The 60,948-nt window shown below is 32.8% G+C and overlaps 6 protein-coding genes and 1 long non-coding RNA gene across 8 annotated transcripts; 3 read left to right on the top strand and 4 right to left on the bottom strand.

The window, feature by feature from the left end:
* Positions 1-3,662: 3,662 nt before the first annotated feature.
* LOC105804759 (PHD finger protein ING2) lies at positions 3,663-6,095 on the top strand. Its single transcript, XM_012637509.2, has 7 exons — positions 3,663-3,828; positions 3,967-4,038; positions 4,130-4,332; positions 4,838-4,901; positions 4,999-5,258; positions 5,370-5,408; positions 5,751-6,095. The coding sequence occupies exons 1-7, from the start codon at positions 3,783-3,785 to the stop codon at positions 5,859-5,861; spliced, it is 795 nt and encodes a 264-aa protein (XP_012492963.1). The 5' UTR covers positions 3,663-3,782; the 3' UTR covers positions 5,862-6,095.
* Positions 6,096-7,125: 1,030 nt separating this feature from the next.
* LOC105804757 (protein NDH-DEPENDENT CYCLIC ELECTRON FLOW 5) lies at positions 7,126-8,662 on the bottom strand. Its single transcript, XM_012637506.2, has 3 exons — positions 8,029-8,662; positions 7,492-7,947; positions 7,126-7,390 (listed from the first exon to the last, which is right to left on the bottom strand). Exons 1-3 carry the CDS (start codon positions 8,530-8,532, stop codon positions 7,196-7,198), a joined length of 1,155 nt encoding a protein of 384 aa, XP_012492960.1. The 5' UTR covers positions 8,533-8,662; the 3' UTR covers positions 7,126-7,195.
* A 626-nt stretch (positions 8,663-9,288) lies between these two features.
* LOC105804758 (photosynthetic NDH subunit of subcomplex B 2, chloroplastic) lies at positions 9,289-10,988 on the bottom strand. The gene is made up of 3 exons (XM_012637507.2): positions 10,385-10,988; positions 9,743-10,177; positions 9,289-9,650 (listed from the first exon to the last, which is right to left on the bottom strand). Exons 1-3 carry the CDS (start codon positions 10,820-10,822, stop codon positions 9,456-9,458), a joined length of 1,068 nt encoding a protein of 355 aa, XP_012492961.1. The 5' UTR covers positions 10,823-10,988; the 3' UTR covers positions 9,289-9,455.
* Positions 10,989-11,433: 445 nt separating this feature from the next.
* On the bottom strand, positions 11,434-15,125 carry LOC105804756 (T-complex protein 1 subunit theta). Its single transcript, XM_012637505.2, is given in 14 exon segments — positions 11,434-11,720; positions 11,815-11,872; positions 11,989-12,213; positions 12,444-12,538; positions 12,717-12,839; positions 12,920-12,997; positions 13,082-13,154; positions 13,361-13,494; positions 13,618-13,695; positions 13,828-13,913; positions 13,916-13,988; positions 14,109-14,255; positions 14,359-14,621; positions 14,760-15,125. Coding segments are annotated over 14 exon segments (1,650 nt in total). The 5' UTR covers positions 14,908-15,125; the 3' UTR covers positions 11,434-11,651.
* Positions 15,126-21,473: 6,348 nt separating this feature from the next.
* LOC105804755 (YTH domain-containing protein ECT2) lies at positions 21,474-24,975 on the bottom strand. Of its 2 annotated transcripts, none has more exons than XM_012637503.2 (7): positions 24,756-24,975; positions 24,069-24,145; positions 23,343-23,897; positions 22,640-23,212; positions 22,338-22,550; positions 22,087-22,233; positions 21,474-21,973 (listed from the first exon to the last, which is right to left on the bottom strand). In XM_012637503.2, the coding sequence occupies exons 1-7, from the start codon at positions 24,796-24,798 to the stop codon at positions 21,764-21,766; spliced, it is 1,818 nt and encodes a 605-aa protein (XP_012492957.1). In that variant the 5' UTR covers positions 24,799-24,975; the 3' UTR covers positions 21,474-21,763. The 2 variants fall into 2 exon arrangements, with proteins under 2 accessions (XP_012492957.1, XP_012492958.1); XM_012637504.2 differs by having other exon boundaries at positions 24,783-24,975.
* An 8,186-nt stretch (positions 24,976-33,161) lies between these two features.
* LOC105804760 (uncharacterized) lies at positions 33,162-33,591 on the top strand. Its single transcript, XR_008190566.1, has 2 exons — positions 33,162-33,238; positions 33,321-33,591. It is a non-coding gene; the product is annotated as an uncharacterized LOC105804760 (long non-coding RNA).
* Positions 33,592-50,840: 17,249 nt separating this feature from the next.
* Positions 50,841-53,741, top strand: LOC105804763 (protein SINE1). Its single transcript, XM_012637510.2, has 3 exons — positions 50,841-51,123; positions 51,717-53,052; positions 53,141-53,741. Exons 2-3 carry the CDS (start codon positions 51,721-51,723, stop codon positions 53,615-53,617), a joined length of 1,809 nt encoding a protein of 602 aa, XP_012492964.1. The 5' UTR covers positions 50,841-51,123; positions 51,717-51,720; the 3' UTR covers positions 53,618-53,741.
* The last annotated feature ends 7,207 nt before the right edge of the window (positions 53,742-60,948 follow it).

The following is a 60,948-nucleotide window of genomic DNA, read 5'->3' as shown; positions in this document are numbered from 1 at the left end:
TTGAATTTGGTGCCCAAAATTTCCAGATCAAAAATTAAATATTTAAGGACATTCCAGATTTAATTTCATGATTTTTTTGAGATCAGGAACACCTCGAACGAAGTTGTCAAGTTACTCCGCAGTTTTTCGGGTTTTCTGTTTTCAACAATTTTTATTGATTCTTAGCTGTAGGTTTTTATTTGTTTGCTTTTTATTCTCCCTTTATAATATCTAACACCTTCTTGTTTCTTGTGTTAGTAGGATTTAAACGTGTGCACAATCCTTCCTCGGTGCAACACAAATCAATTGGTGTCTCGTCAGTTTTTGGCATCCTAGTGCAAATTAGGATTCTTTGGTAGTTTGGTTCACACTCTCTAATTGGTTGATATAAACTCCGATAAAGAACTCACAAGATTAAATTCTACCTCATTGAGAATTTGAATTTTTCTTTTTGAGTGATTAACGGTGAGGTTTGCTAATTTTTCTTTTTGAGTGTTGAGTGTTTGTTTTGCAGGTAGTCCAAAAAATAATAATAATAAGATGCTCCGCCGCACCCTTAACATCCAAATGGGAGACGATTGTGATAACCAAAGGACCAATATTTTCCATTCTAGGTGTTTTATAAAAGGTAACTTATGTTCACTTATGATTGATAGTGGAGTTGTTCAAATGTAGTTAGCGTTATTTGGTGGATTCCTTAAAGTTACCTTGTATCGAGCACCCTAAGCAGTATCACCTTCAAAGTGGCTTAATAAATGCTCGAAGTTAAGGTTACAAAACAGTCATTGATCACTTTTAAGCTCGGGAATTACGAGGATGAGGTATGGTGTGATGTGGTCCCAATGCATGTGGCACACTTGCTCCTTGGACGGCCTTGGCAATTTGATCGTGATGTTACACACCAAGGCAAGCTCAATAGATACTCTCTTGTGTTTAAAGGCCGAAAATTCACTCTTGCTCCTTTAAATCCCAATGATGTATATAAAGATCAATTAAAATGATGAAATTTTGTGAGGGGTGAGGAGAAAGGAAAAATAAAAAGACAGAGAGAAAAGAGGCTAGTAGTGAAAAAGTCAAAATTTAAATGGCCCAAAGGTGAGTGAATCCGCAAGTGGCAAAATTAGAGAGAAAAAATTGATTGCAACAAAAAAAGATGTGCGGAGAGCCCTACTCAATAAACAGCCTTGTATCCTTGTGAGGTTTAGGCAAAACTATTTATCTCTATCTAACATTAATGGATATTTGCCTAGTGTGTTTCAATGTCTTTTGCAGGATTATGTGGATGTTTTTAGTGAGTCCCCTAAAGGTTTACCACCTTTACGTGTGATAGAACACTTCCATTGGCCACATATGAAGAAAGATGTCGAAAAGGTATGTTCTAAGTGCATCAAATGTAAACAAGCAAAATCTAAGGTAATGCCTCATGGCCTTTACACTCCTTTGCCGATTCCTACTTCACCATGGGTAGACTTATCCATGGATTTTATTCTAGGATTGCCACGAACTAAGAAAGGAAGCGTGAGTTGTTATTCTCTTGATTTGCCTTGTGTAAAATCTGCGAATTTGTGCAAATCTATTTTGGTGAATAAAAAAAGTTTTGAATGTAAGTTGGTACGTATCGAAAACCCTCATGGTTTAACTTGATTGGTTTAATGAAATCTTTGTTACACTTCGCATGACTAATCAAAATCAAGTTTTTAAACCTGGAATCTATTTTGGTATATTTTGTTGGAAAATCAAGCATCATCTATTGTGTGCAAATACTTTCTATTGTTTTGATACTTGGTTTTTGAATAAGGTAACGAAATTTGCCAAATTTGTTTTCAATTTATATTCGTGCCTTAAACAGTTTCTGTGGTTATACATGAAGTTTGAGTTGCATTTGACAAAGGTTAACTCAACAACGGAGTTTCGACTACACTATGCCCCCGATGAGCGAAGATTTGAGGACGAATCTTTTTGAGGAAGGGGGGAATGATACGAGTCACAGAGGCCCAACCCAAATTCTTGAGGGCAAGGCCCAATAAGAAGATTCCAAGCCCAATCAAGAAATCCACCCATACTTAGTTGAAAATCAGGCCAAATTGTCAAAGTGGCCCAAGTTGTAAAGTTTTATTTATTTATTTATTTTACTTAGTTTAAATTTTTATATTCAGTCCAAGAGTCCCAAATAAAAGACCCTTGGCCGAATTTCCATATTAAAATAATTAGGAGTTTTTTTTAGTTTTCTAATTAGATTAGGAAAACATTTGAAAGGCCTATTTATATGGCTTGGCCACCACCCTACATTACATTACAATTACATTGAAAATTTCAGATTTGATTTGAGTGAAAATTCTCTTTGAGTTCTCCAAGAATTTTCTCTTGAGTTTTCTTTAGAAGTTGTTTTAACAATCTTTTTGATTGTGGAGCCATCTTCAACCTTCTTCTTGCCATTGATATTCTTTGGAGGGAGATTAGAGCCGTTTGAAGGAGTTGTGAGATCTTTCGGGATTTCAAGGCTTCTTAGGACTTATCTTTTAATTTCTTCTGTCTATTCTTTCTTTATTTCGCTTGTCTTGAATCTTTATCTAATTTATTTTCTGTTTTTATTGTGTTTTCACCTTTTTCTATCTTAAGGAATCACCCAAAAAATCCCCAATTTCTAGGGTTCTTCCATACTCTTTTGGGTGAAATCAGATTGTCGAAATTTGGGAAAACTATCTTGGTGTTCAATTAGGCGTAATCGCAATCTCCTCTAGGGTTTCAAGATTCCTTATTAACACTTATTTCTATTCTCAATTTGATTCTTTCTTGTTTTGGGAATTTTATTTCGATCTGAAAATTCAAAATCTAATCTTTTAATTTTTGTTTCGTTTCGGATCTAATTGTTTAGGGTTTTGTAGGAGTTTCTCGTGACTTGGCAACTTGATCTTGGTCCGCGCGCAACCCCGTATCAGCTTCCATCGTCCTAATGTCAACTTGAAAGTTAAATGACATCTCAAATTTGGCATAGAGCATATTTAAAACAAGTAGATCAAAATTTAAACACATGTCTAGTCTACGGTGTTAAAAATAATGTCTATTTTTATTTATTAACACATTATATCCATATTGTCCATAGATATAAACATGTTTTAAATTTGATCAAATTTTTAAATAGGGTTTAGAGTTATGATAGAGGTTAAATTGAATCAAATAAAAGTTAAAACATCAATATATATTTAAAATGATATGATGACAAGTATAGCCTTTAAATTTTACATTTTATTAATTTACCCTTATTCTTTTTTGAGTTAAATTTGGCCTCAACTCTTAAAAAGAAAATCGAATTGAACCATCAACCTTTCAAAAGAGTTTAATTCTTGTTTTTGACAAAATAGTGATTAAAATGTTGAACTTTTAAACATGGTAGCTTACATGACAATCTATATGTATTTCATGCCATTTTTTGAATTTTTGTGATTTTTTAATATCTCTATATATTTTAAATTTTTTGTTGATGTGAAGTATAAAACGGACGAAGGATATTGTCAAATTTAACTAAAATAATAATAAAAGTCTAATTGATAAAATATATAAACTTTAAAGATTAAATTTACCATTTCGCCAAAAATTTATTGAGGTGTTCGTTGAGTTAACGATTGGGATATACGATTGACCGAAACTCCCCCGCCTTCACAACGGTCACATCGATTTACAGTGTTAAAACGACCTCGTTTACCTCTCTCCTTATTCTTTTAATCCCTATCCCCAAACCTAGAAAAACAAAAATCGCATTGATCTCTCAAATCAAAACCCCTAAAACCCTCAAATCCCCTACCATGGCAATCGCGAGAACGGGCGTCTACGTCGACGATTATTTGGAGTGTAACAGTCCCCAATTGCTCCACTTTATCACATTAAAATTTAAAAAAAAAATTATTTTTTTTTCTATATAATTGATTTCGAGCTTGAATTTCATGTTTAATTTGAAGTTTCGAAATTTTGTTTTTTGATTTCCGATAGATTCAAGCACCTTGCCAGCTGAGCTTCAAAGACTCCTCAATACAATTCGAGAACTCGATGAACGGTCCCAATGTAAGCTTATCATATTTTTGGTATTCTAAAATTAGGGTTTTGAATTGGGGATTTTGATTAAAATTACACCATTTGTTATTTTCTTTGGAAGCTATGATTAATCAGACGAGGCAGCAAACTAAGTATTGTTTAGGAATTGCGGCGAACAGAGGGAATGGAAATAGTTATATGAATAATGGTCATGAAGATGAGGAAACCGTTGAGAAAATGAGGAAGGATATAGAGGCCAGTCAAGAAAATGCACTGAGTTTGTGCACTGAGAAGGTTTTGTTGGCGCGGCAAGCTTATGATTTAGTGAGTTTTGATTGTTTGTTTGTTTGTTTGTTAGTGTCCTTATTTGAGCTTGCATTGTTGTTGATTTTGTTGTAATTGAGGTTTTTTGTGACATGATTGTGTAGAAAGCTATGAAATTGCTAATTTTCTGCGCCGCTTTTAACTAGCATGTGTGGATTCAAGTGATTATAGGTCACAAGCTCCAAGCAGTTGTTTGCATGGCAGAGCACTCCCATCACTATAATGTTTGATTGAAAAGTGAAGAACAATAGATATCTGGTTCAAGCTAAGAAAAGGCATAGTTCTCAATTTAATTCAATGATAGCTTTCTTGTTTACTTACCCTTTGTAAGAAAGAGATTAGAATTTTTGCATCTTGTTCAACCACATTTATGGATTTAATTTAGTCTAAACTAAAACTATAGGTCCAGATTTGTGTTTATATTCAGCTTTAGGAAGTTCTGTCATTTCATGAATCATATTATAATTAAAGCTCACAAAATGATGATGCCTGAAACTTATTTCAGATAGATAGCCATGTAAAACGCCTTGATGAGGATTTGACCTATTTTGCAGAGGATCTAAAGCAAGGTATGGTAATTGCAATCAAAATTGAGCATTGTTTAGGGATGAACTTCTGCTTGATTATCAATTTGTCACCCTGCTTTTTCTTCCTGCAATATATCAGAAGGAAAAATTCCACCGGATGAGCCTGCCATTCTCCCTCCACTACCTATTGTTCCTCCAAAGGTTGAGAAACGCAAGTTCTTTTATGGAACACCTCAATCAAAGAGACTGGATTACAGGGAAAGAGATTGGGATCGAGAGCGTGATAGGGATTTTGAACTGATGCCTCCTCCAGGAAGCCATAAGAGAGATTTTGCTACCCATATTGATGTTGATCAACCCATTGATCCAAATGAACCTACTTATTGTGTCTGCCATCAGGTTCTGCCTCATTATTTTTGTAGATATAACTATTTATTTAAATAATTTTTCACTGCCTTCTTGATTTTAAAGCTTTACTTCAAAATTGAAGGCTTGTTTTATATTATGTAGGTATCATTTGGAGATATGATTGCATGTGACAATGAAAATGTGAGTTCCTTCCTCTCTGCCCTTTTCTCTTTTAAAATTTAAATATTATCATTTATGAGTAGTAATGTAGTTTTTTGTATTTATTTACTTGGCTTCTATGTATTTTCACTTTTAGTTATTAAATTTCTCATATCTGAGTGTCAAAATAATGGATTATGAAAATGAATTAACGGATAATGTGGTGTGGCAGTAATTTGCATAAATAGCGCAAACACATGATGGAATACAATGATGTTTACAAACCTCCCCTGTTACCCCAAAAATTTGATATGTACTTATTCTCATGATTGACACTATAACTATCAACAATTTGGTGGGTACTTAACGTTTCTATTCCTTCAGTGCCAAGGAGGTGAATGGTTCCATTATGCTTGTGTTGGGCTGACACCGGAGACAAGATTCAAGGGAAAGTGGTACTGCCCGACCTGTAGGACACTTCCACAATGCCAATAAAGACATATATGTATTGCATGATCTGGGATGTTTAAGTAAAATTGCACATTGTGCTGTTTAAGCAAACCTTTTCCGAGTTTAGGAAGTAGTTAACTGTAATTCAATCAAGGGATATAGGTGTTGTTACAAAGCTTTGAACCATTAAATTTGACAAAACTTCAGATTCTTTGAAGTAAATGTGCAGAAATCTAACTTTTGATGGATTGTATACGATCAGATGTTGCAAGAGCTTGATCTGCTGCCTCCCCTATGAGATTAACCATTTTCCATTATTTTGATAGTTAAAAAGAAAGGAAAAAAAGGGAATGTGTCAGCAAAAACAACCAAATCTTCTCTTCTATTGTGGGTGTTAAACGCTGCTTTACCTACCTGCAATGCTTGACACCAGCTTGATAGAGATGAAAATTCGGATTGTGGATTTGGATATCCATAGATGATATCTTATTAATTTTTGCGGATTCAGATATTGCGAATAGATACTTCAGATTCAGACTAAGACTTCCTTTGGATTCAAACACAACACAGTGCATTGAAAATTTTTACCTTGATTTTCAATCTCATTGCACCACAGTGAATTGCTTGGCTGTTTGGATGTCTTGCTTCCAGCACAGTGAGACGTTTCTGTTGCACTGGACAGCCTTATCTCTGCTTGTGCTAAAAGCTCTAGTCAGCTCTAGCACGGTGAGACGTTTCAACTCATTGTGTTGTGTTTGAATCCAAAAGAAGCCTAAATGCAGATAGATATATCGGATATTTATTATATAAATCTGCATTGTTTATTTGGATCGCAAATTCGGACTATTTTGATATTATATACATATAAAACGAATTTTAGCAGATTTAAATTTTGATTTTGAAATTGTTTTCTTTTCGTGGGTTTAGATATTCAATTGATAATAATATTTAATTCAAATTCGGATTTAGATAGTAAACTCAAATAATTTGTGGGTGACATACGGATCCGGATAATTCAAAAAATGTATATACCTGATCCGCTACCATTCTTATGAGCTCATTAATGGTTTCCATATGGCTTGTTAGGTGAATTATTGATTTTATAGTCTGGAGTTTCAGTTTCAGTTGAAAGTATAGTATCTCATTTATATTTCCCAAAGGAGAATGTAAGCTACTTTCTTTTATCTTCTTTATGGATAACACCGCACTGATGTGGAACTTTTAACTTTAATCTCCTTCATTTGTTCAGAGTTTGAACAATGGGGAAATGTGTTTTTGTTGCATTCAATACTCAACAGTAACTAACACCTTTCTTTTTTCACAGGAATGAAAGCCATGAAAGTTTATTTGATGCATATAAAAAGCATGGTAAGGATGATTTACATATTTGGGTTGTGTAAATGTTGTGAACCTCTCCACACTTCTCCTGGACCTAACATTATGGGTTTAAGCATGGTTGACTGACCTACACATATAAAAGAATACTCTCCATAGATTTCATGGCTTGAACCAGGGCTGTACATATACACTTCATCAAATCCATCTCTTCCTACAACAACAGAGTTTCTTCTACCCTGTTCCATACAAAAAAGAAGCAAAGCAAAATGAGTGTCAGCCTCATACTTTTGATAACTGTGAAAATGGGAGCAACATTTGAGTTTTCCATGAAAATTACCCTGTCAATGAGTGTAAAGAACCTAGGTGCACAGGTGTATATCCTGCTCATTTGCTCATTCAATTGCTTATACCCATCATCTTCTTCACCTTCCATTTCTTCTTCACTAGCATTTTTTTTATTTCTTTGTCCCAAACCACTGAAAAACCCTTTAAGTCCCATTTGTTTCCATAGTTGGCCGATTTCGGAATCGTTTTCCTCATCGAGATCTGAAGGAATTATACCAAAATTGGACAAAAATGGTGGCACATTATGAAAATTTGATCCTTCTAATCCGAGTACGTATGTTGCTTCTGGACTGCTAACAGTTAAGTGGCTTATAATAGACCCTGTCCATTGTAATGGTGATGAATTCGAGTTTGTGACTGAAATCTCTGAGGTTAAGATGTCTTCTCCGAGTGTCACAATATGTCTTGTTTCAACCATATTGTCTGTATCACTGCTTATCAGTTCAACCTGCATTTATTTCATGCTGTTTCTGAATAGTTTCCTAAATGTAAATACCATATGTTTAACAAAACAATATATTAAACTGACCTTAATAGAGTCCTTTGAATTGCCTCTAATATCACGAAGAACCCAAGTACTTGGAGACCATGGAACTTCATTATCATCTTCATAGTTGAGGGCTAAAGACACCCCACCTTGTATGACAGCCTCACCATCGTCTCCCTCCGAAACCGATGTGTGCAGTAGCTCAACTGTGCTGCCATGCCACATTGGAGCCTTGTAAGATGTGATCAAACCACTTGGAAGCATTAGAGTAGCTGTGCTGCCATTATCCAGTCCCATTTTGGCAACACAATTGTCACCAATACCTTCAAAGGTAACTCCATGGCCACTGAATTCTCCTTCTAGATAGTCCACATTGATTGGTTGGTAAGGAACCGAAGCTACATATGGAAATGAAAGCTCTTTCCTGATATTGTTGTACTGCAGAGATGTAGAAGAAAGGTAAGGATGATAATACAAGTGATGGTTAATTGGTCTTGCAGATGAAAAATGAGTGAAGTTGGGTGAGAAAAGTGAACTGTAAGCCATACTGAAACAAGACTCAGTTGCAGCTAGGTGTGGATTTTCATTGTTTTCATAACAAGAGAGAAAGAGGGTTGTCCCTTATCCTTTGATTTCCGTTAGGATAATTCAACAAATATCTTTGGTTGGTTCTAATTGAAGGCTGGAAAGATATTTATCGTTTCGCTTTCTCTTTGTTTTCTTATGACAGAAATCACCACTTTACTATTTACTTAAGTCCTATGTCAAGCAACCAGCGGTAAAAGTACAGAAGCCTCAACTAAAAAAAAAGCAAATTAGTTACTGTACAATAGATCCAATAGCAAACTGGGTCGATATGAAATGCATGTGGCACGCCATATGTAACTGACTGATTATTTCATCAACCACACTAAATTTCAACAAAAGAAATGGATGAAAATTTTAACTAAAAGGACTAGTTTGCTCTTTTATTTAACGTATGGGGACTAATTTGCTCATTTTTGGAGTAAAGGGGCAAAAAGCAATCTAACTTCTAGTACAAGGACCTCCATGGTACTTTTACCAGCAACCAACCTTATCTTTTTCTGATGGTAGGAAATGAGCTTAGTACCTTTAGATTGATTTCTGGTTTTCTTGGTTCTTAACTCCCTAGTGTGCCCCACTTTTGATATAATTCAAAATCAAACATTTAGAAAGCAAACCAACCTAGTCGGGGGTCAATTTTCTTTCCTTTTACTTCTAACACTTTCATTAATTAAGCAGCTGCTAGACTCCGAAGTTGGAGTAATTTCAGTGCAAAACTTAGAAACTGTTATCTATTTGCTTTATTATTGCAAGCATAGATCACTATGAGTCAATGAATTGCAGCAACATTACATAGAATATAGACTACAATAATGGTTTCCAAAAACCAGCTAATTGAAAAAGGGAACAATTAAAATGGAATATATATATATATTTATATATAATTACAAGTTATCGTGCTCAATGACTTGAGCTCCTCTCCAATTTTCACCAGGTTTTATAACAACAGGCACCAGCATTGAAGCCGGTCCAGTGCAGATAAAATAATCCTTCCCATACTTCTCTGCTAATGAACCAGGGCTTGATAAGTATATATCTTGAAACCCCATTCTTATTACCCTGAAGGACAGTTCTCTACCCTGCAAAAAATAACCAACAAATAGATGAAACTTCAGTGTCTGTATATGTACATGTGTGTAACAGATCAAACAGTTTAAAGGGTTTAGTTTACCTGATCAAGAGTTTCATATTTTGAAGGTGGGGTGTCAAAAATTGGCTTCAATCTCTCTGATGGAGGAGCAGCATACACTCTACTCAGCTTATCCTTCAATATGGTGATTGGCACATCTTGTTTGGTCCATACACCTGGTTTCTCTTCACTATCAGAACCAAACCATCCTGAAGATTCAGTTTTCATTGCTTCAGATGGGGATAAGAGCTCGAAAGGTGAAGACAATGGCGGATGCGAGCAGTAAGAGCAGCCTCTGAGTCCATGAATTGCTGTTCGACTTCTTTTCTTGAAGTTCAAATGGCTAAGTATTGCACTGGTTAAACTCACATCTTTGCGGCCATTGTTCCTTACTATGACTGCTGTTGCTATGCTTACTGGATAAAGGGAGACGACATAACTGATATCTAGAGTTCCAGCAGTACAGCTCAACTCAACCTGGAAAAAAAGCATTCAAAAATTTTATACAAGGCCTGCATTTATAGAATGTTTTGCATCAGACTTTCATGTATTATATGGACACGAACCGATCATGAACAAATCTGGATTCACTCAAACTCGGCTCATTTACAGCTCTAAAAAAAGGTATTGTACAAAAAGACTTCTAAACTGAATAAACTTGAAATCTGCAAGTGAGAAAAATACCTGAAGAGCATCAATGGCATCATTATCAGCATCCTTTACAGTCCAGTCATAACCTGATAGAACCGACCCTTTTGAACTTTTTTCAGTTGCATCATTGATGACCAGACCAATCCCTCCTTTGAACTTGGTAGAGTCTGTTCCCGCAGCAGGAACCGTGTAAAGGATCTCCTCTAAGCCGTCGTCTTTCCAATATACTTTAGGTTTGTAAGAAGTGACATGAGCATCAGGTATTCTTAGTTTCAGTGAGCTTCCATTTCTTACTGTCAGCTCAACAAATGGGACATTGTTGGACTCTGAGAATTTGATGCCTTTGCGACCAAATTTTTCATCAAGAGCCTCTGGAGCGGGAAGGGTAGTTGTAGTAGGAGTTGCAGAAGAAGCGGAAACAGCTTTGATTATGTTTGGTTTTGGAAGAGAGAAAGAAAGAAGGGAAGCCATTGTTTGAAGGAAGAAAAGTCTTGTTAGCTTCCACACAACAGTGGAGTAACTAAGCTGGTAGGCTCATCCTTTTGGCAACCGTTTTGTTTGGATATGCTTTTTCGGCCTTAGATTTTCACATTTTTGCACTTCTCTCCTATCTCAACTTTTTTGTCAAAGGTTTCCCCACTTTTCTTCATTTTTTTTCATCCAAACTACTATAAGATAGTGGATAAATTTATACACTAGTAAGAAGCAAACCATAACACGGTGTATAAAATACAATATATTAGACATAAATCAATTCCAATTTTTACATCTTCAAAATATCAGGAAGAAATCTTGTGATTTATTTTAGCTAAACCAAAAATTCATGATAAAAATTTCTGATTCAGTTTAGCTAAGCATAAAAAAGTGGACCTTTCGCATCTCAACAAAAGTACTATACTTTTTGGGTCAAAAAAGCTGAAAAGTTTCCAGTGCTATACCCAACAGTAAAAAATAGGATAGCTAGAATGTTTGTATTGACCATTTATCAGTTTTTCAGCTAAATATATGTTTCTTTTGAACATGAATCATTTCGCGCAAATGATGAAATTAATATGAGAACTCGGGATCTAACAGAATGTCAATTGTCAAAGGAAGCAACATTCATCACATTTACTGATGGAAAAATTACAGAATTGATTAGCACAAAACAGAAAACACAGAACCATAACAATTTTCAAAACAAAAGCAAAACTTTGTTTCAAAGTGTTTTTAGCATCTCCGAAGATGCCTAACAAAGTCCGAACCAGCCCTGATGAGAAAAAAAGAAAGGAATGGCATATCATGTTGCAGATCAGAAGACTTAGTCCTCATCCATTCCTGCAGGCTGCTCTCTCCTTCCAGGACCTCCAGCTGGTTTTGCCATTATAATCTACAAAATTGAAGGAATAGAATAGTAAGCTTGGCGAGTGAAAACTTTTGAAACCCAAATATATTTTCTAGCTCCGTCTTTCAAGTTAATTTACCTGATCAACCCGTAGAACAGTGCAGGCAGCATCAGCAGCATATTTGAGAGCGAAAAACCTGTGGGAAGAAGGGAAAAAACACGAGAAAATAAGATAAGGATTGTATTTTTAGTGTACTGGGTCCTTCGCAAAGAACTCATGAGCTAGAAAAGTTAAGAACAAAGAGCGACTTACTTGGTGACATAAAGATCCCAAATATTCAGGGTTGACACATCTTTGCAAACACCATCCTCGGAGTCACCTCCCCCCAAGTCAATACCCACTTTGGTATTTCCGGATGCATGTTTTTCATACAGCTTAGATATGATATCCATTGGATTGAGACCAGCATTCTCTGCTAGGGTTCTTGGTACCATTTCAAAACTTTCAGCAAACTTGGCAATGGCATACTGATCCAATCTGCATAACATCCAATTTTAGAACTAGTAGCCTCTTCTAATACTTATCCAAATCTACTATAAATTTCAAGAATTATATTAGATCCCTAACAGAGAGATGAAACATAAATGAAAAATGAAAAATATAAGACTAATGTGTGTTAACGACATAAAGGATGTAGGTGTAACACACAATATGCAGGATGATACTTTGTAGTAAGGAAGTAAAACGTAGAAAAAAAAATAGATCACCCTGTTTCCTTGAAGGAGAACTCTTTCAATCTTCTAGCCAACTCAATTTCAGTAGCTGCAGCTCCAGGTACCATTCGACTGTCCCTGCACATTGCCTGACCAAAAAAAAGGGTGGCATTAAGAATGTGATAATGATGCTTCTCTTGAAATTTACATCTAAAAACAAACAAGAAAGACTGTCTCAGAAGGTGAGAAAATCAGAACTCAATAAGGTGAACACTACAATACATGAAAAAGTATATAGAAACAAGGAAAATATTTGGCAACAATCACCTTATATGTGTTCACTCCATCATCAACAGCTCTTTCAAGATCATCCAATATACTATCAGTACTTCCTCGTAGAACCACAGTGGCAATCTTGTTACCACCTTCTTCACTTCTCACAACAGTGACCTACAATCAATAGATAATACAGCATAAGATGAGAAAAGGACAAGAAACAGATATGAGTAAAGCAAACTCTTCAAACATACCCGAGAACCACCAATTTCCTCGACCGAAATTGAATCAACAAATCCCAAATCATCCGGCTTTGGTTGGCTGAGTTTTAACTGTCGAAAGAATCAAAGGTTCATTTGATTACAAACCAAAAGATATGATCCTTTTTTCTTTTAACCTAATCTAGACAGGCTTACAAGAGCAGAAGTTCCCGTAGTGCGGCAAAAACGCCTCAGTTCAAATTTTGAGCTGATTTTCAAGACCATTAACCTGCAAGAAAAGGATTCCAAACTAGACACGTTAAACAAGGCTGCAAAAGCTCCAAAGCAGAATATATATGAATCTAAAACTAGACCAACACATCATACACATCAATCAACTATGTTGAATATGCATATATCCAACTTTAACAAAGTGGTCCAAAACAAGAAAGAAAATAGCAGAATTTAAAATGTGAAAAAGGAAGCTTAATATACTTGTAACGTTCACAGAAATGTAACGCCATTTCACCAACAGCTCCTCCACTGACAATAACTTTGGCACCAGAATCAGCAACTGCTTTGATGAGTTCCTCAACCTTAGCTTCTTCAGTTTTAGAATAATTCTCTAGCTGCGAGATGAGAAAACCTTCCATGGTTAGACATATTTGACCAACGAAAACCCCCTAATGCCAATTACTTATCACCATAGAGATGGGCCTAAAACAAAAATGTGTATTATTCTCCTAATTTACCTGATCAGCTGAGTGAATCAATACAGTTCCTTTTGTTTCAGTGGCAGATGAATCAACGCCACTGGCAAACACAGCCACCTATGACAAAGTGAACAGAAAGGCACAAATCAGAAAGCAATAAAACTTATATTTTCAATTAAAGATTATATCACAACTGTTATAGAAATCAATCAACTAGAAATGGAAAGAGGGAGAAAAATGATTGTATACCTTTGCCTTCTCCATACGCTTTATACTTCCCACAGCATCACCTTTTAAAACCATCCCTCTAACAATTGTACAATTATGCAAACCCCTCCAACAAGCTTTGACACACGGACATTATCAACATCAAAATTTGCAGGGTTCTTGGGGCAGACTTGGATGCATGCCTATGATGCAAAAGAAATAAATAAAATGTAGCCATGATATCCTTCAAAAGTGAAGAGCTAATAGACTAATGGATCAATCATAGAAAAATAAATAAATAAAAAGAATAAGTTGCAAGTTACATCAGCTATAAGGGAACATAATACGTCTTCCTGTCCATGTTGTTTACTAGCAACAGCAGCTTTCATTCGAGTAACAACTTGCTCTTTATTCCTAACATCCATAGTTTCAGAACCTTTCTCCACAAGTTCCCCCAACACCTCAATTGCCTACAAATGTTACAACATAAAAACTATAATGGCAAATCCAACACCTTATCATAATTAGCAACAGTCAAGTCATTCAAGTTGCTTAGTAAAGCAAAGGGCAAACCTTGCTAATGGATTTAGTATATCCACTGATGATCTCACTCGGGTGCAAGCCCATCCTAATAAGCTCCTCTGCATTTTGGAGAAGCTCACCGGCAAAAGAAATCGTCAAGTTAGCGCCATCTCCGATCTCCTCTTGCTGAGCCTTACCAGCTAGAACTAAAATCTTGGCCGCAGGATGTTGAACCTCGAGCTCATTGACAATAGTAGCAGCATCATTGGTAACAAAGAGCTTGTCTAAATGATTAATTACCATCTTATTCATGCCTACAGAAAGAAAAAACAGTAGATCGATCAATTGAATCAAATGAGGCGGCATTTGAAAAAGAACAGTCGATGCGGATTTCAAGCAGAATCGAAAAAAAAATTGGGCAGATTTCAAACCAAAGAAGAGAAAGGAGGTACCTTCGGGCCCGAGGGAAGTGCGGGTGATGGTGGAGAGTTGCTTGCAAGCATCAATGTTTTTGAGAACAGCTTCGTCGAGACCTGAGAGATGCTTGTGACCTTCCTTCAGCATGGATTGTATGCCATAAGGCTGCATTGAGAACCCCATTTTTGTTCTATTTCTGCTCGAAACCCTGACTTTAGGAGTGGAGAAATGGGGGAAAAGATTCAACCTTTACGCTTGTTGGCTTGGAAGAAGTGGGGATACCGAAGTATGTAGCAAGTGCTGGAGTGGGTTTTTAGTCCCAGGAAAGCCCTAGAAGCTGGAAGAACGCATTTCACGCGCCCGCGGTTCACGTGAGAGAGATCATTTGCTTTTCTTTTTAGGGTTAATACATTCGGATTTCGGAACCTCCAAAACTTTTGATATTAATCGTGAATTAGTGTCACGTTATCATATTTTATATAAATTAATAAGTTTGGATGTCTTCCTATATATTAATCAATTTTTAAAATTTATTTTATAAAACTTTTAAGGTTTAATATAACATTTCGTACTTAAACTTGGCACCTTCTCTTAATTTGGTACCTACAATTTTTTTTCAATTCGGTACTTAAACTTGACAATTTTTCTTAAATTGGTACTAAATTCAGCACTTGTTTCTAATTTGGTACTTAAGCTTTTTAGGTTCAATTTGGCATTCAAACTTGTTAAATTATATACAAATTACCCCAAAACACTAACTGTGTTAAAAATTTCAATAGAGGAAACTTGTGTTAAAAGATTATGCATTGAGCTATACTTAATGAATTAATATTGAATAAGAAAACAAAATTTTATAAACCAAAATAAAAGGAATTCATTATTTTAAATTAATAAAATGAGATAAATAAATTAAACTAAGGGTCATTTGATTGGCGGTAAAATGTTTTCCAGTAAAATGATTTACGGAAAATATTTTACTTTTCGTAAAATGATTTATTGGAAAATATTTTCGGTGTTTGATTGAATCAGATAAAATATTTTCTCTGTATGATGATTCCGAAAATATTTTACGGAAAAGTTGTTTTACATATATTAATATATATTAATAAATTTTATATTTTAAATTATTTTTACATATATTGCAATGATTTATTTATAATAATACTCAATTATTAAGCTACAATATTAATCGTTATAAATTGAAAAAATTAATATCAAATAAATTATTTGTAATTGTGTTAAAAACAAGTATTGAATAATTATAAATTGCTTCAAATCACAATGAATACTAGAAATAATATTATCCAAATACATAATTAGTAGTACACCACATAGTAACAACATTGTCCAAGTGCATAATATTACACCACATAAAAGTATCAATATCTTCAACCATGAGAAAATTTTTGAAGCCAAATTTTCTATGCTTCTTACTTTTAACTAAAAAGCTTTGGTTAATACAATACTTCAATATATTTGATAAGCATATGAAAATGAAAGCATGACAAATTAGTTTTCTTGTAGCAAATTGCAATTACTACAAGATTTTGTTATTTATTATTAGGATTTCAATATCATGTATAATTAATTAATTAATCCCTCATTATATATTTAATCAAGAATTTGAATGGGAAATTTGAATGAAATTCATTTAAAATCAATATATTATTAAGTGTAATACATTAATATTTAACATATTATTTATAAAAAATATACATTAACAGTAAATATTATTTTTTTGCAAAAACATTATTAAAAATGGTGATGCCTCTTTTTAAAATATAAAAATTAAATTATAAATTGCTATCAAGTGTGTTTTCTTTTTTATTTGAAATTTTAAACAAAAAAATGGAACAATGTTATAAATTTTTTATTTCTATTTTTATAATTTTTAAATTAAAATTGATTAATTTTTATAAAAAATAAATCATGTTTAAGTGCACTGCTATAATTGCCATAATCTCAAATGTCCAGTATAAGTTTGTTTGCTCTATTTTCAGCATAAAAAAAGCATTCAAATGTTTACAACAATATCAACAATAAGTTTGTTTGCTCTATTTGATGTATCATGCCAGGGCATATATATATTCAAATTGTAACCAAACATTGGTAGTTGATATTTAAAACTGGCAATTTAAAACTAGAAATATTTGATGAATCATGCCAGGGCATATATGTTCAACTTCCTTGCAAATCTCCTATGCTAAATAAACTAATTAGTATGTCAATATATATCTGTTGAAATATAAATGGTAAGGGCGTAGTTTTAGATTAAATTGATGAAACCTTTTCGTTTTTACATGAAGTTGATGGAAATATGCAAAGAAATCTCAGTAAAACTCAAATTACAGCACCTCGCTCTTTAACAGAGAGCGTTCTATTATTCAGGCTATTAATTTCTACACTCTAAGAACATTTTGAGGCTATTAATTTCTAGTCTCAAAAACCAATTCTTTAGTCAATTGAATATGGTTAGCATACGAGAAAATGATCGAACAAAATGGACCAATATCAGTGAAAACAAGTAACACATTTTCAAACAAACGAACAAACAAACGAATCAATATCAGTGAAAGCAAGTGGAACAAAAACATAATTCAACAAAGATTTTATCACTGTTTCGTTTTTCCTTACAATTTCAAGGATTTGAAGGATCATAATCTCGTATGATGAAACTCGATTTGAATGAATAAATGAATCGATCAACAGCTTATGTTTAGGAATTTTCAATTTCGAAGCAGTTTACTATGGATAAGAACAGAAGTCACATTGGACCAAAAGTAAAATCCTACGTTCGAAATTCAAAGTTCAAACCGTCAAACAAAGACCAGACCTAAATTAACAATTAGGCATCAAAGCAAAACTTCAAATGTTGAATTGAAGGTCACACAATACTGTAAAGGTAGGTGGTTGCTATGCTAAAATTCAAACCCAAACTCCAAATATTGTTGACTTTATAGTCAAATTACAAAGATAAAGATGGGTTTTGTGCAAAATATATAACCATGAAAATGGCTTGAAGCATTCATGAATCATGAGACCATTACCAGGAAGTAAAGCACCAAAATTAAGCATTCAACAAAAGACAGCTTACTATAAATGGCTAAAGCATCCGTTAAGAGACCACACTCTAAGTCTGAAAACCAACACAAAACAAGGGTTCTTTTACTTTTATTCACAAACTTCCTAGTTCACATACAGAGTTTGCTCCTAGGCCATTGCATCTCCACTCAATGTATTATTCCGCTCACAAAGAAAAACCACAAAAACATTCTTTCCACAACCAACTGGGAAAATAAAAGTAAAATAGGTTCAATTATATATTCCCATTCAACAGGATACAACATATATACTCATTCTCTACACAGAACATTATGTATAAAGAGGGCAGAATATAAATCAACAACAAAGATGAAAACATTATATTTACAAAAGATTACTAGAGATAATACAACCATAAAGATCAATCCTTTTTCCAGAAAACATTATATCGAACATTATATCGAACACACAAACGGCCACAGAAATATTACTTTGATTACAAAGCCCATTAATCAAAGTTGAAAAAATTACAACATCAGGCTCAACACCAAACTTCAGCATTTTCCCCAAAACAGAAAACCCAAAATCAATTCGACCTAATTGACAAAAGCAATTAATCAAGATGCTCACAGAATAAACATCATGGGAAACGCCTAATAATTCCATCTGGCTACACATAGAAACAACAATGGCATAATGTTTCATTCTAACAATGGCTGCAAATAATTTAGTGAATTCCACAATTGAAGGCTTTGGGTACTTTTCAATCATCTTATTGAACAAACTCAAAACATGATCAACATTATCGAAGCGGTGGTGCTTTTTCCCTTTCCTCTAACAGCATGGACATGGGTTTCTTACTTAGGCAATCGATGTGGGTAGCAATGGTGTTAGAAGAAGAAGAAAAAAGTGGAAATTAGAAAGATGGCTTCCAAGATTAACAACCGAACGAAGAATAAAAGAAGAAGGAAGCTTACCCATCATTTGAAAGCGAAATGGCGTGGCGAGAGTGTACCAAAAAGAAATGAAAAATAAACGAGCATAAAAGCCAAAAAGAAATGAAAAATAAACGAAGAACCGTCGAAAAATAGAATTGCAACCTACCAGCAGCGATTTCCAGTTCTGAACCAAAATGAAGCTTTCAAGAACGGAAATTTGAAGGAATGAAGGAAGGGAGAAGAATGGATGAAGGGAGAAGAATGCCTGAGAGCTTTAGGAAAATGTCTTACAGAGATTGAATCCGTAAGACAATTTCCCAAAAATTGTAAGGCATTTTCCCGTGTTTTGGAGTTGATTTTCCAAAAGGAAAATATTTTCCTCCAATCAAACACTGGAAAATGGGGAAAACCAATTCCGGAAAATATTTTCCCCTATCAAACAGACCCTAAATGTTCAATTACTTTTATATTTTATCTCAACTTTTTAAAGTACTTTTACAAGTGACTTGAAAGATGATACTTTTTGTTATTTTAATATCTCACATGGATTAATTGATGAGTTATAAAAGGTAAAATTAGGGATTTATTTAAAAAATATTTTTAAATTTTTAGAGTTAAGACTCAATTGAAGAATTTTGTAAATGTTGATGGCCAAATTTATGAAATTTTTCAGAATTAGAACTAAAATGAAAAATTTTGTAAACATTGAGGGCTAAATTTGTTGAATTTTTATATTTAGGATCAAGTTGATAAAATGTGTAAACATTATAGGGCTAATTTTGTTACTAGATCAATAAAAAAGCCCACATTAGCTCAAAATGACTAAAATATTTAATTTCAAAAGTTAAGTGATTAAATCGAAAAAATTAATAGGTGGGTGACCATTTTATAGTTTACCTATAAATGGGTTTAGCGTATCACATCATCATTTAATAGATAAATTTTAATAGAGAGGTTAATTTGTATGTATAAGAGTTAATTTGTCTATTTTTTCAGTAGAGAAACTGAAATGTAATCCGCTCCTATATACATCGGCTTCTCCAATACTTTTACCACATAGATATATGAAATGAGTATTGACATTGAGATATGAAATGAGGAATGTCGCATTTAATGGATAATATAGTATTGTTGTATATGATCCAAGACTCTCATAAAACCTTGATGACAAATGGTAGAATAAATTTATGGATAATAGTTTTGTTAGAAAAACAGGGTAATTTATGAAAATACTAATTAAAAATAAATAAAGTTAATCATACGAGAATTAATCATCTCAATTTACACATTAATCTCTCTAAAATTAAATAAAAACAATCATTTACTCATAATGTCAATGAAGATGGTAGCTTGATTGTGATGCAATCACAAATAAACTGTCCAAGAAGTGATAATTGAACAATCCTTCTCTAACACGAACCCAAACCAAAGTAGATTACTAGTCCTATGCGACATTCTCCTCAAGCTGTGTGACCTTAATGTAACAAGTACTTGGTATGATCACTGCAAACGATGGCAGCAATGTTTGAAGGTTGATTCTACGATTCATTGGAAGCTAGAGCCTATTAATGCATATGTCATTTGGTTTTTTTACATAATTGGGCATAGTGAGGGACTCAACACGACATCCACTTTCAGAGACAGTTCATATGCTGGCTTCATATTCATCCACTAGATTTCAATTGTTCATATGCATCCACTCCCAGATCATGTTTTTAATGATAGGCTGATGTTGTTTCAAGGTCGTCTTATTCCCCCATCCATTTCGCATCTAACATAGTTGAATTTCATTCTTCTGCTGTGGGAACGCATGCAGGGGTTGCCTGAACTTTCCATCACTTCTCTTCCATTTTTCTTTTCTTGAATAACATGCGCAAAGATGTCGAGCAATTCGTCAATGAATGTCAAGTTTGCTAGCTTCATTTATGCCTCCAAGTGGATTGTTTCATCCCTTGCCAATTCCCAACTTGGTTATCATGGTGTTTGTTGACAGTTTATCAAAATATGGGGGTTTCATTGGCTTGCCATCCATTATCACTAGTGAATCTGCTGCTGCAACTTTTGTGATAAAAATTATTGGTTTTCATGGAATTCCAAATGAGATTATGACAAGTTGTGATGCTCTTGAACGTCGACTACAAGGAACTGCACGCCACTAGCACACATTACCGTCACCAAATCGACGGACAAACTGAAGCCTTCAACAAGTATTTGAAAATGTATCACATCTTACCAAACTTTCACTCAAATGACTCCCTTCAAGATTCTACATGGCCGTCAACCACCAACAATTACTAATTATATCTGAGATTCGACTGGCAATTCCTTAGCTAACAGCTACATGCTTGTAGTGATGAGTTACTGAAACATAATTTGGGGAATGCTCAGAAGTGAATGAAAACATTAGCTGATCGACACCAACGAGAAGTTTCTTTTGAGGTAGGGGACCAAGTATACGTTAAACCCCAACCCTATCGTCAAAATTTTACAACGCCATCACAAATTAGGCAAGAGATACTTTGGCCCCTACAAATGACTCACATATGAATTGGCAAATTCAAACTCTGCCAAAATTCATCTTGTTTTTCATGTTTTTCATTGCTTCGCAAATGTATTGGTACCCCATACCAATAAATTGCTCATCCATCTCACTTGCGCTTTTTATATACTGAAAAATGAAAATGTAAGAAAATTAAAATTAACTTGACCTCCAAGTAATAAAACAAAGTCGGCCAGAATGAAAGAACAAGACAAATCAGGAGGCAAATATAAGACTAAACTTTTCTGCTTAAGCTTTTTTTTTCCCTTGTCAACTCTTTCTCATTAAGAAAAACAAAGAAAAATAAGAACAGATGAAAATGACAAAAAGAAAAGAAAAAAACTTATAAAGACTAATGAGCAGTCACATTCTGCCCATAGCGAAATGGTTTTTAACACTGTAAAAGGTGCTTTTACCTATTCCTACATTCTAAGGAATAAGCTATAAGACCAGTCCCAATACCTGATACCAATTTATCTAACTTCTTCATAACAAACCCAAAGTAATCTACCAATCCAATTTAGCAAGCACTAGCTGCACACACCGGTTTCACGGGGCCATCTTCGGTTGCAACAACTGATCCATTCTCTTCTACATGTTTAACATCTCCATTCGCCTTTGCTACCTCCGCCGTCGATGCAGCCGTTGATTTTTCCGAAACCTCCTTTGCTATGGCTGCATTTCGTTTGTCATCAGTTACAGCATCATCATTAGGCTCCCCATTCGAAACCTGTTTGGAAAGAATTTGAAGTGGTTAATATTTAAACAGCATATGCAAACCATCAATTGGATTCTGCATAGTATAAGCTATGGGGAATCATCTTAAGTAATAGTCGGCTGAACCTGTTTCTGTAAAAGCCGATGTTTAGCCTTTTTCTCTTGGATTATCTTTTGACGAGTCTCGTAGAATTCAAAATCATCAAGAATGCAGGTCTTACTTGAATGATCCTTAAAGATTTTGAGAATTTGAATCCCTTGCTCAAAATTAACCTACAGCAACCAACAACCAATTTACAAGTTACAATGAAGTATAAAAATCACGAAAAGGAGAAACATGACACTCACACACACGCATATATATAAAGAGAGAGTACCTCTTGGGTGTCTCTACTATTGGTGACAGGCTTGTTCTCATTGTTCTTAAGCGTTATGTGCCTCAATGAAGCATTTGGAACATCCTTGACGATGTGCCACTTCACAGGGAAGCAACCAGTCCACTTGTCTTGCTGCCAGTACTCTACAGTTTTATTAAAATCAACTGGACCCACCATTTCTGCTAATCCAACAAATTGTCCACTGGTATTGACCTGGAAAAGGTGGTACAGACTTAGTAAGAATCAAGCAAATCATATACTCGGCAAATCAAGACAGAAGATTGTGATGTAATCATACTCACCGAAAACAGTAGAAATACAGGACAGCCATCAGGCTTCTCCTTGGCCTCCCGGAATGCAGCATCAAGTTTCTTGTTGCCATTAGATGTACTGGCCCATACGTTGTATTTGATGCTTTTGTGGACATCATCCTCACTATAGGATTTAATGACGAAAAACATAGCATCTGAATAACTATCAGGAAAATCTTCTCTATTGTACTGCTCTGTATCTGGAACAAGAGAGACAATGTCCTCATTATTGCTCTTGGTCAATGGAAGGTTCTGATCTTTGACAGCTAGAGTTGCATTTCCAGAACCATCCTTATTCTTATACCCTTTTACTCTGGGTCCTTTGTTTAGCTCATTGAAACCATCAATATTCTCTTTTCCATAACCACGGAACCTAGATTTGTTGTTACCAACATTATACCACCCTAGACCTTTCTTCCGGGCATCATATCCATATGACCCAAACCCAGAACCGCCTCTAATGGTATTCCCATAATGACCATAGGTAATATTGTTAGGGTACATGTGATTCATGTATCCATATGCTTGGCCTACACCTGATGATGGTCTTGCGTTGTGCATATTCTGCATTCAGATTGATAGAACAATTAGGCCAATCAACAATGAAAGAAGCAAGAAATTATGTTACTATCAATATACTTATGCAACTTTGCATCTTTGCTCAAGCAAGTAAACTAAACAGTTTGAAACATACCATGACATGAGGGAAGGGATGAAGGTTCTGATTCCGCCCAGATGAGAGGTTGTTTGTATATGAAGAGAACCCACCATTTGCAGTTTGTTCAGATTGCCCATTAGGAGACATGGACATATCTAACCAAGGTATTGGCGACTGAATCCCGTCATAGCTAAACCTCGGATCCTGGTAACCTTGAGATAGATTACCAGTTGGCAAGCCTCCTCCTTTGTAAAAAGCATTAGGATTTAGAGAGGAACTCTTCAAGGTTGGTTTTAATGACCCTGATCCACCACTTGTTATACCATTTGAATTTCCTTTATTTGTATCAACAGATAAGGAAGATTGATCAGTTGCACCGAAACTCGAAACATCAACTTGAGAAGCATTGGCTTGACTAGTTTGCAGAGGTTGTTGGTAATAAGGGCTTGGATAGTAGTACTCTTGCAAGGCATGTAGCTGACCATCATGTCCCATAGCAGGAAGAGGTGGACTGGGAATAGAATACGGCGCATATGACATGTAACCATAAGTTTGCGGGTACATGTAAGAGCCATTGTCACTGTAAAAATCCTGTCAATAGAAATTAAGTACATCAAACACACACATCCATACTCATCCTAACATATAACCATTTTGGGTCCAATAGCAAATCGATAGAATCTAATAACTTCAATAACCATTTAATCTAACTAATAACAAAGTAAAACTTTTATCAATACAAGAACCAGATATTAGAACTACCTTCTTGACAGGCTCAGGAGCTTTTGTGGTCTTGGATTGAGAATCCAAAGACAAGTTCTCCAGTGAATCTGCAACTTCTGTAATTGTAGGAAGTAAAGGATGAACGCAAAAATAGTGAATATGAGAAACTAAAATCTACAAAATTTCATATATATCCAAAGCATATCAGTTACTTAAAGCGAGGAAAGAAGCCATAACTTCAAACTACCAATATGACATAAACCTCTCAATCAATATTTATCTTTGTAGAGATAGAAACAATCAAAGATCCAAAGGGAAAAAGCACATTCAAAATCATAAGCTTTAAAAACAACCTCAGTCAGATCTGTAGAAGATGAAAATTTTGAGCTAAACCATTAAAAAAGAAGTGAACCCTACTAAAACATCACAAGACATATTTCAACAGCAAAGATCCAACTATAAAATACACTCAAATTCATGAACTTCAATAACCATCAAAATAAAATCCATAAAAAAACGAAATTTAACATAAATCAATAGGAAAAAAAGATACAAACTTTTGCATAAACTTAAAAAAAATACCCTTTGAAGATTATTCCAGAAAAAAAACATATTGATAAGTAAAAACTTCAAAACAAGAAGCAAATACTTAAGAACAAAAGAGAAAACACTAAAAACCAATCAAAAACACATTAATCTACAAATCTACAAAAAAACAAAGCATACCCAGAGGAGTAAAGTTAGCAAGGATACGATCAGAAGTGGCCATAACCAAAGATCAAGTGTGTAGATTTAGAGAGAGAAAGTAAGAGGCAGAAAGAGAAGGTGAAGAAAAAACCCTAGTGTTGGAAAGTTTAAGAAGAGAAAAGAAGGAAGGCGTGGAGAACGGACAGCCGCCAAAAACCCAAGAAGCCTTAAGAGGGTGGGTTTAAGAATACACACACAATAGAGACTAAAAATCTTTTTTTTTTTTTGGTTTTAATTATTTAAATAAAACAAAGAATTATAGGGTTTCTTTAGAGAGAGAGAGATGGACTTGTTTTTGGCCTTTGGGTAAATCACCAAAATGGAAAAACGGTGATTCAAAATAACTCCATGGCTCCACCTCCAAATCTGGATACCCTTTTTCAAGGGTAAATAAAGAGTATTTTTCATTTTATTGGAGTAGAATTTTGTTTGACTTTGGACTCCTTTTTTTATCTGTGGAATTTTGGATTTGGTCTACTACTTAGTTTAGTTTCATATTGGGCCAAGGCCTTAATCTTTCTTTCAATTCTTTTTTCCAATTTATACGCAGTATTTCTATCGCAATAACTAAGAGGGTGCATGTTCGTGCATTTTCAAGGGCGTGTTTTCCTCATTTAAATCTTACAGCACGTTTGGTTTGCTGTAATGGAATAAAGGTGTAATAGAATAGAGGCGTAATAGGTAATTCTTTTGTTTGGTTGAATGGAATTGAATAGAGGCGTAATGGTATTCTTGTGTTTGGTTGAATGGAATAGAAGTGTAATAGCATAAGGAAAAAAACTAAAATGACTAGAATACTCTTAACAAAATTTTTTTTGGTAAATGATTATTGTTATTATTATTAAATTTTAATAAGATTATTAATATAAATAATAAATAATTTAATCATATTTTAACATAATTATTATTAAATATAATTTAATAAAATATATAATTTAATAAAATATATGAATTTACTAAAATCATAATATATAATACTATAAAATATAATTTAAAATAATTATTATTAAATATAATTTAATAAAATATATAATTTGATAAAATCCTTAGTATTAAATATTCTTATATGAATTTACTAAAATCATAATATATAATACTATAAAATATAATTTAAAATAATTATTATTAAATATAATTTATAATATACTTTATTATTTTTAAAGCGCAATACATATTTTAATGTGCTAAAATATCATTAGTGGAACAAATAATTTAATTATTCTACAATAAAAAAATATTACTAGTAATAAATAACTTGAGAACTATATTTTGCATAAACATAATTTTCATATATTAACAAAAGGTTAAATGAAATTCATGAAATTCTATGTCATAATCCATATGTTATACAGTTTTAGAACATCAAAAAGTTAGAAGATTGAAATGACATACCATTTCAAATATTACAAACAGAAAAAGTTACGAAAATATTATCAACAGAAATAAGAAGTTTAATGGTCAGCAAGAAATCTTCTGACCCATTCCAACCGCACATCAGAAGGTAAACTAAAGAAAACGATCATTTGAGTTAGATGATCTGGAATTTTACTCAATGCTCGATACCGCTCATCCACTGTTAAACCTTCTATTTCACATAAGGTTGAATATAAATTTGTAGCTTTTTCTTGGATGATCTGAAATTCTTCTAACTTCTGTTGAACTACCACATCGGAGACAATACTCCTACTGATTTGTTCGCCAATGGCCCTCATGTTTTCGGCCAATAAAGTGGCAGCCTCATTAAATGAAGAAGAAATATTATCACCTGCATCAGAATTCTTCTTTTTCTTCTTTGAAGATGAGGAATCCCCTTGGTTTTTATCTCGTCGCGGCTCTGTAGCAGAAACATCCATGTCATCCAAAGAGACGTCAACTTCGTAGTCATAGAATTCGTTTCTTTCTTCATTCATATCTGTTGTAGGTACACCCTGAGCATTTATTTCTTCAAGAACATCAGCGGTTGTTTGAGCGTCTTTCCCAGTCGCTCGATCTCTTGCGTATATGGCAGTAAGTTGGTCGTAGTAAGGGAAACTACGATGTCTGAATTGAGCGGCTTCTTTGTGACTCTAAAAAAATGAGGAAATCATATTAGTTATAAGTTTGGTAAAAATAAGATAATAAAGACTTGAAATAATTCTTACCTTTAAATAAGAGTCCCAAACCACATCTTCAGCAACAACGAGCTACCTATGCTCGTCCCAACCAAAACCGCTATTGTTTTGGCCATTAAGCATGTCATACACAATTGACCACTCCCCTTTTAGTAACCTAATTCTCGATTCAACATTAGGTCTAGCCTTCAACATTGCATTGGGTAAAGCTTTTTCTAGCATTTTTTCCAACTCGTTTAAATAACCGGCTTTGAACCCGGTATCAGCATTAAATGTTCCAACATTGTGCAAGTCCACCATGCAGGAAACCAATGCTGCATCTTCTTCTGGAACCCATTTCCTTTTGGTTCCTCGAGAAGCTTGAGAAGAAACATTTGATTCTGAAACACCTAACATAATTATCTTAAGAAAAAAAAACAAATTATATTAATTACTATTAATATCATGAATCAAAAGGTGAACACTTTATAAAATTATAATTAAGTTCAATATCATGAATCAAAAGCTAAACACTGTATAAAATTATAACACATGTTGAATGAAAAGAAATTAAATTATAATTCAACAAGTTTAGTACAATACAAAAATCAATTCAAACACCACCCTAGTTTCACAAACTAGATACATAAAATAACATAAACAAATTAACTCAAACATTGTGATATGGATCATAACGCTAAAACAGACTTCATAGTTGATATCCAAGCAACTAATCTCTAACCCTCTCATCCCCACCTAATCAAAGGTAAAGTCACTGCCTTTCATCTTCCAATACAACTTAAGCATGGGATGAAGAGTGTTTCTATTAATTATGGATGAAAAATAAATGTATTTTCTCTTTTGAGATTTTTTTTTCTATTTTTACGCTCAATCTTTCTATTTTTACGCTCTACTAAATACATTTAAAGTTTATAAGCAAATTATCTTAACATATATGTGGTTCTTAACTGTTGGAAATTAACTAAATAAATACTTACAAGAGATGATATTTAATATGGTTACACATATATTATGACACCTTGTAACTTTTGCATAGATAAGATTACAGAATGTATACAAGGTTGCTTTTTCCATGTCATTCTTTTTTTAAATCTCTTTTGGTTATCAATTATTCCAAAATATCTTTATAAATTATTTGGAGCAGATTATCTATAATAATATAATTACCCTTTATTTAGATTGTTATCATATTGTTAAAATTTTGTCAACTAATAAATATTTAAGTAATATAAAAATTAAATTATTTATAATATCAATTAAGATAATATAATATCTAAAATGCACTAGAGCCTGCAAATAGTATATCAACAGACAAAAATGTTAAGTTTATTCAAATAATAATAATAGAGCAAGTATTTAAATAACAATAATAAGTTATCTTTAAAATTACATTGTATAAAAATATTTTGAAATAATTTTAAAAAGATATCATGGTCTCCAAATGAAAACTAGATAAAATAGTTTAACTTTGAAAGTCCGTCATGTAGAGGAAAGCCGTGCATCAACTACGACATCACAATTGAATTTTTGTCTTAAATCTTCATATATTTCCCCAAAGCAGTCTCCGATACCATTTGAAGACTCCCATTCAAGATATTGAATATGGCATGTGAAAGAACCAACTTATTTGATTAAAAGCACCAGCATATACACTTCACACAGTACTTTGCACAAACAGGAGTAGATGTAAAAGCAAAATCAATCACTGTAAACAGCATTAAAAAGGCATTGTCAGCAAGTCAAGATCTATGACCCAAATATAGACAAAACACCAACAAGACACATAAAGAACACAGGAATTGATTTAATAGATAACTATGGATTTAATAGTACATGTCGTTTCTTAGAGCAACCAAACTTGCAACAACATCAGCTAAAAGAGCATATATTGGACCGTATCCGTGAAGAAAGTACTCCTTGCCTAAGAGAAAGGATAATGGTTCATACCTGCACGTATTTAGTCAAATAATGCAATAAGATAAATCTTGTACAACATAGCTCACAAAAGAAAACATTTTTGCTACAGAGAGGTTCATTTCCTATAGACAGAGAAAATAAATCCATCAACATTTTTGCCCAATCAAAGTGCCTACACAGATTTATCAAACATAGTACATGTCTGTGTAATCTAATTATCTCATGACAAACACAAAAACAACTTTCTAATATCAAGGCATGTTCATGCACAACTATGAACACGTATTTTCCTAACACAAGTCACAGATTTATTTTCGCAGTTTATGGGACTGAAACCTTGCCTTCATAGGCATATTAACTGATTAAGTGAGATACTACTATGTCACCTTAGTTGTTGCTACTACATCCCATAGGATACTTGATGAAGTCCTTATCCTATTTGTCGGTAATTTTATTTTTCTAGAAGTTTCTGTGTTCTTTTTGAAAGTAACTAATATGAAGTTTAAGACTAATCCAACTTATTAAATTATTTAGCAATTTACTTAAACCGATCATATCCTATATACTTTGTTCGACATCTTAATGATCTTACAATGTTTCACATCTTCATTTGTTAAGTATCCTATGTATTTAGCACTATTAATGCTCCATTTTTTATATTAAGAAAAAAATTGTTGAGGCTTATAGGTTTTATTAGTTGCCAACATATATTCTTACTCTGTGAATGTTTATCCCAAAAAGATGTACGTTGCATCAAGATGTTTCAAAGTCACTGGTATCAGACTTAAAAATATCTTAAGCGTCTCTTAGTTTCTGTAATCCTCTTTTGGGTGTTATTACTTCACAATGTACCTATTAAAAATTATTGTAACCTACTTAAGTTCCATGCAGCAAAGGAAAAGCACAAGAATAAACTAGAATTAAAGCTGGATGACAGAACATGATGATCTGATAGAAATATTGACAACATCAAAACAGAACACATTCAAATTTATGGATTTTCTTATCCCAAAAGTTGTAGTTTCAGATTAATATATCAAACCTAGCAGTACAACTCTCAAATCATATATTAATATTCTCATGAAATAAATTTCCATTTCTTTTCTCAATAAAGACAAATCATGAGGAAAACAAAAAAGATTCTAGTAAAACATGCGCAGTAGAAAGAAAGCGCCAACAAGACCAAAGAAAGCATGTTATACTGCAAAATAAAGTTAAATCGTGCTTATAAGGTAGAAGAAATAAAGGAACCGAAGGAATAATATATAGCTGTTTAAACAATTCGAATAAATGCAGCAAAGCCAAGAAAATAATTCCAAGAAATTAACCCAGAAGAATAGCAAATCTTCGTGTAAAATATAGAAAAGGAAAGCAATGAAGTATTTAGTTAAGACAAAACCTGACACTATAAAACGAGGGTTTAAAAAAAGCACCTTATTTGCCTGGACAAAGTATTTATACAAGAAAGCTCTCGTTTCTCCCAAAAAGCACAAATACGAACAAAATAAAGCATAAAAAATAGTAAATACATTTCCAGCCCAAAATTTTCTCTATCCTAGCTTCGGTAATGAAAAAAAATCATAACCAGCAAGAAACGAAATGCCGATTTGCCAAGAAACTAATGAACTGAAACAATCGCACCAAAAACTAATCGTATTTATAAAAAAAATTGCAATAACACCCATTAAAAATGTATGCAGAGAGGAAAGAAATAGAGATTACTCACAGACCTATATATTTGGAAAGCCACTACAACCACACTTCCCTTACAGGAGAATTGAAAATTTATCCCAAAAATACCCTAATTTCAACAGACAAAACCCACCATTGGCGCAAACCCTAGTTTGCATTTGAAGAACACAAATCTGTTTTTGGTCAACAAAACAATGAAATGAGTTCTAAAAACAAACAACATTGAGCCGGTGGGAATAAACAAATAAAATGATAAAAAAAGGAAATAGAAGCTACAAGAAATTAAAAATCATGATGAAGAAAATACAAATCTGAATTAAGTAAAAAAAGGGAAGAAGCACTTGCCGCTTCAATTGGGCTGGAGATCTGAGACGGTGGAGTCGGCGAAAGATGCCAAGATAAAAGTGAAATGGGAGCGGGTGGAGGTTTAGTTCGCTGGCAGCTTCTGTTGATGTTGGGAGGGAGAGGGTGGAGGTCGATTTCGGCTTGAGAGGGTAAAACAGAGACTGAATAGCTAATCCTTGCTTTTGGAAGGGAATACAAATCGGCGCTGAAGCAGAAAATTTTGGGAATACGTCCGTAACGTAATAGGCCCGTATTAGGGCATTACATCGAACCAAACACAAGATTAAGTGGGGCCCACGAAATATAGCCATTACACCCAACCAAACATGGTGTTAATATCTAGCCAATTAAAGGTCCGTTTGATTGTAGTATAACATTTTCCGGAAAATGTTTTTAGCCTTTTCCAGTGATTGTTTGGCTGAAAATATTTTCTTCGCGTAAAATCAATTACGAACACGGGAAAAAGAAGCCTTAATTTTGGAAAATGTCTTATCGTTTCTAATTCGGTAAGACATTTTCAGGAAAATTAGACACCGATCTTCCCTTTCCTTTCCCTTTCCCTTCCCCTTCCCCTATCCTTGACACCTGATCTTCTGCTTGCCATCAACCAACACCGATTATTAACACCAGACACCGGCGTTCATCAACCTTTTTTCTATGTTTTGATTTCGGAGCAATAATTGAGGGAATCAGAAAATGGAGAAAACTGATGGAATTGGGAAAGAAAATAGAAGCACAGAAGAAAAGCAAAGTTTTAAAGATGGATCAATTTGTGGGTATAATTCGCTTCACCGCATCTTGAGCGTAAATCCCAAGCCTCAACTCTGCCAGGTCTTTTCTTTTTCTTTTTTCCCGCTTACCGGGTTGTAATTTATATGTCTTCACTTTGTTGATTTAGGTATTTTTGTTTTTCTTAATCGGGCCATGCACTGGGTAAAAAATTCCAATCTTTCCTGTTATTTTTCTTTGTTATATATATATATATTGTAAAAGCAAATTTGATCATGAAAAAGGAAACCCCATTTCAAATTATCTATTATGAATCGATTGGTTATTGTCATTTTGGTCAGTTTTTGCAACTGAAATGATTATTGTAGTCGGTCCTAGAATTTGTAAACAATTTATCTCATTAACAAGTAACATGTTTTGCCTATTAAAAGTCAAAATCTACTGATCTTATTGCTGGTGAAAGTAGTAATCTTTTGGAATTTTGTTATGGTTTATTAACAGGAAGTCAGCCGATTGTTTCTGGGCCTGAATTACGGAACAACACTTGAAACTATTGTTCCACCTGAATCAGCTAAAGCCCTCTCTTCAAAACATGAGTTTGATCTTCAGGTGCCTATTTATTTATCCAACATTCTTGCATTATAACGATTTGTTGATATAGAGATCCATCATCTTAGCTCATCAAGATTGGAAAACAATAACCACAAGGTTGTCTCGGTGAAATCGTAATACTCTTATAAAACAATCAAAGTGAAGGAACAATATATGTTTTGGACACTTTAGATATACAATGCACTACCATGCATTTTGATCAAGAATCAAGATTATGTTAATCTTTAGGCGTGGTTAGTTAATCTATGTCATATGTTACGATATTTGGATGGAATATTTTTCTTCCTCCATTTTCCCCTTTTCCAGTTTCTAGTTCATACATTTGAACATTTGGTTATAATAGTTCTAATGTATAATTTTAGTACTACCAGGATCTCCTTGAAATATGTTGACTTTCATTCAATCCACTCTTATCTAAGTGGTTGAAAAACATCCCTTTTCTCATTACAAAATTATTCTCTCACCAACCTGACCTGAGCATACTTATAGCTATTATCTCCGTAGATTTTTGTCATTTCAATACAAATATATTGTAGAAGGCAGTTATATATGCTTTTCCATTTCAAATCATTCCAGGCTTTCAAATTTTCTATTGACAAAGAGTTGTTAAGAGAACCCCGGGTAAGGGTCGGTCTTATTCAGAACTCCATTGCTCTCCCAACCACTGCTCCCTTTTCAGACCAAAAAAAAGCTATATTTGAGAAATTGGGACCAATAATTGATGTCTTGGTGCTGCTTGAGTCAACATACTATGCTTGCGGTATGGTCAATTTTATTAACCGATGCATAATATTCTAAAATGCAAATTAATGAGTCTATGATGCAAGTTCGGGAAGCATGGATGATGTCATTTGCCTTCAGATACGAGAAAATAGGTGGTGTGAATTTGCAAAACACATTAATGGGAATCTACACAATTTCTTTAGGAATTTGCACTCAAGTATAACATGGTCATTATAAGCTCAATTCTTGAGAGGATATAAATCATGGAGAGACTCTCGGAATCTCTGCGTTATAATTGGAAATCATGGCAACATAATAGGCAAGCACCGTAAGGTAAATGCAGTAGTTTATCTGGGTTTGGGTTTGTGTTTCTTGAATTTTTATTGATTTTGCTTAATTGAGTGGCTTCTGGCAGAACCATATTCCTAGAGTTGGGGACTTCAATGAGAGCACGTATTAAATCAATAGATTTAAATTGGGGACTTTAATGGAGCCTGTTGCCTTTGTTGATTGCAATTACTAATATTTCTAGTATATTGCTAGCTCATTTACTTCATAGATATCAGATGGTTGTCTGCCTCTTTACCTGGTTGTATTAAATCAATAGATGTTAGCTGAAAATTTTGATTGTATGTATCATTCATTTTGATTTTACTATCAGTTCTATGAAATTCTTTTTTGGGCCATGAGTGATTTTTTCTTACCAGTTGCGTGACCACGTTTCGCCATATGTCTAAGTAAAAAGCTGGGTTCTTCACTTGTATTTTTTCCTCTCTATTGGATGACAGCCTATAGTATTGGGGCAATGATTGATCTAGTAGTAGCTTTCAAAGAACATAGCTGATTGCATGCATATGGTTATGTATTTGTTGAATGCATACATATATACATATTTATGTCTGTAAATGTGTGCATTGGGATAAATTTTATAGGAGTTAGCTTTGTGTTACAATGTAGATTGGTTGGCTAAGGAATCTGTTATACTAGAGAGTGGCTGAAATTTGATAATGATGCTATATGTGTTGTTTGTAAGACAACAAAAAAATTGATTTTATGCTGAGTGTAATTTCATCAGGAGATCACTACAATTAGATCCACTACTAATTAGTAATTTCGGAAGTAGTTTGCAATGCTTTTATATTTTAATAATTGAGTATTATTATATATTTAATTTGATCTATTTATTTATAAATAAATCATTGTAATATATGTAAAAACAATTTAAAATATAAAAATTTATTAATATGTATATAAATTTATTAATATATGTAAAAATAACGTTTCCGGAAAATATTTTGAAATCGCCAAACAATGTAAAATATTTTACACAGATTCATCCAAACACCAGAAAATATTTTCAGTAAATCATTTTCCAAAAAAGTAAATTATTTTCCGAAAAACATTTTACTGGCAAACAAACAGACCCTAAGTATTAACTCGATTGTAATGAGCATTATTATCAATATATGAGAACATTGGTTTGAATATGCTAAATTGTATTATTCTTTTATTTATGGGTTAGAGAAGAGTTATCGGTAGTTTTAGGCATTGTGTAAAAAAAAATAATCGAACCATATTTATAAGACTATATGAAAAGAAAACTATATTTTTTATTATTAATTGAGAAAATTGAAAACGCAATGTTTCCCTTTATTTTATTTTATTAATTTAAGAAAGGAGATGTCAAAATAAATAACTAGAACGATATACTCATTTATCAATAAAATAAAATACTATAAATTTCAACATTTAAGTATTAAAGAATACAAAAAAAATCAAAATCTATGAATATAATTTACTTAAAAAGTATTTTAGATAACCTTATGCAATTTATTTTTATTTGAGAAAGCAATTTTTTGGTTCATTTAATGTGAGTAGATGATGATTAGCAATTAAGTAGAAATATAATTTCTTTTATAAGAGGCAGGGAAAGGGATCATCAAATGATTCAACCCAAAATAAGTGTCAACTAACACGTGATTTAGTGAAGGCTTGTATAATTTTTAAAACTGCTAGTTGATACATTAATGTGTATGCTTTAAACTAAATAAAGGCATCCGCTAATTTTTTTGATAAGAGAAACTTAATCGAATTGGAAGCTCATTTTTAGTCTAGGTTTAGTTTATTTGACATGTCCAAATATGCATCAAATATATGTATGGTGTCACATTATCATTGCAAATAATATGAACATCTTTATCTTTGCGCCTTAAATTACACTGGATCACAAGCTTTTTCTTGACCCATGCTTGATTTTTTTAAAGATATATTTAATCCTTATTAGATTGGGATCAGTGAAATACAAACTAATCATATTATCCAAGAGGGATAAAAATTAGGCTAAAATCAAGTTAATCAACTTAACCAACATTATTTGGTTTAAACTTTCTTTGGATGCAAAATCATCAATGGTGAGATGAAATATTGGGGGAATATTCTTTCTCGCTACATTGATTTTGTGTTCAAAAAACCTATTCAAGCTCATTTTTCATTTAAGGCATTCATCCAATCCATCTTTATCCAATTTGAGAGTGTCTGTTAGGATCGACCCGATTAAGCAATAACTAACAAAAATAGCGGAATAAATTGACAAATTGAACACACAAATTTAACGTGGAAAAACCCCTCCAAAGAGGATAAAAAACCACGGGCAAATATAATTTTACTATAATGGCAAAAGAACGAAGAGTACAAAAAATGGAGATAAAAACTAAACCCCGAAAACCTGAAAACAAAGAACTCTCAAAACGTAAACACAAAATTCTCTAAATGTGTTATGAGTTCTAATCTCTAATGGGTGTGTTTTACTAAGGTTGTAAAAGAGCCTATTTATAGGCTAAATTTATATGTCAAATAATAATAAAATAATCTAAACTAATCAGTGTTTGACTGAAACAAATAAACAGAGTTTAACTAAAAGATTATTTCTCAAATTTGACTGAAAATAGGAGTCATACTTAACAGTGTCCCTTGCCAAAAGTTATAGTGTTGATTATGGTTTAACATGTTACTCCAAATGTGTCTTACTTCAACAAAATTCATTAATATATATAGTGTTGGTTCCATAATAGCATTATAGATTTTACATTGATTGTCATTAATCGATCTTTTTTCTTCCTAATATTTTTGTTCGTTAACCTATCATTTGAGGTAAGCCAAATGTAGGTTTGGATGCGATGAGAGATTTTTAGTTTTCATATCTTATTAGCTTTGTGTGATTGGAAATGTCTTCTTTAAGGAGACTTAAATAAGTTGATTTAGTGGAGAATTTATCATTTGGAGTAAAACTCAAAATTATTTTATCAGGTTGCAAGCAATTGAAACCAATTTGTGTGGATTTGCTTAATGATTGTTTTGTGGAAGAAGATTAGGGAGTTTTTTTAAAATCCATATACCATTACAAATTAAATTAAACACTAATTTGTTATTAGAAAGTGAATCTAAGACAACTAGAAAACGAGTAGCTAAAGGTTATTATTCATCAATTCATTTTCCCTTCTAAAAGTCAATATTGTCCACTTCTCCAATTGTCCTTTTCAATAAACAACTAGAAAATGAGTAGCTAAAGGTTATTTTAGAGTATTAGTTTACAATAGAGATATTTTTGTGCGTATAAGAGTTGTTACTTGTTGTACTAATGTTTTGCTTGGTTGAGCTATATAAATATTCTCCCCCTAAGATTTGCATCCAAAAAGGCTCCATCTTTTATAGGCAATCTCGAACCTAATATGGCAAGGAATGCAAGCTTTATCTCATTTATTTTCATTAACCCCAATCCATCTTAATCTTTATGCTTGCAAACTATTTCCTAATTTATATGATGGATTCTTATTTTCTCAATTATGCTTCCTTAAAGGAACTCCCTATTCAATTTATCAATGGAAGCACAAACAAATTTCGAAACTTTCATCACCTTTATAATGTAAGTAGGAATGGAAACATAAGCAAATTGGATAAGTACTAATCCACCTGCCAGAAAATGGTTATTAATATTCCAAAACTATGATATAAGCCTAAACTATTTCCCATAAGCTCTAGAAAGTTCACTTTTGAAACCCTCTCATGTATAATGAGGACTCTTAAATATTTGCTAAAGTTATTAGTTTTAATGATGTTTATACCTCTAGTTAGTTCTCTTGGCACCTTTTATTGTATATTCTATGACAAAAAAGATTTTAGATTTAGCGGAGTTGGTTGTTTACCTGGACCATTTGTTGTTGGTCGTTTATCCGGACCATTTGCTAAACATCTCAAAGGTTCATTTAGCTACTTTTGTAACACCATATACTCGGTTTGGTCGCAAAACCTGAGCTATAGAATGCTATAACAGTAAATCAAAACATTCGCAACCAATTTATTCATTATTATTCAATAATCAATAAATACAAGTTAATTCCATGTTAAACATGCACTACGATCAAAACCGAGTCTTATTTGGCCTTACGAAAACCTTTGAGCAAGTTCAAAACTAAATCGGGACCAAACTGAAACATTTATAAAATAATAGCTAAAATACAAAACAGGGGTTACCAACCACTCAAACAGAACCAAAAAGATCAATTCATAACTAATTACAATCATTTTCAAGTTATTTAATCATGTTTGGACCATAATTGGGCTTACAGAACATTTAAAACAAATTAGAATCAATTCTAAACTAAATTGAAACTTTTACGAAAATTTGGGTAAAAAAGTGTAAACAGGAGTCACACGACCTTATGGCTAGGCCGTGTGACAGATTGTGCATATGTAACTCAAGGTCACACGACCGTGTCATCAGGCCATGTAACTCATTGTTCCCGTGTGAAAATCTTACACCTAAAATCATACAACCACACAGTTGTGTGAGCGACCGTGTGTGGCACACGGTCGTGTGCACTTGAATTAACCTTAAGTCCAAGCTTTTTCATCTAGAATATCTTATGTTCCGAGCCAAAGCATTTCTAATAATTTTTACCTATTCAAAACGCATGAAAATATGACAAAATAAACCAAATCATCCAACCTAAAGGACTAACCAATGTGACTTCATTGACACCACATATAAATCAAAGTTAATCATCAAACTAATTCATTCAACTTGTCTATTTTAGACTCATGTACCAACAATGTTCACACACATAACCTATTACCATATATTCATCAAAAATATCATCCAAACATGACTATTAACTACATATTACCAAAATACCAAAGATGCAATATGTACATCAAATTGCATCCAAGTATACTTATAACTAAACTACCAAAACATGTTCAACATTTTCAAAATAAGCATCCTATATACATGCCACAAGTAACCAACTTTCCAATTTCAAAAGTCTACCGAATCAAGTGACGGTAGATGTGAGCTTCTCGTTGATCCGATTAGCACGTTCCAGACATCCAAAATCTATAAAAAAGTAGTAACCCCAATATGTATATTAAATACTTAGTAAGCTCATACAATAAAAAAATAGCTTACCTTAACCATTCAACAATTACATGAATCAATATGAGACAAATTCACCTGTCATAGTATTCAAAACATCAACCATATGAGAATTGGTCCCAACCACAATTATAGTTTCAAATGGCAAAATACCAACTTTAACTCAAAATTTATCATGAATCAATTTTATAATTTATCAATTTGAAACACTTTCATCATTAAAACTTTCATCATATATCCTTGTCATATTCATTCATATCATGGCATAGTTCAACAAATTTCGAGTCAATAAGTAATGAACATACAAATATTTAGAGTTCATAATTTGTTTACTTCAATGAAACAGTTTCGTATCAAATAACTTTTATTCTTCTGATGGATCTTTGTAAAAGTATTCAATATATAAGTCCAGAAACAGGTAATGCTCGTAAAAGCTAATCAAATAGAAAATAAATGTGTCAGGTTACCCGTCTGGGCTAAACTAGTGACAACACAGGAAAATAGCCTGATCAGGGCTATGTATACATGTAAGGTTACCAGTCAAGGCTAAAATTTAAAACCACAATGGATTACCAGTCCAGGCTAAATCCGAGTCACATGTACACCCGAGTTTGCAACACATGCTGAAGCTCGATCCCGAACAAAAATTCAGACAGAAATCTCATGTATGAAACTTTTACTCAACCCATCAAAATTATTTCAGAAATTCAATATTTTTCACATAAATCAATTTCATTTCAGTAGTGTTAAATATTCATAAATATATATCATTAACATCATTTAATAACAAATTATAACCAAAGATAATAGTATGAACTTACCTGTCAAAGTAATTTAACTATCAGGGACTAATCGACAATTTTTCCCTTTTTCCTCGTACTTCCTCCAATCGATGAGATTCTTGATCTAAAGTATAGTTTTGTTAAATTAAATAAATTTCAAACCACATAAACAAACAAATTTATGCATTTAAGCCTTTTTAATCACATTTTACAAATTTAACCTTAAACTTTTACATTTTATTCAATTTAGTCCCTAAAATCGAAACTATTAAAATTTCACATGGCTTAATCGATTCTAATTCCATCCACAATTAGCCTTCCATCACTTGAAAATTATAATACTTTCATGCTAAATCTAACATATTTACATATTAGTCCTTAAATGCAAAACTAACAAAAATTAACTTAACAAAATAGTCCTAAAACATTTCCAAGCTTCAAAATATTCCATTTAATATCAAGAACATCCAAAAATCATCAATGGTAATTTTAACAAATTTTAACAGTTTTGAAAGCAGAGATACGGGTTAACCGGACATAGTTGTAATGATATCAAAAACATAAAAATTACAAGAAACGAATTAAAAATTCATACCATGAAAAGTAAGGAAAGATGACCGAAAGCTTTTGAATACTCATCCATGGTGGTTCGGTTTTCAAAGGAGAAGAAAATGATGATGAAATGTTATTATGTTATTATTATTCATATAATTTTAACAAATGTTTTAATCTAAAAACACTACTAGCTGTCCACCCACCATGAAAATGGCCTAATTGTCTCCTAAGTCCTCTTATATTTAATAATTAATCTATTTAATCAATATAATTCAATAGCGATTAAGTTTTACGTCTTTTACAATTTAGTCATTCCTCTTTAATTAATTATCCAAATGTTAAAATTTTCATACCAAAATTTAATACACCTATATAACAACTTCGTTATGACCTTGGTTTATGGAAACAGGGTCTCAATACCTCATTTTCCAAAATCACTTAACTTTAGGGATAACCCACTTGTACTTAACTACTTATCAAATAAAATTCACTTTATCATAATACATTCCCCGTAAATATTAAATAATAATATTTACATACTTACTCATCGGAATTGTGGTTCTGAACCCACTATTTTTGACACCACTAAAAAATGGGTTGTTACAACTTTAATTTGATTACCCTTTGTAAGAGAGAAAATGACATGATCCTCAACAAAGTGTAAAATGATAGATGTTCGGACCCTTGCGAGAGCTCTTTATATTTTCCATTCTTTAGCTTCAAATTTGTTGTGGATGATATGAGATAATCTTTCCATTTCAAAGCCAAGTAGATAAGGGGATTGAGGATCCCCTTGCCTCAATCCTATTTATATGAACTCTTTAGTTTTACCTCCATTTCAAAGAAGTGAGTAGTATGTTGAAGTGATATAGGACATAATTAGGGAAATAAAAAAGCTAGTTGAGCCAATTTATATGAGGTTTCTTTGATGAATTTCTAATTCAATTAATCGTATGCTTTTTCAAACTCAATTTTTCATTAAAAGACCCATATTTTTCTTCCTCCAAAAATGCAATATTTCCGAAACAATAACCATATTATCCATGATTTATTTGTCGAAAGCAAAATTGCTTTGCTAGTGACTAATAAGAATAGAAAGCACCATCATAGTCCCATCAATCAAAATCTTTATGATGATTTTATAATTCATATTGTAAATATTTGTGGGTCAAATATGATTCATATTTTTAGGCTAATTGGTTTTCAAGATAAGGGTGATAAGAGTTTTGTTGAGTTCCATATGTATAATTCAAGTATAAATAAGGCATCATGAAAAACCTTACAAATATCCTCTATCATAATATCCCAATTTTTTTAAAAGGAAAAAAGCTTGAAATCTATCAAGTCCAAGGGCTTTATAGGGGGCAACGTTGAACATAGCAATCATGGTTTCCTCAACCATGACTATGGGTGAATGTTATCCATTTAAAAGTTGTTAATGTTAGTAAAATAGACTGTAATGTTGGGCCTTTCAATATTAGACATATTTTGAGTAAATAAGGTCTTATAATGTTCCACCACAAGTTTCTCGAGGCAAAAGGTATATGTTATCCAAATGTTGTTTGATTATTTTAATGCTCCAATCTTATTTTTAATTCTTCTAATAATAGTTGAAGTGTAGACATATTTCATATTTCTATCTTCTGATTATTTATGTTTCTCCATTGATTTTGGAACCATAACATCACTTAATGCTTAAAGGTTTATGTGTAACTTTCTCATATTTTTTCTTAAGCTTTGAAAAGAAAAGGTTGGCTTTGTCACATAAAACCTTTTGAGTGCCTTGATTAATTTTGGCAAGTGTTAATATTTTAGTTCGAAAGGTGTTCCAGAAGAAAACTTGTTGAACTTTTATAAGGTAACAACCATTTTTTCTAGTTTGATTAGGAAACTAGCAATGTTTTCATTGCAAAACTTTGTCATTGTTTCCTAAAATCCCTAGGGGATTGTAACACCTCTTGCCTAACCCGATCATCAGGTCTGAGTTATAAGATGCCATATCCGTTGCTGAAGCAACTACCGTTAAATACATTATAAATAAATCATTCAAACATGCAATCATTCGTAAACACATTCACATTAAGATACATAAATAAATCTAAGCCTTGATCGAGCTTACGAAAGCTCATTTGTTGACCCGAACATGAAATAAGACCAAATTATAAAGTTTTGAAAATTTAGGGTTGACGTTGTGACGTCACTTCATTCTCATTGTGACGTCACTAAATAGTCTATCACGTCGTGACCTCAAGCCACTCGACATCACAGCGTGACTCTCTATCGACTAACGTTGTGAAGAGGAATTTAACGCCTCAAAAATTTAAATATTGATTGTAAAATTCATCTTAGTTAAGTCTTCATATTTGTAGTTATGTACTCAGTTTATATGTTTGAGGTCAGGGGTTCAAGTCGTGTCTTTGGAAAGTTTTGCCATTTTATCCTAAATTAACCTCTATCCTTAAACTATCGACTTAAGTTTAATTATGTGCGATTTTGTATCAAGAATAAGCCTTCTGGTTTGATGGTTAAACTTTTGTGTATCTTATAGTTCCGTGTTCGAGTATCTGTACGCACAATAGGAAATATTTTTATGCTTTTAGGGGCATTTTAGTTCCCTTTTTAAATTAACAGTTTTGTGAATGTCCCTATTCAACTTTCATTTCCTTTATTTTTTATTATTGTTTGCTCTTTCATTTTTTTTATCTTAATTATTTTTCCTTTCTTTTTGATTTCGTCCGTTAAGTGGCTACCGAGACTAATTGAGGGTCATACATTCGCTGTGTAATTTAGAAGGTAACCGGGTAAGTTTTATCGAATTTTTTTTCTTTCGCGAATTCTTGTTATTCTTCTTGTTTTGTCAAAATTGCTTTTCCACTTAAATTACTTGAACTCTTTAGTAAGCATACGTTGGTTTCCTGTTTAGGTGAGGATTTTACAAGAACGGTTTCACTAATGCGATAGTTCCGCTGTTTTCACCGCTACGAGCAAGGTGGGTATATGAATTCGAGGGAGGATTGTCTTGAAGGTTTCAACATGAAAATTAGTTTTGTATGTTATTGTTTGTGTGTGTTGACGGTAATTGTTAAAATGGTTATTGGATATTCGTTTTAGGTTTCAGGGTTATTCTGCGTTGTTCCTACATCAAATTGATACCAGGTGCGTATCGAAAACCTGACTTTCTATGAATTTTAGACGTTAAGAAACATGGTTATCGATGCCACATGGCTGTGTGGTAGGCCGTGTAACTCACTGATCATGAGTTAGAGACACATGGGCTAAGGACACGGATGTGTGTTTAGATTGTGTATGGGAATGTTTTGTACAAGGTTCACACGAGCTAAGGGCATGAGTGTGTGTCCAGGCCGTGTAACTCACTGCTTGTGCATTAGGGCCACACGGACAGGTGACATAGGCATGTGCCAGGCAAGGTGAAACCACACGGGCCTGTTGTCCAAGTTGTGTAAAACCACACGGGCGTGTGGACCAATATTTGGATTTTTCCCCTCGGGCCGCAATCATTATATGAAACAAATGCAAGTCTTCCATGGGGTCCATATAAACTAAATTAAATTGTTATTCTGTGATTTGATATTGAGTATTGAAAATCTATATGTGTATTGCATGTGAAAATTATTAATGATATTGATTTATTACGTACGAGTATGAATCATATCTAAATGGTCATATATGCCTTTATATTAACTGTCATTTGAAATATGCATCTGCATTGGGTGGCAATTGAGTAAAGGCAGAAGTATTCTGTTCTGAGCTAGTGGTTAAACCACTGGTATCTGTCATCTGATAAGGCAACTAGTCTGCGATAATTGAAATGTGTCATACTGACATTATATGATGTGTAGGGCTGGATGGATATTAAATACCTTGTTTGGTGTGTTGGGTTGGCCGAAGATAGTCTATAACAATGGGGGTAGGACACTATTTGTTCTGTATAACACTGTGTCTGTTCTAATTCGCTCTGCATGACACTATATCTATTCTGATCTGTTATGTATATGAAAAATAGGTATCTAGTTACCAGTTTGATCTATTCTGATCTATTAAGTTAATGGATTGTCCTCTAAGTTTGGTTTTGATCTTGAATAAGGAAACTTACTAGTTACTCGTAAATTGTTTGGACTTATATAATCTTTCCTTTAGTGCTACACTAACTCAATTTGTCTTTTGCTTAAATTGCAGGTAATCCACAGACTTGATCAAGTCTATAGTTTGGAAGCTCAGTCATCCTAATTATCAGCTTTATAATTGTTAGTTTGTTTTCGATATTTTCAAAACATTTGACTTTCTAAAATGATAACTCTCGGATTAAGTGTTATATTTGTTAAATTTATTTTGGTTAGAAAGACTTTGAACTAAGTTTTGGAAGTTATGTTTGGAAAAAAATAATTGATGTGGCTCTCCAGACTTGAGCTTGTCGTCTAGGCTAGGTATGAAATGTTGCAAAGGAATATTACTCATCGGGACGTAGATTCTATTTTTGGTAAAAATGAATCGTTTGGTACCTATTTCAAAACTCTCAACTAAACATATCAAACTCCATTCCATTTTATCATTCAAAAACATGCCAAATACATTCTTTTCCTACAAACCTCCATTACCCCTAATCGACGCTTCTCTAACAACAAGCACAGAAAGGGAAGCACAAGCAGCAGGTGGAGGTATCCACAAAAATGATAATCGGTAAACTAGCAAGGCGAACAGATGGTAAGCTCGCTAGTGGGAAACTGGAAAGACTCGAGGCTCAAGCAACAGTAGCAACAACCCTAATAGGATCTATTCTCATTTTACTACGATACTCCTATTGTGCTTTATTTCCTTCCTCCCCACTCACAGAACCAATACGTATAGCACCCATGGTAGTCTTACGCTTCTTACACGCCCCACTAACCAATGAATCAATAGCCATAACCTCGATGAGCTCGTAAGATATGCTATTAGTTCCACTTGAAGTGTCATCGAAGCCCTGATTAATTCCTGCACCAACAATAACCCTATGATCAGTGGGAGCAGTTAACAAATTAGTATCTGACCCAACAACTCCATTGTATAAACTCAAAAAAAGCAAATAGACAAAGCTTTATTTGGTAGAAGTCATAGAAAAAGTTAAAAGGCTCTGACATATAACCTAGCAGTATCTGAGCCAACCGATCGAACGAGTCATGAGGTTAAGTAACACCATCAGGCAATGCACCGACTGACTTAGCGACCTCTTGGTTGTTACTAAGCCTCTATCCTTTAGGGATAAAACCTTCCAAATAATATATGAAGACATTCCTCGCTGCGATGAGCGTCTCAACAATCAACGAGCGACTAGCGTGAAGCCTTCAAAATTGGGAAATAGTTTCATCTGTGGCGAGGCTTCGTTGAAACGTACAAATATTTTTACTAGATGAGGACAATTTATGAGGAACCCAAAATCCTCGCCAAGCAAATTACGAACCTGAGCGTACTTTTCTCGGTTTAAGCGAAGGTTAGAATATTGGTTTTAGATAATTGTTTGCACCTTCTTGCGATGGGAAAAGTAGTAAACCCCAACGAACTCTCCAAATCACGACCTTTCAACTAATACCAATGCTGGAAAACAACGAGCATAGATACCTCACCGTGCTAACAGCGGTCAAGGAAGTATGTGCAAGCCACCAGTAAAACCCAAGAGATGGCCCGGGGAATTGTTATAGTCATCCAGAAGTTTGCAGAAGAAATGATGCAGCGGTAAATGAAACTCAGCCTCAAGCATATGCATAGGAAGTAGAAGACTGTTTTTGGTGGTCTTGTATAGCCGATGTAACCCCACCGAAAGGCATAACTCATATGCAAAGTTGGGGAGTTTTATTCCCCGCACCGACATACTTTGTTCCAACTCCTCCTATTTAGTGGTATAGGCGTAATATTTCTTCGTCACCAGAACCAAAGATGGTCGTACCCATAGTGGACGGCCTGAGACAATAATGTTACCAGTTCTTCTCATCATCACCATATTGTCGATGAAAGAAAACAAAAATAGAAATTAAAGAGCAAGTGTTTTTGGGAATTAACTTTATCTCAGATCTTTGAAACATGTTAAGTGTGAAAATTTAGGGCACCAAAAGTGCTCTTTTTAAAGAGAAATTTCCTTTCCCGCTTATTGACGATTCACATGACCAAGGAAGATCGATAGTTAGATACGCACACTCAATACCAGCACATGCACGTGGCAAAACAACCGTTGTGTATCACAGCTCATAGCGTACCCGACAAACTACATTTAAGTTTGACAAGATGGATCTAAGATGCACTACTTTATAACACTCCTTTGGCCCACGAGGGGGACTAGATTGTTATACATCAGTAACCATGACCTAAGCCATAGAAAGGATTAGAGTTTCTGACTCGTGACCTAGATAGATCCCACTTGAAGACTAAGTATAAGGAGAATCATAAGAGGACAGAGAGCTATGTTCGCAGACATAGCTTGCAATGAGAGCTTGTGGACACAGCTCACTAAAGGGGTCCGCGAGCATAAATCACAGATCAAGCTCGCAGGAATCTAAGGGAGCCCACGGCCTCAGCTCACACGTACCCAATGAGTGCGTAGAAAGGACTGCACCCTGCAGGCCATTCAGACAGATGTCCAACAGGTACGTTGCACACTCAGGATATCAGTCCCAAGAATAGAAAGGACCATGTACTCCGTAGGCACGTGTCTAATAGGCCTAAAGTTCGCAGAAAATGTTTGTACCGGAGGTAATAAAATAAAGACAAAATAGTGAGGCTCTTTTATGAGCTGTAATAGTACTTGTAACCACGTGTATAAATACCCCAAAATTCCTATCTCCCAACTATCATACTAAGGCTCGCAGGTGAAGAGTCGCAGCCTCCAACACAGTTAACAAGAGTAAAGCTTCTAGTTGTCACATTATGGCTCGAAGGTGAAGAGCCACAACATTCAACACAATGAGCGAGAGCAAAGCTCCCAACTGTCACATTAAGGGTCGAAGGTGAAGAGCCGTAACCTTCAACATAATTAGCGACAGCAAAGCTCCCAACTGTCACATTAAGGTTCGCAGGTGAAGAGTCACAATCTCTAACACAGTTAACAAAAGCAAAGCTCCCAGCTGCCACATAAAAAATCGAAGGTGAAGAGCCGCAACCTTCAACGCAATTAGTGAAAGCAGAGCTCCCAACTGTCATATTAAGGTTTGTAGGTGAAGAGCCACATCCTCTAACACAATTAGCGAGAGTAAAGCTCCCAACTGTCACATTAAGGCTCGCAGATAAAAAAACATCAACCTTCAACACAGTTAATAAGAGTAAAGCTCCCAGCTGTCACATTAAGACTCACAGGTGAAGAGTTGCAGCCTCTAAGAAAGTTAGCGAGAGCAAAGCTCTCAGCTGTCATACTAAGACTCGCAGGTGAAGAGCTGCAGCCTCTAACACAGTTAGTGATAGTAAAGCTCCCAACTATCACATTAAGGCTCACAAGTGAAGAGTCGCAGTCTCCAACACAGTTAATAAGAGCAAAGCTCCCAGCTGTCACATTAAGGCTCGCAAGTGAAGAGTTGTAGCCTCCAACACAATTAGCGAGAGCAAAGCTCCTAGCTGCCACATTAAGACTCACTGATGAATAGTCGCAGCCTCCAACACAGTTAGCTTGAGTTCAAGCTCCCAGTTGTAATCTCAAGCTCGTAGGTTCAACAACGCAGCCTCCAAAATAGTTAGCGTCAGCTCAAGCTTCTAGTTGTAATTTTAAGGCTCATCGGTTTAATATCGCGACCTTTAAAATAGTTCACGAACCTATTTCCCAGCTAATATTCTAAAGGCTAGCCGGTTTAATATCGCGACCTTTAAAACAACTTACGGATTTACATTCCCGACTTATATTGTAAAGGTTACCTGAGTTAAAATCGTAACATTCAATTATTTGAGTTAGTTGATTTAATATTGCAACTTCACACAATTCACTGATTTAATATCACAGTTAATATTACTAAGTCTGGATGATTTATAACCACAGCCTTTGAATGGCTCGCTGATTTAAAATCAAAACTGATATCGAATAATCTTCTCTGAGTTTGCGAATCTACAAATTTTTTTCTTACGAAAAATACAGTTCACAATATTCTGTATTACACTTCTTGACTCCTGTCCCACATGATCGAACAAAAAAAATTGTTCAATAAAGTTTCAAGTTAAAACTTATATAGTAAGTCCTAAATTAAACACACTATAAATGTAAGCTTGTCTAAGAAGAGTCACTTTATAACTATTTTTCGACAATATGGTGGGACAAATTGTTATATAATTATAATAAAATAAAAATGACCGGACTCAAGATCCGACCCGGCATAATAAAAAGAAACCCTAAACCCCAAAATGGGAGGCTCCTTCATTCGTTTCCATTTTCCTCTAGAAATAGGAGGATACCATTCTCTCTCATTTTGGGGGACCTCCATCTTTACTTCTGTTATTTCTTTGTATCAACAAACCTATATTGTTTCAAAGTAATTGATTCACCAAACCAAAATTGTATTATTTTTCTAGTTTATCATATGCTTTATATTTGCTATCTCTCCAATATATATCATAATTTTTATTAAGAGGGTTATAAATTAATCTTTCTTGTTCATCTACCATTTTGAAACTTAAATGTTATCTAGCACAACACTATTTTACATAAATACTACCAAGGCATGATATTAACGTATAAAATTTATGCATTGACAATCAACATGCTACATTACATTGAAAACTTTAAAAACAACTACAAATAATTAAACTTTAACATAATGTAGGCGAAATTTTTATGTGAAAAATATGTTTATTAAAAAATAAAAATAGCAAATAAAGTTCGATTGAAATGATCGCATTATGCTTTAAAGATCATGATGTATATGTTCAAGTCTCACAATTATAAATATTTTATAAATTTTATATGACAACTTAAAATAATGAAAAGATTTTTATAATGAAATCTATTACTTTATATTTTTAATTTAATTAATGTCCTGTTAACACGTGATTAATTGAAGTTGGGTACAGATAACGTGGGGATGGAATAGTGCACATAGTGGCACAAAACACATGCTAGAATGGATGATTTTGTGTGTGCCACCCATATTTGGATAGCTATTTATAGTCACAATAATGATTGCACTTAAATGTCTATTAACAATTTGGTTGCTACTTGTTAACTTTTCTGTTACTTCTGTGGCAAGGAGGTGAATATATCTATATGATTGCATGCATCATGCATGTGTCGGGACGGCCACTCCAATAACAATAAATGTGATACATGTATTTTAATTGCAGGATTTAAGATGTTTTGGTCAATTGTAAGTTTGTAACTGGTTATGCTCTTACATCCTTCTCACAATTTATGAATAATGAAGTAAAACTGTTTTTCAACAGTGTAGGAGTGTTCGTAGTTCGGTTAAAATTGAAGTAATTGATTAAGTTAATTTAATTTGATTAATCGGTCAATGGTTGAATTTAGATAGTTGGAGATCGATTAATGATTTTTTGAAATTTCGGTTATTGGTTAATTCTGTTTGAAACCGGCAATTAATTGAATTAACCAAAATATTTGTTGTTTTCAAGGCTTATATAGTGTTTCTAATATCTTATTTATTATTTTCACATCCATTTAAAGTTTTTAAATTATTAAACAAAAGAAAATTAACATTAGCAATGTGTTTTTTATATGTTTTATAATTATTTTGACCAAAAGACAAAATGTATAAATTTTTAGTAATTCAGGTAACCAACCGAGTTAACTAAAATATTTCAGTTAAGTTAATGTATTTAAAAAAATTGATTCAATTAACGGTTAAAATTTTCTACATTTTAGATAATTCAATTAATAATAATTCAATTCATGTATTAACGAAACCGACCGTTTGAACACCTGGTAGTGTTAGAATTGATTTCTTTTAGATTTGAGAAAAATTAGTCCTTTTAAGTTTGATGAGAAGTTTAATTACACTCATTTTTAGCTACTAAGGTTAGAAAACTCATTTTATAAATTTAATATTTTTATTTAAATTTCTAGATTTTGAATAAAAATATATTATTTTCATTCTATGAATAGAATAATAAAAACGCGCAGTTCTAAAATTTTTAAAGATTTTCAAATTTAAATTCAAATATTTGCAATTATTTTAATAATAATAATAATGTTGTTGTTAAGTGATATTGTCAGTTAGTGTGCTATATGAATTGAAATTGGAAGAATCCGGCAACAAAGGGAGGGAGAGCGGGAACTGAAAATATTTTGGGTCCATGGAATCACAACAACCAAAATGACGAATCTACCCTTGCCCCTTCACAAGATTATGATTGAGAGAAGAGAACCCCCAAAAAAGAATTTTTAAATTCAGTTTCTATTAACCACATTTCTCCGTATAAAATTTTAATTTTATTGTATTTTTTATAATATTTGAATTATTAAAAATTTGATAAAGTAATACTGTTACCACTATATGTCTTACGACCTGGTCCGGATGGCAACTCGACTTGAGAACCCAAACAGTTCGCCGCCCCTCACATTCACAGCTCGCCTTCCCCTTATTTGTACCACTTTGTTAGCTCACCACTTTCTTCTTAGTTCGCCATCTTTCCCAGCTTGCCAGTTCGCCACTCTCCAGCTCACCTACTTGTGAGGAAACCTCTTCAGTCAAAGAATCATATCTTATAAATATGAAGATAACTTTTATGAAGGAGGGATTAGAGAAAAAGCTCTTAACAAATACGTTAATTTAATTTTTTATTTTTAATTAATATTAAAGATTAATTTTCTTTTAAAATTGAGTTTGAGTTAATCAAATTAATATTCATCTTAAAAGAAAAAAATGGATTACATTTATTAGATGAATTTTGTTTTATTTTGATTAAAATATAAAATTATGACAGTTTTGGAGATTTAAAAGGAAAAAGGGAGAAAAAGACAAAGAAGAGTGAATTGTAAGTTTGGACATATCTATATGTACGTAAGCTCTGCCCCCAAAGATCTTCAAAAAAAGAAGGGCATAACCGTCAAATGGTACAAGTCTTCGTAGTGGGACCTACAAAATTAGGGATAGCGGTGGTATTTTGGAAGAAGATTTGAATTTCAACGTAAAAAGTGAAATCCCTGGATCCGACAGTCCTTAATATACGGGTCTAACTAAAATGAAATTCAAAATAAGTAAGAAAATTGAAAAACCCTAAAGAAACAACCTGAAGGTCCCTATTCCCCCAACCAATAACCATCTACCAACTAAAATACGTAAACCCCAAAAACTCCATTAAAAAACACCCTAAAAAGAAATATAGATTTTTTAAAATTCCCTGGTTTAGTTTTCACTGCTTCCAAGATTAAGAAACTTCCATCAGATATGTATCAAGATTCAAGATTCAACTTAGTGTGAAATTGGAAAAGACAAGTGCTTTTGTCAATTGAAGAAGAAGACTGAAAGGTCGGTTCTTTTTTTCTTTTGTTATTTTTATAGCAAATTTAGTTCATTTTTGTGGTTCTTGAGCAAAATCTGAACTACCCTTTTCATAAAATTGGGTTCTTTTTGTTTCTTTTCTCATTTCAGAATCAGAGCTAAGCATGCTGCCCTTTTTTGGTTTGTTTGTTTGGTTTGCATTTTTGTAGATTTTGTTACTTCGGATCTAAGTACTGTTTTTTTTTTCAATAAAATTTTGCTTTCTAAAGGAGGATGCTTTTCCAATCTTTGGTTATTGTTTGTGATTTTGCTCTTTAAATTTCGCATTTTTTTTTCTAAATCTTCAGGTTATGCTGTAATAAAAAAAGGTTTCAGATATGCTGTTTTTATGATGTAATAATGAAAGAGCTCATGTTAGTTTTCCAGATCAAGAAGGTTTTGTTTTGTTTTGGGTTTTTAGGAAAATCATAACTTTAAACTTAGATTTCTTCTTAGTTTAGTATTCAACTAGTTATTAGATATTCATGCTTGATTTAGTTTAGTACTCAACTTTCAGGGAACTCCCTATTATTATTTTTTAATCTTTTTAGTTAAATGGCTTTTCTTTTCTGTGTTTTCAGGTAAATGATGGGTAGAAATCTTAGCCCGATTTTGCGGCGAGAGCTGGCAAATCTTGACAAAGATGCCGATAGTCGAAAATCAGCAATGAAAGCACTGAAATCATATGTGAGAGACTTGGATTCAAAGGCAATACCGGTCTTCCTTGCACAAGTTTCCGAGACCAAAGAAACTGGGTGTGTATCTGGTGAATACACTATTTCACTCTATGAAGTTCTTGCTCGTGTTCATGGTGTGAAGATTGTTCCACAGATTGATAGTATAATGTCTACTATTATCAAAACATTAGCTTCAAGTGCAGGCTCTTTCCCACTACAACAGGCATGCTCGAAAGTGGTGCCTGCAATTGCAAGATATGGGATCGATCCAACCACTCCAGAAGATAAGAAGAGGCACATCATTCACTCACTTTGTAAGCCTCTTTCGGAATCTCTTTTGGGTTCCCTAGAAAGCTTGAGTTCGGGAGCTGCCCTTTGCTTGAAGGCGCTTGTAGAATCTGATAACTGGCGGTTTGCTTCGGATGAGATGGTCAACAATGTTTGTCAAAATGTGGCTGGTGCTTTGGAGGAGAAGTCTACTCAGACGAATGCACATATGGGGCTGGTTATGGCTTTAGCGAAGCATAATGCTTTGATTGTTGAAGCGTATGCTAGATTGTTAATAAAATCTGGCTTGAGAATATCCAATGCTGGGCTTGCAGAAGGTAATTCTCAGAAACGGTTTTCAGCAATACAAATGATAAACTTCTTGATGAAGTGGTTGGATCCAAGGAGTGTGTTCTCAGAGGTAGAGTTGATTATGGAAGAGATGGAGAAGTGCCAATCCGATCAGATGGCTTATGTTAAAGGGGCTGCTTATGAAGCTTCTCAAACTGCGAAGAAAATAGCACAAGAGAAAGGGTCAAAGTTTGAGAACAGTTCTGGTTCGGTTACTGGATCAAATTTTGGTAGGAGAGACCGCAATCGTAGAAGGAATTTAGGCACAGCCAGTGATGGATCTCCTGCAACTGCATCACCCGAATCACAAACACTTGACTCCTTTATGGAATATGATTCTTTGCTTGAGTCACCAATCTCGATGACTCAAATTTCTCGCAACATGGAATATGATCAAAGGAGTGTGACTCGGAAGCTTTGGAAATATGAAAATGGAGGTGTAGATGTATCGCTTAAGGATGGTTTGTTCTCTGCAGTGGCTCAAGGACGTTCCATATGTGACTCACCTTCTGATCTTCACGAACTTAGCAATAATGGGTCAGAGTTCACGGAGGAGTTTTCAGGATTCTTGTATAGAAGTCCTAGAAATGTGTTGCCAAGAAGTGCCACTCCCAGTCCTCAGGTAAAATGCTTTAGATTTGTCTATTCAGTTTTATCCCCTTTTATTTGTTTGTTTAAATGCATTTGCGTTGTTACTTTTTGTGTTTCAGAGATCACGTTCACGGATTAACGTAGAAACCCTCTTTACAACTCCAAGGAAGCTCATCCACTCACTTCAAGATCCTAATGAATTGAACTCAGATTACTCCGAGAAACAATTCAGGAGGTTCAGAAGTCCATGCTCAGAGAAATTTGGAGGTAGTCCAACCACAAACCGTAACACTTTTTGTCGTGGTATGATCAATGAGGTCAAACGCAAAGCACGTTCGTATACCGATGGTGAAGATCATGGTGTCTCTGAATCTGTATCATCAACTGATGACAGTCCTGCTGAGCTTGATGTCCCAGGATCTACTGATGCAGCCCCTAAGAACAAAAAAGAAACTCTCGAGTACCACAACGAGAAAGTAGGTAAGAACATGGCTCCTAAATTGTTTTTGGGCCTCTTTTTGATTATAATTGCAGTCCTCACTTGTTTATGGTGGACTGAAGGTGAGGATGAAAGCTTCTATGTTGTTCCAACTTAGGTTCACTCAACTCTGTTGTATCAAACTTGTCCTAGTGAATTAGGAACAGTGTTAAGAACAATGTTGGAGACCAGGCTCTTTACAATGTGCTTTTCAGTAACAATACTAGCTGAGTATTTCTGCATCCCTTGAGAGTTGAGATACTATTCTTTTTGTATGTACTCATTTCACTCTCTTGTCTCTCTCCTGTTTATGTGATTGATCCATATTGTGGGTGTCTTATCATCCTCACAATGATTGGCATTTGCTATCACTAATGTCCTTCAACGCATGAAAGTTTTTACATGATGAGAATAAAAGCATGCTTAAGGATGGGGGTACAGATTTGGAATTTGAAAATGATGGCAGCCTCTCTTGGGCCTAAGATTATAGGTTTAGGGCTAGAATTATATATGCTTGTAATCTATCTGAGTGCATGTGGACTGCTATCAGGAATGCACAATAAGCTACACGGTGGGACAACATTTGGTTCCTCTTCTTTCTTTATCAGTTTCATCAATTAAATATAGCAACTAGTTTTAAATTAGATTTGATCATGAGTTGGGTGTTGGGTCACCCATTAATGCCTAAAGGTCTGTTTGAAAAGTGGGAAGATTTAGATAAAAATAGAAATTTGAAAAATAGACTTAGGTAAAAAATAAGACATATTTTAAATGGGTCAAGTCTCGGGTAATATTTTTTTGTCCTGAATTTGGTTAAGATTTCTTTTCCTGTTGTTGTTTTGTAATTATATTGTTATTATATTGTTGTTATTGTTTGGATATTGTATAATTTTTGTTTTATTGTTAATTTTACTATTATTTTATTGCTAAGTTACAACTATTTTAGTGTTATTTATAAAGATTTCTTTTAATGTATTTTCAATTTGATAGGAAATATTTATTTTAATGTTATTTGATGTATTATATTTTTAAATTTGTTTTTATATTAAAAATATTATTAAATTGAGTTTAAGTTTAGCATTTTTATTTGGGTCGGGTTTGAGTAGAATTTTAGGTCAATTTTAGGTTGAGTTAAATTTAAACTTAGAAAATGAGTCTAAAATTTTACATTAACCTAACCTAGCACATGATTTCCAAACTTGTAATTTCATTCCAAATGTTGACAACAAGCTTTTAACCTTTTGCTTTATTATTGCAACAAAAGGAATGCTCAATGAGGGAATGAATTGCTATAAATATTCAATTAGATGGTTATGATTTCCAAAACCAAATTTTTCCTTACAGAAATTGAAAGAAAAATATAAATAATTATTGAAATATATGAAAATAACAAGTTGAAAAGCGAAAACTCTAGCGCATGTGTTTTTATTTCAGTAAAAGAAAAATAAATACATTTTTGAGCAAACTATTGTGAACACTTTATAATATGCATTATATATTAATATTTGTCACTATATTTTATTTTTATTGATATTTGTCATTATATATTAAAATATGAGTAAATCTGTCATTCAACTCTTATGTGATTGAATTTATACTAAACTTTGAATTTTATTATATTTTGCCAGCAACTTTGAAATTAAATTAATTTTAATTTTATCATTCAATATTAATTTTAATGATTTGAAAACATAATTTAATAACAAAAATTCTTTCAAATATTATGTTTTAAAAGTTAACAACAATTTAACTTATAAATATTAAAATTTTAATAAATTAAATTAGAAATTATATTTAATGAATAAAACTTGAAAAATAAAAATACATATATAAGTTTATTTTTATAAAATTACTATTTTATTTAACTTTAAAATTATATTAATTAACTTATTATTTTTAAATATTGAATTAAAATATATAAAAATATTTTTATTAAATTTTGTTTTCAAATTAATTTAAGGCTTAATTCATGATTTGGCTAGTGAAGCTTATATATTTTTCCACTTTTATATTTAATTTTTTTGAAGTATCTAAAGTTTTCCTCTTTTAAGGGTTTTAATCCAAATGTGAAAAAATAGTTTTGGCCAATCAAGTAATGACAAGTGTTTTTAGTTTTCAATTTCTAATATAATTTTAATTAAAATTCCTTTTCTTAAGAAAAAAATCCTGAGTTTGAACACCAAATTTCACTTATGCAAAATTCAACAATTTCATCCCTTTGTTTAGATTAAAAGTTTAGAGAAAAAACAATAATCCTATTTACCATCATTTCATATTTCAATTATTTTTTTAAAATATTGTCACAAATTTATTGATATAAAATAGTGTTATTGCTTGAATAGAATTCTAAGCATCTTAATGAATACTAGAAATCCTATCACACATATGCGTGTGAGAATCATGGATTTTGATGTAATTGATGGAAGTATAACACTCAATTAACAACATTATTAATATATATAATGAAGATAATAAATTTTACATTTTAAAATAAAATGTATAAAATATAAATGAAGCTTTGATTGAGTGGTGAATCTAAAGCTTTAGTAATCCAATTGGTGTGAGTAAAAATTCCACCATATATATATTTTAATTACTTTTATTTAAATGAAAAGGCTAAAATATCCTCGAATAATACAACTTTTTTTAATTATTTAAGGACATTTCCATAATTTCTGATCGAAGAAGATAATAATTTGTGCATATTAGCGGTGAATTTAAGGTTTTAGTAATCTAATCAACACGGGTTCAAATCCCATTATTCATGTATTTTAATTTGTTTTTGTTAAAATGAAAAAGGCTAAAATATCCTCGAATAATATAGTTTTTTAATTACAGAGGAGCATTTTCGTAATTTCCTGACTGTGGTGATGACCCGTTTGACGGTGACACCAACTCAATCAGAGATTTAATAACTAGTATAGATTAGAGTTATATACCAATTAAAAATTTAATTTAATTTTATAAATAACATATAATAGTTAGTCATATTCAATCAAGTAACATCTAAAAGAATTGTCGATAAAAAAATGTTGTTAGCATTGAAAAGAAAAAATGGAGCATTAAAGTAATGGTTCTTTAAAGAGGTAATATCGAATCATATTCAAACAAAAATGAAATCAAAGAGTAATCGAAGGTTATTTTAATTGATTATAAGTAATATAATATTATATTAACTTTTATTTGCTTTTTGCTTGTTAACCGTGCGTGAAGTGAGGACTTTTTTCATTTTATTTTATCTAGGCGTCATTTTTGAGCGTAGGTGAAAAATATTTTATGAGTTTGTTTTGAAAATAAAGTCAAATTTTAACAATTATTTTAATCACTATTATTAAATGTATTTATTAATTTAATGTAAATATATTTCATATTTATCATGAACTATTATTATAATTGTTGCATGTTGCTTGATCTATTTTTTTTTTTTTTTTTTCAAATTAATATTATAGCTTACTTTTTTTATATAGTTTAAATTTGTATATTGTTTAAAAACTAAGAGAATTTATCATTACCAATAATAGGTAAAAATTAAAATACATTATTTAAAAATTAATTAAAATTAAACATATAAAATCATATGCAAAGTGCATGTGACGTTAGAAACTAGTATTGTTAAAATGTTAGTCTCAAATCATCACAGTATGTGATTTGATTAATCTCTACAACCTAATCCTTGGTATACATTGTTTCATCTTAATGTTTTTGGCATAATAAATTATTTGACCCTCCAACTCTATAAAAAGGTCATTTTAGTTATTTATTTAATTTTCATTTCCTTTAGTAATTGAATTTACGTTATTTGTCAAATTACCCAAAATAAATAGAAAAATTAAATGTGCCACATCTGTAATTAATTGTAATTAACTGATTTTTGAAAATTAAAAATATTTTAATAATTTTATATATTTTTAAATTTGGAAATTATTAAAATTTAATTAGTTATTTACAAAACACTCTCATGATACACAAAGTACAATATTTTGCCGTCTTCAGTTTTTTACTTTAAACAAGTGTCATAATCAACTTAAAACATACGGTGTATATATAATTTCTACTCTAACAACTATTGGGAATATGGTTGCTTCTATATTTTATCTTATTATATTCTTATTTTAATTCATTATTCATACTTCATTTTGCAAACAATATTTAATATATCATCTTTAAATAAATTTGATATTATTTATTATTTTTAAAATTAATTTAGTAAAATATTTGGAGTGAGAAGTAAAATGAAAATTTGCTTGTCAAGGTTAGTTTTACTACATTGATATAATCTAAAACAAATTTGAGTCTATTGTTTTAAAAACAATTTAGTAAAAATTTGTGCTGAGAACTAAAGAAATGAAATTTGTAGTAAGTTGAAATGTTTTCACTTATATATTTTGTGTAGAGAAAGGATTATGGGAAACTGTGATTCCATGTTATCTCTATCCCTTTCCAATAGAAGAATGACAAATTAGATTTTTTCTTTCTGATTTTTAGCATTTTTAGTTGGATTTGAATTTTTTTTAGGAGGAAAAAGCTAAAAATCAGGAGGAAAAATCTGACTTGTCATTCTCTTATTAGAAAAGGGATAGAGTTGATGTGGAATCACAGTTTCATACAATCCCTTCTCATTTCGTGTAACAAGTTAAAATTTGAATAAAAAAATATTGCTAAAAAAAATATCACTCAACACCATATAATAGAAATTTAAGATGAATGGAAATGAGTTGTATATTCTTTTTCCTAATGTTAGAAAAATTAAACTTGAGTTTTGATTTTGAATTGCAACCACGAGATATAACTGAGCCCAAAAGGCAACCCTAAGCTTAGTGGCTACTTTAAACAAGAGAACTCCCGAGCTTGATGACAACCCTGAACAAGAGAATTCGAATAGGTCTCTCAAGCCGGAGGCTACCTTGACATATAACAAAGATTAGGATTCTAGGAACTATGTTGCACCCTTAATGGGTCACAGCAGAAATGTCCCAACAACAACCAAGAACACGTTTAAAGGGCACAAAAGAAATGTCTCAAGAACAACCCAATGCAAGTTAATGTCTAGATAACCCAATAGGGCCAACAACGCTGGTCCAAATAACTTGAATCAAGATCAACCAGTGATGAATGGCCACAACAAAAATGCCAGTCCAGATAACCTAATGAATGCAAGAACAAATGGCAATGTTGATCCAAATAACCTGAATGGAGATTGACTAAAGGTGAATGGGCCAAAACATAAATGCAACTCTAGATAACCCAATGAACATGGGAACAAGTGACAATATCGATTCGAATAACCTAAATGAAGATCAACCAGAGGTGACAACAAAACAAAACCAAATGTTTTTCAACCAAGTAATATCTCAAGCACTGAATATTTTAATCGACAAAGATTATTACAAATGCTTTTCCACATGTCTGTCACATTTATGTCTTTATCTTTTGGAAGTCATCCGCTCCGATGCTCAAGACAAGGCATCTCCTCAGTTGGACTTGATAGACAGCATATTAGTTTTTCAATCGGTTTGCTCAGTTCCGATTAGATTAAGGTCATGTTTAGGTTCGTCTACTAATATAGGTTCTCTTTCTGTATTACGATTTGACCACGTAATACCGCTTAGTATTAGTTAAACATTAGACAATCAGTGAGCAGCATTTGTTTGCATTTTGCTTTGCATGCAAAAATCATGTGAGGACAATATGCAAAGTATTAATTTAATTCATGAATAATTTTATTAACCAATCTTTTTGAAAAATTACAAGTATACTTAAATGAAAATACTACATTTAGGGCACCAGATACAACACAAAGCCCGTGACCATTACGCACAAAATGCCCCATAAAGGTCAACTCATGAACTGGGGCTCATTTGACCCACATAAACTGGCTTGATTCGTGGAATTCTTGAAGAGGCCCATCTACTTAAACCCTTGGTGGCCCAGTGAAACACTCTAGCAAAACTAGAGTTACCAGGATAAACAGTGTAAATCCTAAAGGTTTAAAATTGTATAGAGTTTAAATCCCTTAAGACTCTTAATTGTAGATAGGCTAAAGTTCTGACTGTTGATGTAACTCAATCTGTACCGTTAGTTCTCGTGGAGCTTAACTATAAATAAAGGACTCCCCTTTCATTTGTAGTCATTTCATTTATAATTGTGAATATATTTAAGAGCATTTACTCAAACATTTGGCGTGCATCACTTTCCTTTGGTTTTTTGTTCTTCGTTGCTCTTTCGGTTTGAGTGTGCTTCTGCTATATTTCGGTGCCTTAGAGAATTTTCGCAAGAAATCACACTTTTGCGAGAGTTAGGCTGACTTAGGTAGATTCAGAGCAAAAAAATCGCCTAAGGTCATGCGGTTTGCGAGACTAAAGTTCTAGCCCCGTGACACTAGTACGATCCAATTTTTTTTTCATGTTGTACGAAGATGTTAATATGTAAATTATCTTTTTAGAACATCAAATGTCTTCTCAACCATATTTTGAAGCCTTGAATGTCTCAAGTTAAAAAGTTGGCGAGTTGTTTATGGTGCTTGTCTGACATCATTCTCTAAAATGGTATCATATAGCACAATATGGTGCAAGAAAACCTTTTGTATTTGCATAATTAGCACCGATCTTATAATATTTGGGTTTACAGTCCAAATAGCCTATAACTTTAATTATAAAAACTTATATAAACTTAATTTGGAGAAAGAAAGATTTATTCTAGGTTTTTATAATATGTAAATAAGTAAAATAACATAAAATTTATAATATATAACCTTTATAAATAAGTTTTACAAATTGTCCAATAACTTTTATAATAATTCTTATAAATAATATAATTTTGTCATAATTTTAGAAAGCTATTTTTATAAATAAGTTATGATAAAAGACTATAATATTTTTTATGAATAAGTATATTATTTTATAATATATAGAAAGACACATAAATAAGTTATGTCCATACTTCTTGGTCATATTTTTCATAAATAAATATATTATAACACTATTGTAAGTGGTGAGTCCCACTCAATTGAGTGTAATTGAAGTACCCCAATTATACTTTTTAGTTTTTAGGGATGTGTGAATTGGAGTAATGGCACATGTAATTACACACAAGTCAATCTAAAAATATTTTTTATATAAATTATAAAATTTATATTATAAATATGAATAGGTATGAATGTTTGGGATGGTTATGATAAAAAATTTCTTATATTATATATATTAAAATCATATTATAAAAATAATTTGTGTATTTTACAAAGTTATAACAAAAATTATATTATTTAAATCCTAAAAAATTCTAAAGTTATGGCCAAAAGTTTATTATAAAAATAATTTATATTTTATAAAATTTTATAATATAACTATTTATAAAAATTATGACAATTATGGACATAATTTATTTATGTGTCTTGCTATATATTATAAAAATAATATACTTATTCATAAAAAATATTATAGTTTTTTTATC

Source organism: Gossypium raimondii, chromosome 11 (genome assembly GCF_025698545.1).
Source record: "Gossypium raimondii isolate GPD5lz chromosome 11, ASM2569854v1, whole genome shotgun sequence".
Taxonomy (NCBI): Eukaryota; Viridiplantae; Streptophyta; class Magnoliopsida; order Malvales; family Malvaceae; genus Gossypium; species Gossypium raimondii.
Note: the sequence above shows the minus strand (reverse complement) of the source record. Positions and strands in the feature narration are given on the sequence as shown.

Bases quoted from the DNA above. Each gene is read 5' to 3' on its own strand.
- LOC105804755 (XM_012637503.2), bottom strand. From the start codon at position 24,798: ATGGCCACTTCTGATCGTATCCTTGCTAACTTTACTCCTCTGG. The intron at 24,146-24,755 runs GTATGCTTTGTT...CTACAATTACAG, and splicing joins TGCTAACTTTACTCCTCTGG to AAGTTGCAGATTCACTGGAG. The intron at 21,974-22,086 runs GTTCAGCCGACT...CTTTCCAAACAG, and splicing joins ATCGGCTTTTACAGAAACAG to GTTTCGAATGGGGAGCCTAA.
- LOC105804763 (XM_012637510.2), top strand. From the start codon at position 51,721: ATGATGGGTAGAAATCTTAGCCCGATTTTGCGGCGAGAGCTGGCAAAT. The intron at 53,053-53,140 runs GTAAAATGCTTT...TTTGTGTTTCAG, and splicing joins GTGCCACTCCCAGTCCTCAG to AGATCACGTTCACGGATTAA.
- LOC105804758 (XM_012637507.2), bottom strand. From the start codon at position 10,822: ATGGCTTCCCTTCTTTCTTTCTCTCTTCCAAAACCAAACATAATCAAA. The intron at 10,178-10,384 runs GTATTTTTCTCA...CTTTTTTTCCAG, and splicing joins ATGCCATTGATGCTCTTCAG to GTTGAGTTGAGCTGTACTGC. The intron at 9,651-9,742 runs GTAAACTAAACC...TATTTTTTGCAG, and splicing joins AATATGAAACTCTTGATCAG to GGTAGAGAACTGTCCTTCAG.
- LOC105804757 (XM_012637506.2), bottom strand. From the start codon at position 8,532: ATGGCTTACAGTTCACTTTTCTCACCCAACTTCACTCATTTTTCATCT. The intron at 7,948-8,028 runs GTCAGTTTAATA...AAATAAATGCAG, and splicing joins ATTCAAAGGACTCTATTAAG to GTTGAACTGATAAGCAGTGA. The intron at 7,391-7,491 runs GTAATTTTCATG...TGTATGGAACAG, and splicing joins TCTTTACACTCATTGACAGG to GGTAGAAGAAACTCTGTTGT.
- LOC105804759 (XM_012637509.2), top strand. From the start codon at position 3,783: ATGGCAATCGCGAGAACGGGCGTCTACGTCGACGATTATTTGGAGT. The intron at 4,333-4,837 runs GTGAGTTTTGAT...AACTTATTTCAG, and splicing joins CGCGGCAAGCTTATGATTTA to ATAGATAGCCATGTAAAACG. The intron at 5,409-5,750 runs GTGAGTTCCTTC...CTATTCCTTCAG, and splicing joins TTGCATGTGACAATGAAAAT to TGCCAAGGAGGTGAATGGTT.